Source organism: Dromiciops gliroides, chromosome 2, assembly GCF_019393635.1.
Source record: "Dromiciops gliroides isolate mDroGli1 chromosome 2, mDroGli1.pri, whole genome shotgun sequence".
NCBI classification, from domain to species: domain Eukaryota; kingdom Metazoa; phylum Chordata; class Mammalia; order Microbiotheria; family Microbiotheriidae; genus Dromiciops; species Dromiciops gliroides.
The window spans coordinates 517764247-517836335 of record NC_057862.1 but is presented as its reverse complement, the minus strand read 5'-3'; the positions used below and the strand labels follow the sequence as shown (position 1 = coordinate 517836335).

General features: G+C 36.9%; 1 long non-coding RNA gene and 1 pseudogene across 1 annotated transcript; both read right to left on the bottom strand.

Annotated features, from left to right (window-relative positions):
* Positions 1-19002: 19002 nt before the first annotated feature.
* LOC122743505 lies at positions 19003-19442 on the bottom strand (annotated as a pseudogene).
* A 10454-nt stretch (positions 19443-29896) lies between these two features.
* On the bottom strand, positions 29897-60891 carry LOC122744588. Its single transcript, XR_006355087.1, has 3 exons — positions 60850-60891; positions 32810-32895; positions 29897-30330 (listed from the first exon to the last, which is right to left on the bottom strand). It is a non-coding gene; the product is annotated as an uncharacterized LOC122744588 (long non-coding RNA).
* Positions 60892-72089: the final 11198 nt, after the last annotated feature.

Genomic DNA, 72089 nt, shown 5'->3' with positions numbered 1-72089 from the left:
TTACAGGTGAGGAAGCTAAATTCTAAAGAGGTAAGGTGACTTCCACAATGTCATACTTGTAAATGTGAAGGCTGATTAGGGCTCAGTTCTTGCCACTTGACCCAGCTTTCCTTTGTTCTCTTCACCTCCCTTTTCCCTATCCTAACCTACCACAGACCACTCTCCTTCCATATCACCCTCCAAAGCAGGAAATAAAGTCACAAAGGAGATACAAAGGAGATTGCTTTTTATTACAGTCAGTAACACTCATGTTCATGTTCATGTTCATGTTCATGAATGATGACATTCCTGGAAGAGAGAGCTACTGAGTTCATTGTTTAAGATGAACAAACTACACAGCAGGTCAGACCCAGAAAACATTTGCAAGAGACTAGCTGAAGGCTGGAAAAAAAGACTGGTGGACTCCAGGAAGAGACATGCTATATATAGGAAACCTCATCTCCTCCAGGTTCTAGTGTTTCTTAAAACGAATACACTCATAAGCCCATGTCCAGAGAAGGCAAACTAATTGTTTGGTCAGTTGAAGCCAAAGGAATTGAAATTTCTGAATCTAAAACCAGAATTCTCGACTGAAATAAGAAGCCTGCCTTCTAGACTTGACTGTTAGAATCAACTTCCTCACTTCATCATAGCAAATAGGCATTGTAATACAATATGAGTCCAAAGATTAAGGATTGGGAGATTAAACTCATTTACTATTTGGGAATTCTAAATGAGTTATTCTTACTTTCTTCTATTATTGCAGGGATATTTAAAACCTTGCCATGGAATATACCCTGGAAAAACAGGGGTTTCTTCTGATCTAATAACCTGTTCCAAATGACTTTGGAGGAAAGAAACTTAACCGTGTTTTTGAGAACATCACTTGTTTTTTGCTTAACGTTGCAAATTCAGAGGGCCCATGGATGCTTCAGTCTGCATTTATATTTTATCAGTTCTTTCTCTGGATGTGGAAAGCATTTTCCATCATGAGCCCTGTGGGATTGTTTTAGATTGCTGAAAAGAGCTAAGTCATTCATAGTTGATCATTGCTCAACATTATTGTTACTGAATACAATGTTCTTCTGTTTCTGCTCATTTCACTTTGCATCAGTTCATGTAAGTCTTTCTAGGTTTTCTGAAATTTGCCTGCTCATCATTTCTTATAGAACAATAGTATTCCATCACATTCATATACCACAACTTATTCAGTCACTCCCCAATTGATGAGCCACAAAAAGAGCTGCTATAAATATTTTTGTACATGTAGGTCCTTTTCTCTTAATAATGATCTCTTTGGGATACAAACTTAGTAGTGGTACTGCTGGATCAAAGGGTATTCACAGTTTGATTGCTCTTTAGGCATAGTTCCAAATTGCTCTCCAGAATGGTTGATCAAAAATTTGTGATTCTTTAACATGGTGAGTGCATTCCTAGAATGGGTGACAAACATTGTCATGGCACAAAAGGCAAGTGCCATTTATAAGAAATTCTCAGAAGTCCAGTTTGACTGGATCTTCCTCCCTCTCCAGCCTACACTGTTGACTTATCTCCACAGCACCTTTTCTATCCTATCATAGAAACCTCTTCACTCTGGGAGCTCATTTGACTTTCTCTACTACTTCTCACACTGAAAGTATTCTCTTTCCCTGAGCCCTCATCTTCTAGTTGGCTGGTTCTTCCTAGAACCTCCAGTTTAAGGAGGAGACCCAGGCCAAAGGTGTCTTCATACCTCTCTAGGCTGCTCTGATGACTCATCTCCACTGGACTTTCTCTAGCTCTCTCCCCCAACCTGTCCTTTTTAGGTCCCTTTTATGTTTTCTTCCCCCATTAGAATGCAACCTGAGGACAAGGATTATTATTTTTTGCTTCCATTTGTATTCCTAGAACTTAACACACTGCCTGACATGTACTAAGTGCTTAATAAGTGTTGACTTATTGATTAAATGACTATGGTTCATTTTAGAGATAAGAAAATTGAGGCAAGCAGGGTTAAGTAACTTGTCCAGGGTCACACAGCTAATAAATATTTGAGGCTGGATTTGAACTCAGTTATTCTTAACTTCAGACCTGGCACTGTATCCATTGCACTACCTAGCTGCCCTCAGTTACTCAGGTAGCAAATACCAAAATTCAAATTTGAACCCAAGTTTTTCTGGTACTAAGCCTTGCATGCTATCAGCTACTTCATTAAATAATCAAGTTTATCAATATTAAAACCAAAAGGCTGCTCACTTTTTTTTCATTCCCACTGGGGCAAATATCATAGAATCACAGATCTAGAGCTAGAAGAGAACTTGGAGATAATTTAGTTCAACCTCTTTATTTTACAGATGAAGAAACCAAGACCCAGAGACTTGAAATAAAATGCCCAAGATCACACAGTTGGCTTCAGAGGTGAGATCTGAACCTGGACATTGCTCTTTCTGCTATACTAGCTGCCTTTTTTTTTTGGCGGGGCAATGAGGCTTAAGTGACTTGCCCAGAGTCACACAGCTAGTAAATGTCAAGTGTCTGAGGCTGGATTTGAATTCAGGTCCTCCTGAATCTGGGTCGGTGCTTTATCCAATGTACCTCCTAGCTGCCCTATCTTTTTTTGTTTTTAAAGTAGGTAGAGGGAGAAATGTAGAAATAGATTTTGAACTCTGTTCATATGTTATCTAGATCATGAGATCTTTGACAGCAGGTACTGTCTCCTCAAGGGTCCATTAAAGGAGTACGCCCAAGTGGACATTTAATACGTGTTCATTATTATAATAAACTTAAGCCAGCAAAAAGTTGTTCATTTATGTTTTTCCAGAAATCATATTTATCATTTAGTTTTGCTTATACATGGCAAAGAAAGTCATTATCTCTTCATTAAACTATACATCAGATGCCTAATATGTACATGGAATAAAACTAGGAGGTAGTGCCCATCTTCTAGGACCTTATAATCAAGTACCAATCTTGTTTAAGTCTCTTTTTGCTTTTAGGGAGGTACAATGAAAACTGAAGAAGATTGGAAAGAGCTTCCTGGAGGAGGTGACACCTGAGCTGAGCCTTGAATGGACCTAGGGCTTCTAAGAGGTGGATTTGAGGAGGGAGGACACCCCAGACATTATGGCCAGCCTAGGAAAGACATGGAAACAAGAGATGGAAGGCTTTAATAAAGACAGAACAGGAACAATTTGTTTAGAATCTGGAGAAGATAAAGGGGAGTGATGTGTAATAAGTCTGGAAAGATTGGCTTATACCACTTTTTAAAGGGCTTTAAATGCTAAAGAGAAGAGTCTCTATTTTATGTGAAAAGGTGATAGGGAGTTAACAGAGCTTTTTGAATCAGAAAATGACATAGTTAGGCCCGTGCTTGCAAAAATGTAACTTTGGAAGCCATGTGAAGGGTGAATTAGATAAGGACAAGACTAGTGGTAGGAAGACTAATTATGAGGTTTTTGACTACTAGGATGAATAATGAAAAGAAAATGGATGCAGACTGTGGTATAGAGGTAGACTTAGCAACTGATTGGCTATGGGAAGAGGAGGGATAGTCAAGAATTGGAGATGACTTTGACGTATGAAGTTGGGTGACTGGAAGGATGCTAAGGCCCTCAACAAAAAGAAGAGAAGTTGTAGAGAGGGGCTTGGGGGAAAAGTAAAAATCAGTGCATTTTCAAGCTCTGGTAGCCAAAATTATATATTGAGTTCTTCTTTGGAAATGTTGAATTTAAGATACCTAGAAGACAACCAGTTGGAAATGACTGATAGAGACTTGGTGATATGAGATCAGTGTTAAGGAGAGAGACCTGGGTTTGCAACATAGATCTGGGAATCATCTGCAGAGAGATTACAATTGAATTCATGATGGCTAGTGAGATCACTAAAAGAGAGGGTAGATAGAAGAGGGGTAAGACAGAACTCTGGAAGATATCTGAAATTAGGGGATTGGACATGGATGTATATCATCAAAAATGAAATAAAACTGAGGAGGTGGTCAGACAGGTAGGAGTAAGAGAATTAGAGAGAGGTGTTATGAAAACTCAGGGGGAAAGATTGTCTAGGAAGAGAGAATGATCAATAGAGTTAAATATTCTAGAAAGGTAAAAAAGAAATGAGAACTGAAAAAGAGCCCCAGATTTTAGAGATAGCAATTTCAGTTGAATAAGACTGAGGGGTTTAAAAATGAGATAAAAAGTATGATGTTTTCTAAGAGTTTGTTAAAATGAAAAGATGGATATGGGAAGGTGATATACTAGGGAAGGAAAGGTTATGAACAAAAACCCAGAATCAAAAAAACCCTTGTCACATTTAAGGAACAGCTTCTGCATTCTGTTTGTGTCAGAAATCCATGGGAATTAAGCCTACAAAGTTGGTTGGGACCAGGTTGGGAGTGAGGATGGGGTTGAATGCCAGGCTAAGGAATTTGTAGTTCATTCTGTAAGTAATGCAGAACCATTGAAACTATTTGAGTAGGCAGGATGGGTGGGTGGGGAAAAAGGTGGCATGACCAAAGCTGTGCTTTAGGAAAATTAATCTGTTGGCAATGTGGAAAATGGATTAAAGGATTAAAGAAGGGAGAGGCTGGAGGCAGAGAGACCAGTTAAGGAGCTATTGCAAAAGTATGGGTATGAAGTAATAAGAATATGATCCAGAGTTGTAATAGAAAAAAATGGAGAGCCTTCTATCTTTTGTTAGAGAAGTGATGGACTAGAGGTAGAGATGGAGACATACATTCTAGGACATGGCCAAGGTATTGATTATATTTTTGCTTGAAAATACATTTTTATTACAAAGGAGATCTTTGGAGGATGGCTGTGCATTAGTGGGTATTGGTAGATATGCAAAAAAGGTATCAATAAAACATTTAAAATACTCAGGAAGAAAAAAAAGAAATACAGAGGGAGACAGATCAATTTGTCACTACCATGTTAAGATATATGTTAAGATATATATGTGTGTGTGTATACATATATACACACACACACACACACATATATATATATATTTGTATCTATCTATCCATCTATACATATACGTACACATAGAGTAGGCACTTAATAAATATGTGTTGATGACACTACAAAGAGAGAAATGGGGAGAAATTCTGACCACCATAGTCCCTAGAATTTCACTTGGCCCTTCACTTTCATATTCTCCCAAACATTGATTGCACTGTGGACCTACTCAAAGATAGATCAGTTAGGCAGTCATTTACCAGTTCCAAATATAGTGAAAACTTGGCTTCAGTACCTCTACATCCACAGCTATGGTGCAGCTAGGTCCTCCGAAGCCCATATCCAATGTGTGCTTCTCTGTGCTCATGCCTATTAGCCACAAGTAACTGCTAAAATCCCCTTTACCTCTAAGATTCATAGTCTGAGGAGCAAGTAAGTCATCAGGCAGAACTGGATCCTGAGAGAACAGTTTGGATTCAGGCCATATAGCTAAAGTTAGAAAACATCCATTTGTATTGTCATTGTCATCATTGTGACTTTTTCTAGAAGATGAGGAGCTAAGGAGTGGAAGAAAAGAAAGAGAATTTCCACAGAATACCAGGCACAGAAGAAAACTCGCTGATGTATGTAAGACTTTTGGACTCCTAAGAAGAATGTTTTTTTAAATGTTTAATCTTTCAAAGTAAAATCCAGAAGAGACAGAAACTTTTAAGTGGAAGGGCCTGCTCAGCATGAACACTAAAGAGTGTTCCATGAAGTATCTACGTGGGATGATTTCTAAGTTTCCTTCTAGCTCTGCATCTATAATACTATGATCCCTCTTGCTCAAGGAATTTAGAATAGAAACAGAGAGATATGGATAGTGAAAGAGATAGAGATAGAGAAATAGAGACAGAGCGACACAAAGGCAGAGACAGAGAGACACAAAGATAGAGTCAGAGGTACAGAGGGAGGCAGAGACAGAGAGGCAGAGAGAAGAATAAAGAGGGAGAGAGAAAAGAGAAAAGAAAGAGATACAGAGATAGAGAAGAAGAGATAGAATAGAGAGAGAAGAGAAGAAAGAGAGAGACAGATAGATAGAAAAAGGCAGAGAGAATGTTTAATTCTATTCTACAGAATCTAGAGCCTACACATAGTCTTTTCAAGATCAATGGTTAGGATGAAAAATAGAATAATTCAGTCAATTCTGACATGTGGTATGTATAGGAGAAACTGCAGAAGGCTAAAAGCATGAAAAGCAGTATGATGTAAGGGAAGGAGTCCTGAATTTGGAGTCAGAAGGGGAAGGGTATAAGAATATATCTATATCTATAAACATTTTAGGTTCTATCTAGATTTTTATATATATATATATACACATAGAGAGATACATAAATGAATAGGTAGAGAGTTGAATAGATGATAGATGGTAGATAAATAGATGGATAGATAGATAACTAGGTAGATAACACCTACACCTAAAATATGCCATGCACTGTGCTAATCACTTTACAATACAATCTCATTTGATCATCACAACTACCCTGGTAGATGAGGAAACAGAGGGAGGCAGAGGTTAAATTACTTGCTCAGGGTCACACAACTACTATGTTTCTGAAGCTAGATTTGAATTCAGGTCTTCCAAACTCCAGGTCTATTGCTCTAACCCACCTCTGTACCACTCCCTGAATTCAAATTATAGTTCTTCTATTTACTATATCTGTTATCTCAAGCAAGTCATTTAACCTTTCTGAATGCCACTTTCTTCATCTTCAAATAAGGAAGTTGGGCTTGATGGTTCCTTTCTGTTTTTTCCACTTTACATCTATGGGACTTAACATCTAAAAAACGAGGGGCATTGATTTAGATAATCTCAGAGGTCCTAAGAATCCTAGGATTCTTATTCTGGCTCTACTGCTTGCTTACTAATTGTGTGGCTTCAATAAAGTTCCTGAGCCTCAGTTGCCTCATCTATAAAATGGGTAGAATGATTCTCACACAAAGTCCTAGTAAAGAGAAGATGAGATGAAATATGTAAAGGTGCTCTGAAAAGCATAAAGCCTTAGATAAATATGTTACACAATATATTAACAGCCAGTACCTTTATACTTCAACTGAATCAAAAGAACTTTTTTTCTCTTGGTGTTGTCTCTATTACAGCAACCTGGCTGGGCTTTTCCCTTTTCCCATCAATTCTTGTTGGCTTCCTAATGGAGAACCTTAACCATATAGGGAACTTCTCAGAGACTATGGCCACTTCCTGTTCAAATGAAACCTAGCTGATTTGGATGCTGCAGGGTTTTCAATAGCTCTTATTGGAAAGAAATGAGCCATAAATAAGAAACCAAAAATGAAACTAGCACATACCATATTACCAGGGTACAATCAAGAAACCCCCAGCATTCCCATCCTGATGTAAGGAGTTACATAAGGAACTAAAAAAATTTTTTTTCCAGAGATGGATTCTTAAAGGAAGGGTCCAGTTCTGAAAAGAATGAAATACAAGTGTCCCCTGCACAATCCGTATTTCCAGATGGCTGCTTTGCTACATTGCTTTAGCCATTACTATTACTAAGTTGTTTAGTTTCTCATTCTCTTGGAAATGAGCAGTCAAGAGTGTTAGAATTGGAATCAGGAAAATGAGTTGAATTCCTGACTTGGACAATAATTATATGAGCTAGGCAAGTCACTTCAACTCCCTCAACCTCAGTTTTCTCATCTGTAAAATGGAGATGATAATATTTACCTCACAGGATTGATGTGAGGATCAAATGGGATAACATATTTAAAATACTTTGAAAACAAAGCTATCTATATATCTATTTATATACTAGCTATTATCATTAGCTAACAATTATAATAACCTATTCATTAAATGACAGTGTGGTATAATATGGAGAATATTGGAGTGGAAGTTGTAGGGTCTGAATTCTAACACTTATTAACCATATCTTGGACAAGTTACTTCCTCTCTCTGAGTCTCACTTTTCTTCTTTTTTAAAATAATGGAGTTGAACAGAACTATCTTGATGGTCCCTACTGCTTCCAAATTATGATTCTACAATACGATTAAGTGCTAATATGTTGCCTTCCCTTTAATCACATATGCACATTTAGATAAATGGGAATTAACCCTGACAACCCCATTCTGCTAACCTCTTGACCATGTTTTGCTTCTAAAACTTATCCACTATCCTTTGGCTCAGGGGTGCTGGTTCCTTAGAAATTTTGCCCATCAATGGTGTTTGCTTTAGACATCAGAATTTGATTTATAGAATAATCTGGAGGCACATAGATCTTTGTATGCCTCTAAATCTCCACCCTTTTGTAATTATCTGTCCTTATACATGCCTCTAAATTCTATGCCAGGAATACACTGCCTCCCTCTGTCATTCTGCCAGTAGAAAGTGCTCATTCTTTGGGGTCCAACTCAAATGCCACCTTCATGCAACCTCTGGATCCCTTCCCCTAACAAGAGGTGACCCTTCCTTTCTACAAACTCTCATGGCACTTTGTGTTTTTCTTATATTTCTCATACTCTATTCTTAATTATAGCTATTTATGTACTTTTCTAATTTTTGCCCCCACTGGAGTGTCAGGTTTTGGGGCCAGGGCCCTTATCTTTGTGTCCTTAGCATTTTTCATATAATATTGTAGATGGGAAATTAATAATTGTTGGATAGAATTGGATTTTGTTAACATGGGCAACACAGTTCAATAAACATATAATTAGGCAGCAGCTATATGAGTGGCAGAAGGGAGTATCTAATTGTTGTTAGAATACCACATGTCCTTGCCTTTGGTATGGTATCATACAGAAACATCCACACTGATAATGACCTAATTCAATGTTTATTACATGGGATCATAGAATTTAGACCATGAAGAGTCTAGAAATCATCTTATTTTTCAGATAAGGAAACTGAGTCAGAGAAGTAAAATGATCTGTTCATGTAGGAAGGTAATAATAAAGGCAAGAGTCAAACCTAGGTCTTGTAAAGGATTAATTGTTATTTGAGGTTTTTATGCCTTGGTGCACACTGGCCTGGGGCTCCGCAAACCGCATGGTGCCCCACCCACTGGTTGTAGCCGTTGCCATGGTGCTGGCACCTCACGTCATCACCATTCGCCGACACCTACATGGGCCTGGCAAAATTATAATGATTGGAAGCCTAGTGAGGGCAGTCATGTGACTGTCAGAGCGGCCATCCCATTGGCTGGGGCTATGTGGGGTTTTTCTGGGATTGGGGGAGGAGAATTGGGCATTCTAGCTGGATGCTGGAAGGCAACAGGAGTTCTGCTGCGTATTCTCATCTGATTCCTGGGCGGTGGTATCTTTTCAGGTTGTATAATTTCCCTTTCCCCATTTTATTTCCTTTCCCTTGATCCTACTGATCCTGTTTGTGTTTTTTTTTAACTTCGTTTTTGTTAAAATAAATCCTGTTCTGTTTTGAGGGAGGCTGCCAGTCTCCTTCCTTGCCCCAGTATTGTGGTGAGCTGCTTAGCTAACACTCCCCAATTAAAAATTGGTCCCCACAGTCTCCAGGCTCCAGAAACAGTGTTATTTTAAGTTACTGCACTACCTTGTGAGATCTCAACTTTGGAGAGCTACAAGCCCTGTACTTCCAATTTAGTAAATGTTTGAGAAAAAGCCCTCTTTTTGAGCTAGACATATTCTCCAACTCCCTTGAAATGTAAAGGTGACATAGATGGCAATTACCTCTAGGAGGAGAAGAAATTACCATCTGTAATTATGTATTTGATTCACCTTTGGAGAGGAAAGAATAGAAAGAAGTACCCCACCTAGCCACCTGAGTTGAATAATTAACATAGTTTTAGCAAAAACACATCAATCCAAATATGCATAACAACCCCTTTTCCCACCAACTCACACATACTTACAGCACACATACATGTATATACACACAGACACATACACACAGAGTTAACAATTAGAAGGGTGAGGAGTTCTTGATAAAGTAGAGAGGATCAACAGGCTTCAGCCTTCACTTACATAGACTACCTACCTCAAAATCCCCAGGAGAAGAGTAATTTTTATGATGTTGCTGCCGCTGGGCATTTCAAAAAGTTGTACATATCCATGGTTATGTCATTATATAGCATAGTTAGTTCCTGGTCTCTGGTCATTGAAGCAAATCTTGAAGAGTACCTTGGCAATCTTGTAATGGATTCTCTGATAGCATGATCCCGATACAATCTCTGGTGACTTTGTAATCTCCATCACCTCACCCCCACCCAACCACACAAAATCTATCCATGTTCTCATGCTAACTCCCAGGACTCTTTGCAAAAGAAAACTTTCCCAACAAGTGCTTCATGCTTATAGTTAATAGAACTAGTTTTATGAATTTATATTCCAGAAGGAAAAGATTTTGCGTTACAATTTCCTAGCCATATGAACCCAAGGAAAGATATATAATTGAGGTTCTTATTTTTTTTTTTTTCATCAAGTTACATAGTGAAGATAAAATGAGACCTGGTGATATCTTTTGTGGTAGCAAAAATATGGACCCAAAAGGGGTATCTATTGATTAGGAAATGAAAACAATTTGGCATAAACATGCAATAGAATATTACTATGTTGTAAGAAATTATGAGTATTCGTAGAAATATGAGACTTCTAAGACCTGATGTAGAGCTTAGAAAGCAGAACCAAGAGAATAATTTAAACAATGGCAATAATAATGTAAAGGAAAACAATACCAAAAGGCATCAGAATTCACATTAATGGTAATGACTGATCTTGATTCCAAAGTACTGATGAAACATTTCCCTTCTCTCAAGAGGAATGTGGTGAATGATGGGTGTGGAATACTGAATGTGCTCTCAAGACATAGTCTATATTTTGGTTTGTTTTGCTTAGCTGCTTTTTGTTACAAGGGAGTATTGTATTGGGTGGGGCCACTGAAAGTAATAGTGATAGAAGAAAAACAGTCAATCAAAATTATGAGACCATCTCTATAAAATGCGTCATAAATCTTAAAGTTTTGTGTAAATGTCAGTTGCTGTATTATTCCAATATAATCACTCTCATCCAGGGTCATAATTATGAATACAGCTGCAGATAATAAATGGCACTTCTAGCCATCACATCTTACAAGAACCCTGATTTTAATTTGGGTTGATCTAATTGTTGAAATTTTCCCCATACCAAAATCACATGGGAAAAATAACATTAAACAAACTGAAAGCCTGATATTCAACAAATGGGTATTTCCTTCTTACATTTTGGAGGGTTCTTTCTGGAATCCTTGAGTTTTCTTATAGCCTCCTTTTGGAGTATCTCTTGTTAGTTTTTGGAGTTAAAAACAAGTTAAAGAAATATGAGAGACATCTCTTTTAGCTTCTAGTTTTCCAACAATGCTTATAGTTTCTTATAATTCAATTCAGATTAATTCAATTTTCAAAGCTGTTTCTCTTAAATTTAGCATAGAACCTTGCACATAGAAGGAACCTAATTAAGAAGATAGGTACATGGATAGAGCACTGGCCCTGGAGTCAGGAGTACCTGAGTTCAAATCCGGCCTCAGACACTTAACACTTACTAGCTGTGTGACCCTGGGCAAGTCACTTGACCCCAATTGCCTCACTAAAAAAAAAAAAAAAAAAGAAGAAGATAGGTACAAAAAAAAGAGGATAGGTTACAAATAAAACCAAGGTTTGAAGGACCTTCCCATGTAATATTGTTTTCGTTTTTTTGGCAGGGCAATGAGTGTTAAGTGATTTGCCCAGGGTCACATAGCTAGTGTCAAGTGTCTGAGGCCAAATTTGAACTCAGGTCCTCCTGAATCCAGAGTTTGTGCTTTATCCACTGCGCCACCTAGCTGCCCCCATTCCTATGTAATATTATAGAAAAAAGTAACTGTGCTTTCATACTCTGATGCATCTGTTTTCATCATTGTGGATATTCTCTCCATTGATCCAGAATGAATACATCCAGGCCTCCTTCCTTTGTGCAATGCCTATCTATTGTTCTCTCACAAATCATCCATAAAAACCTATCCAAAAAAGGTCTTTTTGTAGTTTTTTTTTTTTACAGGCCTTTGGAATAGTGCAGCAACTTGGTTGTGCAACTTTTGTTTCTTATTAGTAAAATTGGAAGCTTATTTTTTACTCACCACCTGTCTTTCTATTGACCTTTGAGTTGCCCATAATTTTGATTCTTTGGTGATCATGTTTTATGATTTTCAGCCACATAGGCACACTGGGATAATATTCCTGTTTAAAAAATAATTTTTTTCCTAATGATAATAGAATGAAGGGATTATAGAAAGATAAGCACACTAATGAACTATTAGCAGAGCAATGAATTAATTAGTCCAGCCATTCTAGAAAGCAATTTGGAATTATGCTGAGTATGACTAAAATGTATATAAAATTAACAGGTTGCTCCAGATCTGTAATACTGTGAATATGATGATTCATGATCCTATATTTATACCTTTTGACCCCAAAATTCCACTAATAAGAATATGCCCCAATGAAGTCAAAGACACAAAGGGACTATATACCTCCAACATATTTATGTGATCTTGAGTAAGTCACTTAACCTTTGTTTGTCTCAGTTTCCATGTATATAAAAAGGTGATAATAAAAACATTTCCTTCCCAGGGTTGTTGTGAATATTAAATGATAGACTATTTATAAAATGCTTTTATAAAATGCTTTACAAACTGGGGTAGCTAGGTGACACAGTGGATAAAACACTGGTCTTGGATTCAGGAGAACCTGAGTTCAAATCTGTTCTCAGGCATTTGACACTTACTAGCTGTGTGACCCTAGGCAAATCACTTAACCCCTCATTGCCTTGAAAAAATGCTTTACAAACCTTAAAACACCATATAAATGTTAGCTGACAAAATAATTTTATAAATTAAGTGGATTATGTTTTAGGCAAAGTGCTGAAGCTACAAAATAAAAAAACAAAATAATTCCTGCCCACAAGGAGCTTACTTTCTATTATGAAGAACTAGCAGTACACAAATAACTAAATGCAAAATAAATACAAAGTGATCTTGAAAATGGAGGATTTGGGACACTAATAAAGAAGTTGTGAAGATTATTATAGTTTAAATATGTATGCTGATTACAGCCACTCAAAAGCAGAAATTCTTACAACCTTCTTGAACATCTTTCCTATCCTCAAAGAAGACTGCTTTTCTTCTGCATTGCACTGACACCAAAATGAACTAATGGATCTTTAGAGACTCAGTTACCATGTGGTGAGAAAGCATAAATTAAGTGTAGATGACAGAGAGTTGTGGGCAAATTATAGGTAGCCTAGTTCTTAATGAGATACTAAAACCTCTAGCACTTGTAATTGTCCCCTGACCAAAGGATTATGCCTTAGTCTGAAAACAGCCTAAAACTTCAAAATGTAAGTAGAAATAACATGGAGCATGCTCAGAGCCTCCTTTCTGCTTTTGGCCATGTATGACTCAAAGCTAAGGGCTTGCTCTTTAAATGAGCAATATTTTTGAATAAAAGCAATTCTCTTATTGGCCACTAAACAGGAAGAACCAGTTATTCAGAAGAGCTCTAAAAAGGGAGTGACTCCATTCCTAGAATTTTTCTTGTTATAAATGGTGTTAAGCTACTTCCCCAGGAGGGTTGGGGAAGACAATTCATCTAGGGAAAAGGTTCTTAAACTGTGGGTTGTGACTCCATACAGGGTCACAGAACTGAATGTGGAGGTTGCAAAAAATTTGGCAACAGTAAAAGGTTATGTATACTTATTTTATATATACCCAGGTATATATACCCTATGTATCCAGGGTTATGTAACAATTTCTTTCACAAAAAGGGATTGTGAATGGAAAAAGTTAAAGAAGCCATGATTTAGGGTGCTGAATGGGAAAAACAAGAAGAAAACATGGTAGCAAAACTCAAGTCCTGCCTAGGCATTCCTGTTCTGGGTTTTAGGACGCTTCCTGCTACTGTTCCTTTTTGATTTTAGGTGATTATTTATCCTGAGAAGGAATTATCCAGGTTTGGAGGCAACATTAGAAGTTTGAGGGGTTCAGTGGTCCTGGATCTTTCGACTAGAGGAAGGAAGGGAGAGAATCTCAGACAACTATGCCAGCCTTTTTGCTCCAAAAGATCACCAAAAAGAGAATGATCTGTGGCTCTGGCATGGCTTGCCAGAAGATAGCTACCATGAGGGGAACTGTGAAGAACCTAGGTGAAATACAGAAGGCTTGTTTAGTAGTCTCTCAAGATACCATATGTTTAGATGAGGTTTAAGAATTAACATCCTAGAAGAGTATAATACATACTATTTCTTTCACTTTTTAAAGTTTGTTTCTGTTAATTGCAGACTTATAGACCACTTGTGGTCCTGTGTTTAACATTTCTTTTGTATGGAGGAAAAATAAATAACTGTCCAATATCTGATTCATATTGTATGTTTTTACTCTCTCCACTTTTGGGGAGAACCTAGACATGAGTAAAAACCTAGATTTTAAGTAAATTGTGCTGGGGACAATGGGGCAGGATTCTGAATATGAGAAAAGAATTCCCAATTCCTTATTAGAGGTCAGGATCCTCCAGAATTGAACTTAGTTCATGCTGAATTTTTGGGTCCAGAGAAGAGGGATCCTCTTAGTGTAGAAGGAAAGGAGGATGCAGTTCTCCAACCCCAGGGCCAAGTACTGCTTTTTATTGATATAATAGCATCATTTCATATCACTAATGTAGGAACAGAGAACTAGCATTACAAAGGAGCTTAGAAATTATCAAGTCCATTCTCCTCATTTTATAAATTGGGAAACTGAGGCATAGAAAGATGAAGTATTCATCCAAAAGAAGCAGAGGAAGGTTTCAAAATGAGGTCCTATGTCTCCAAGTTCACTGCTCTTTTACATTGCTAGATGTTCAAAAGTTTAGCCTTCCTTCACACACTCCACGTTAAAGCCAAACAGATTATTAGTTATTCATGAATAATGTCAACTTCCCTACTGGCTTCATGAATTTCCAAAGATCATACCCCATAGTTAGAATTGGCTCCCTCTTAATCCTGCATTCTCTCCTTTGCTCCAATCTTTTGCGGAGCGGTGACCCTTCTCGGCAAAAACCAACCCCTCCACTTCTAACCTAGGTGTTATGGCCTCTTGCCTCTTAAGGCAGATTATCCATTACTCAACCCAAACCATTTTGCCTAAAGTTACCGAAGATTTTTTAATTGTCAAACCAAATACTTTCTCATGCTTCATACTTTTGAGCCTCTCTGAGACATTTGATAATACTGACCACTTTCTCATCTGGAATACTCTCTGCTCTCTGGATTTTCCCATTCCTACTCTTTCTTTGTTCTCCTTCTACCTGTCTGCCTATTCCTTTACAGTCCCTCTAAATGCCATGCTTTATCCTGACCCAGATTTTGTCTCTCTCTAATTTCCCCTGGGTCACTAGCTTCCATAGGTCCAACAATTACCTTAATATGACTCAGAAATCCATATACTTAGTCCTAATTTCTATACTGAGGTCCACTTCCACATTACCAGTTACTTGATGCAAATTACTTCTCCCCTTTGGGCCTGAATTAGAGTAGTGAGAAGGTGATAGATGGGCGAGATGGTTGAAAATTAAAAAAAAAAAGCAATAGGACTTCATGACTGACTGAATATAGCAGATGAAGATGTAAAAGCCAAGTGACTCTAAAGTTTTCAGATTAGGGGAGTGAGAGGAGGGTGAGGTCATTCAGAAATGGAGGAGTAAGGAAGGAGTGATGGTTTTTGAGAGATTGATAAATTAAGTTTTGGACAAAGAAGTTAGAACGAGAAGGGATCTTAGAACTAGAAAGGATCTTAGAGATCTCAGGATCATAGGATCCCAGATCATAGGTTTAGACCTGGAAGAAACTTCAGGGGTCATCTAATCACAAGGGATTCACCCAATGTCATTTAGATAGTAAATAAAAGAGTTAGGATTTGAGCCTATGTCTTACAATTCCAAATTTAGGACACTTTCTATTATACTACACTGACAATATATACTGAGTCAGAAATGAAAGTGAAGCTGTTGAAATTAATCCTTTATAGTTTACCTGGAAATCTGAAAGTTTGCATCAAAAATTTCATAAGATAAGAGTTCATCCTCAAAGACATGTTTTATTATCTTCTTTCTACAAAGCTAGAAAATTAGGCCTATAGAATCAAAGGGATTTACTCAAGATCATATGACAAATTTTCGACAGAACCTAATCTATATTCCAGGTCATTTACCTCTTAGGCTATTACAACTTTGGTACAATTCAGATTATTGCCAAGTATAGAGTTGAGGTGCTCATGTTCTGGTCAAAATGGCATTTCCCCAAATAGTCTTTCCCAGTAACTAAGTCCCAACAATAGTTCAGAAATCATGAAGTAGATGGAACAGGGGCATGAAAATTACTCCTCTGTTAGCAAAATCTCAAACATTGGTAATTGGGTAGGGCACTGAAGCCACTTGGAGACTGTGGATACAAGATGTCAGCACAGGCCAGGGTAAAGTAAAGAACCCTAGGATCTTAGCACTCAGCCATCTAACAGAGCAGCTTATACAACTCCAAGCAATCTGATAGCATGATTTGGTCACTGAGTTGACATTTTTTCGCAGATGTTGAACAGGAATCTAGAGTTTAAGATGCCAGAAAAGTTAAAATCTTAAACTAAACTGCTCTTGTAGAAGCCTCATCTCTAATTATCAATAATATTTTCTTTAAGAAGAGAGTAACCCTTAAAAAAAAAAGAAGAAGAAGAGAGTAACCAGGTACTGGATACAGTAAGTACCAAATAACAGTTTGGTGGTAAAATGGATAGAGTGCTAGGCCTGGAGTCAGGGAGTACCTGAGTTCAGATCCAGCCTCAGACACTTATTAGCTGTGTGACCTTGGACAAGGCTCTTAACCTCTGTGTGTCTCAGTTTCCTCAACCACAAAATGTGGATAATATTGCCAGTCTCTTAGGGTTGTGGGGAGCAAATGAGATAATGTTTGTAAAGCATTTAGCACAGTGCCTGGAACATAGTAGTCACTTAATAAATGCTTATTCCCATAGCACCCAAAATAATGAATTATCTCAACAGATAAGAAGTGACTAGTTGCTGACAGTAATCTCCAAATCCACTGTATGTTGTGTAGTCAGACCTTTGGGTTTGTGAGAATAAATATAAAAATTTACAACATTTAGAAAAAAATTGAAGATCTGTGAAAAGCACTGGAAATTCCTTCAAGATATACATGGTATATTGGGTAGAAAATACAAATGTTATATTGCCCAAATATAGGTAACAACAATAACAAAGAAATATGAAGAAAAGAATCTGGGAAACATAGCATTTCAGAAATTCTAGATTCCCTTAATCATAAATTGAAAACAAATGTCAAAGGCTATGGTGGTACAAGGTGTCAGAGAAGCTTAAATAACAAAATAATTAATTTCAACATTCAATCAAACACTTAATGACAAAAGCTTGAGAAGCAAAGCAATCAGAAGAGGAAGAACCGCTGAAGAAGGAAGATGTTGAAAATTTCCAGTTGTCTACTAAGCTGCGAGAAGTTTGATGTAACGAAAATGCAAGGCATATAAAATGAAAGGCAGAAAGCTTAACTTGCAAGTTAAATAGGGAGAAGAGCCATATTATTTCATTAATCACTTAATATATATGGATGATATCAAAGTATAATGGCTCTACCAAAAAATACATTAAATAGCTCCTGTAAGCTACCTGGGTGATTTTGAAATGTCATTTGGACCCAATAAAAACTTCTTCCTGTATGCCAAGAAGAGACAGAAATGGAAAGCAGCCAGCTTGAACTCTCAAGTCAAATTGAACAAATGCTTGGAGGCAATATTTGTAAATCCCTTTCTCTGCTCTAGACAAGGTATATTAAAGGATAAAGCAATTAAAGAGAAAACTGTGGGTGAACATGTCAAGAGACTAATGAAGACCCCCTTTGTGTCTCCAGGGAGAAAGGGAAAGCTTCATTACAGATTGTGGTCAATAATAGGGATACTTGTCCAGACATTCCCCTTTGCCCTTCCCTATGGTGTAGTTTATTCGTTTACAGGAAACAGTTGTTCAAAATCAGCTTATCTTTATCTGCAGACCTAACTCATTATAAAAGTACAGATAACAAATGAACAAGACTTAATGGCAATCCTTGGCCAAGCAGGATAAGGCAAGGGTGAGGTAGGAAGTGAAGAGGAGATAAGGTCACCCAGTCCCTGTGAGGTAGTAAATTCTGTCCAGGTACTTGGCTCCATAAGTGATCAGTGAACTAGACAAGATTCCAACAGGTCATGATTATATTCAGTTCAGTGTAGCAGCATCCTTCCTTGTCTGCTTCTTTGGAGGTCAAAAGTACCCAGGTTTCCAGTCCTATACAGCTTCTGCCTCTCATGATGTTTCAGACTTTCTTCCAACTGAGAGAAACTATATTTTCCATCAGTCGCATAAGGGGTCACATGGGCATCCTAAAAACAAAGCTTAAGGGCAAGACAATATTTAAAGCAATTAAGACCTACAAAATACCAGCCTGAATATATACATTAAAAACTGAAAAATTACACCAAAAGACAGAAAGCATCCAAACAAAAACCCATACCTGTTACACTAAAGCAGCTACAAAAATATTTTTTTCAGGCTATAAAATTTTAGCACCTACTGAAAACCTATCAAGATGTGACTTGGTAGTTAGAAGTTCACTACTTTTTATGGTCTGACAGATGACAATTCCCAAATATAGACCTTACAATAACTGTGAGAACTCGGCCAATAAACAGAACCAGAGCATTATCACAATCTGAATTGTTGCCTACAATTACCCTCACATTGATTCAAAAATTTTAACAACATTTTAAACAGATGTCACCATACCAAAAATTCATAACTTTTTTTTTAATTTCCAAGGCTTTATTGAACAGAAAATGCTGGTTCCAATTCCTTTCAATCTGCTGGCATGAGATGTTGTATTCAGGGATGGACACACACACAGACACAAACACAGACACACAAATATATTTTCATACTCTGTGATGAAGACATACACACACACGCATACCACAACTACTAAAAGTGGTGAGTCCAGTCTATATCCATTTTTAAAATCTTATTCATAGACCCAGTCATGGGCACAAGACTTTTAGTCAACCAGCTCTTCAGGTTTAAACCACAGGCTGATGTCCTTCTCGGCACTTTTTACAGAATCACTGCCATGAATGATATTCCTGTTGACTTGAATGCAGAAGTCCCCACAAATGGTTCCTGGCTTAGAATCAGCTGGGTTAGTTTCCCCCAGGATCACTCTGCCTGTCTTCACCCCATTCAAACCCTCCCAGACTATGGCTACAACAGGTCCTGAATTCATGTATTTCACAAGCCCAGGGAAAAATGTCCCGTCCTGCTTCAGATGTTCCTCTGAGGCCCTAAGGAACTTCATGCCCACAAGGCAGAATCCCTTCTCCTCAAAACGTTTGATGATGTCCCCAACCAGGCCCCGCTGGACCTGTTGGGCTTGATGGCAATGAAGGTAGGCTTGATGTTGGCCATGGCCCAGGGAAGCTCAGACTGGAGCAGGAGAAGCAGGCAGCTGTGGGTGTGGTGGATTAGTGAGGGTTAAGTGACTTGCCCAGGGTCACACAGCTATAAGTGTCAAGTGTCTGAGGCCGGATTTGAACTCAGGTCCTCCTGAATCCAGGGCTGGTGCTTTATCCACTGTGCCACCTAGCTACCCCTCAAAAATTCATAACTTTTAAGCTGTGTGGAATGAAGTGTTTTCAAAATATAGATACTTAGCAGAAGAAATCCCAATCATGAAGGAATAGCATGAGCCTGAAATAACTGTCTTCCTGTTTACTAATGGAGTTGTGCCAAGGATATTTTCAGTGAGTCTACCAAAGATGAACTCTTATCCTAACACAAAAGCTAAAATAACTACCAAAAGCAGTTATTTTATTCATTATTAATAGTCTTAGAATATTAAATATGAATGAATAATAGCAGTTCAGAAGGAAATAGAGATAAGCTGATCATCTTTGAAAATAACACTGAATGTATCATTCATTGTTTCCCAAAAGCCTTAGTGCAGTTTAAAGTTTAATATATTAAAATGTTAAGCTGCAATAGATTAAAACTTCTCTAAGATTTTTGGGATACCACATACACACATATGTATACATACATATGTCTATACATATATACATACATGTATAGACATATGGTATCTGTGTATATATTTAAAATAAGCTATATATAATAGGGAATCATGGTTTCACATGCAATCCACTTTTTCTGTTCTAATTTGTACATGCAAATATTTTCATTTTGTGTGTTTTCAAAGTTCAGATTTTTTTTTTTTTGTGGGGGAATTGGGGTTAAGTGACTTGCCAAGGGTCACACAGCTAGTAAGTGTTAAGTGTCTGAGGCTGGATTTGAACTCAGGTCCTCCTGACTCCAGGGCTGGTGTTCTATCTGCTGTGCCACCTAGCTGCCCCTGTTCAGATATTTTTTAAAAAGAATTTTATTTTTAAAAAGTTAATATTAGCATAGGAATTTGTCCCATAGATGTTTCTTGAAGAATTCTAACAAGATATAAACAAGATACTGATAATTGTTGTCATCATCCTTTTTCTCTCATTTGCTACTAGAAATATGCCAGGAATTTTTAGTGAGCTGGTAGAGGATGGTTTTACATTTTAGTCTTTTTGTTCACCAGTAAAAAGCAGTTATTTTATCCACTTCTGCAAGTTTGTAGAACATAAAAACAACAACAATATAGTGACTTGCTCCAGAAGTTTCCTCTCTGAACCCAATTTAAAAAGATAAGAATGACATAATAATAATTGCTATTACTCTATGTAATATTTTACAATGTACAGATACAAATATTATTAATTTCCAAGCTTTGTGGAATAAAAGTTTTTAAAATTTAAACACCTAAACCAAGAATGAGCTTACATTCTTATACTGTTGTTCAACCATAGTCAGTAATTCAGCTTCCTTATGGTTTCTAATTAATCAGGTTTTCTAATTAATAAATCATCAAACATGTTAGGGGCTCTGCTAGATGCTGAGGATAAAAAAAAATGAAACAATATGTACTCTAAAGAAACGTACATTTTATCAAGGGAGACAACATGTACTGCTGTAAGTATATAATAGTGCTTCCTCTGGACTACTATACAAATGCCCACTTGGCCTGGTGGACAAGATCCTTAGAAAGAATCCCTGGGTTCTCTAGGTTCTTTTCAGGGTTTTTCTGGTTATTTCTTTGGGTACCATTATCACCTAACCCTGAGGGACTAGAAATTCTTTTACTACTTCTCCCAAGCACCCATTTCCCCAATATCAATCAACCAATTGACATCAACCAACTTTTTCAAAAGATTATTTACTGAGAACATATAGAGAGAACAGCAATTACAAAACAATTTCCCCAACTGTGGAGGGTAAGCTGTCCTCATACACATGTACACTCTCTCTGGGAAGTTTGATTTAAAGTACTTGGCAGTGAGGCACATATGCAGAGAACACATGGGGCTCATAATTTCTAGTCCCAGAATCCTTTTTTCCTGTCTTGTAAGAGTCCGCACTAAGTTTTCTTTGGGCAATACCATGAGTGATGGAAAAGATTCTCTCTTATCTATCTTCTCTGGCTCCTTCCAAGCCTCAGTGTCTACTGCTAGACTGGGTCAAACAGATCTCTCAGTTGCAGCCCGGGTCCTTTATTGGATTCAACTGTTGTGGCTACCTGCTCTAGGAATCCAGTTGTCAGTGATAGCTTGGATGGTTTTGAGAGATCTCCTGATCTCACTGATTACCCACGCACCTTCATCTCAGAATATTCTTTCACCTAAGATTAGGAAAGAAGAAACACAATAGGAACAGAGACACCATGCATCTGTGGCAAACTCACCCCCACTCAGCAACTCATAGCAGTTCTCACTCTAAAAACACCAAAGAACAGAGGGAGAGGTAATCTGTTTGGACCTTTTGTATGCGTATTCAGTTCCAACTCAGCATCCAGTTTAGAGATTTTTGACATAATTCAGTATGCCAAGAAGTGCAGTCAGAGGATATCTGTGTAGATTAGTAAAGTAGAGATGATAAAAGGGCAATCGGCTGGAGAAGACAGAATGCAATGTTTTCATATGTGTGTAAAGGAGAAAAAGATAAGGCACTCTCAGATAATGGTCTTAATTCTTTTTTTGAGTGAAATAGGAGAAAAAGTTCTCATCTGAGAGTAGGGAGAAGGTTTGAGAAGAGATGAAAAGTGCCTTAGAAAAGGCACTAGGGTGAGTAGAGAAATAAGTTAAGGAGGTATAAAAAGAATTGTTTTGCCACTGGAAGGGCTCAGTTGAGATCATGCCATATGAATCCATAGTGTGCTCTGTCAATATTGTTTCATGGGTTTCTGTGTAGGCTCTGAAATGAGGTGAAAGGCTCCACCATTAAGCATGTCCAGAAATAGATTTCCAGCACTGGTCATGCTTTAACTCATATTCAATGACCATGATTTGGAATTCAGCGTGTTCCCTGCTCCTCATTGCCACTTCCAGGCTCTCCTTCTAGCACCTCAATACATATTCATCACAAAATTAAGAGTCTGGTAACTATTATTTTCTCTGTTGTCCTACCCCCAGGACATTATCCTTCCTTAATGAATTCAATGACTAGTTTGCCATCTTTCTCTCTTACTTAATTCTTACCCTCATACTTCAACAGATGATAGACAGAGAAATAGAGAGATGGATATAAAGATAGATAGAGGGGCAGCTAGGTGGCACAGTGGATGGAGAGCCAGCCCTGGAGTCAGGAGGACCTGAGTTCAAATCCGGCCTCAGACACTTGACACTTACTAGCTGTGTGACCCTGGGCAAGTCGTTTGACCCCAATTGCCTCACCAAAAAAAAAAAAAGATAGATAGATACTTCCTCAAACACCCTCACTTTTGTTCCTCAACCTACTCATTTCAAATGTCATACTCCTCCCTATTTCACCTATACACAGAGATGGTCATGCCCTTCTCTTGTCATCATACTAAGCATTCCACTTACATGTTCATGAACTCTGAAATTCCTTGCTCATACTTTCACATTTCCCTTGGCCTTACAACCCTAAACCCATTCTCCAGCTTCACCCTCCAACCTCAGTTCTTTCTCAGTCCATCACCTTTGCATTTGCTACCCTCTGCTTTTCTTATCTCAATTCCATGGTGAACCAATTCAACTATATACTATCTTTTTCTTTCAAATTTCGTGCTTCCTTATCTTGTTGCTAATTTTGCCTTGTTAAACCACAGCCTTGGAATACTTACCCTGTTGTCTTCTCTTCCATTCACTTTGTTGCTGAGCAAAGCTGAAGAAACCCATGAAACAATATTGACAGAGTACACTATGGATTCATATGGCATGATCTCAACTGAGCCCTTCCAGTGGCAAAACAATTCTTTTTATACCTCCTTAACTTATTTCTCTACTCACCCTAGTGCCTTTTCTAAGGCACTTTTCATCTCTTCTCAAACCTTCTCCCTACTCTCAGATGAGAACTTTTTCTCCTATTTCATTCAAAAAAAGGATTAAGACCATTAACTGAGAGTCTTATCTTCTTTTCCTTTACACACATATGATAACATTGCATACTGTCTTCTCCAGCAGATTGCCCTTTTATCATCTCTATTAATCTTTAATTGCTCTCTGTCTACTGTCTGCTTCCTTATTGCCTATGAACATACTCATGTCTTCCTCACCCTCAAAAAAACTTTCTCTTGATCCATCTACCTGCTAGCTATCATCCTGTATCACTTATTCCTTTCAAGAATTAAACATTTATTAAGTTCTTATAGGGGCATCTAGGTTGTGCAGTGGATAAAGCACCGGCCCTGGATTCAGGAGGACCTGAGTTCAATGCCAGCCTCAGACACTTAACACTTACTACATGTGTGACCCTGGGCAAGTCACTTAACCCCTATTGCTTCTCAAAAAAAATGTTCTTACTATGTGCAAAATACCACTTTAAGCTCTGGGGAAATAAATAAATGAGCAAAATAGTCCCTGACTTGCCTGGAAGCTGCTTCAGCTAGGCTGACTTGCCTGCCATGAGGGTGGCAGGTGATGGGGATGACTGAATATTTCTCTCCAGCAATCATTTTCCTGGATTATGGCCACAACTAATGAAAAATCCATTGCTAAACACCTTGAAAAGGTCATCTATGATTGAAGCTTCTACTTCCTTCCCTCTCAAATTCTTAACTTTCAATTCCAGCTGCTGACCTCATCTTTTAACTGAAATTGCTATCTCCAAAGTTACTTAATGATGTCTTATTTGGCCAATCTAATATATTTGCTCTATCCTCATCCTTCTTAATAACTCTTCATCCTTTGAGGCTATCACCCTCTTCTCCCTGATATTCTCTTTTCTCTAGGCTTTCATGATACTGCTTGTTCCTGGTTTTACTTCTACCTATCTAATTATTCCTCAGTTTACACCGAGACACTGATTTTTTGTTCAGGTTACACCCACTATATATGGGTATCCCAAAGGCCCTGTCTGCAGTAATGTTCTCTTTGCCCTACATACTATTTCAGTTGGTTATTAAATTGGTTCCTATGGAAGCCAATGTCACCTTGATCATCTCAATTGTCATATCTACGTAAATGATTTTAAAATCTTTATATCCAGCTCTAAAATCTTTCCTGACTGCTAGTCTCCTATCCCCAGTTGTTTCTTGGATATTTAAAACTGGATATTCTCATGACATCTTAAACTCAACATATCCAAAATTAAACTCATGATCCTTTTCTTACAACCTCTTTTCTTCCTAACTTTATCATTAATGTGGAAGGCAGCATTATCCAGTCTTGCAACCTAGGCATCATCCTCAATTCCTTGATATCCTTCACCCCTTCCCTGCCATATTCAATTTGCTCTGAAGTCTTGTCATTTCTACATGACTGGAAATGTTAAAGGCTACTAGCACACTAAGAGTAGTCATAATAAGGGAAGTAAAAGCCAGCAACAGTAATCCAGGAAAGTAATGTCTAGACAAAACAGGGTCTGACCACCTATCCAAGAGCAGAGGGAGTAGAGCTGGCTCATTGCAAATCAGAACTGAATCCAAATCTGAGTAAACATAAAAAGATAAAACACTATCAACAAATACTTTGGGTCAAGTATAATGTGAAAGGACAACCTAAAAGAAGAGACTAACTTCATTAATGCAACAAGCAGAACCTCAGAGAATAAAATGGTTTGGCCACAGTGACTGCAAGAGTAGCTAGAAAAAAAATAAAGTAAAAGATTATAAATTGAAGAAAATTGGTAGAGGAAAGATGTGGAAGAACTGATAGCTTAGAAAAAAAGGTAGTAAAACTTATGCAAGAAATGGTGTCCCTTAGAATTGGAATAGACCACATAGAAATTAATGATGAACTTATCCACAAACTATAAGATAGAAGAATGAATTATGAAGTATGATCTAAAATGTTGTTTACATTGTGTGTTGATCAACTGTGATAGACTCCACTCTTCTCAGCAATACAATGGTCCAAGATAGTTCCAAAGGACTCATGATGGAAAATCCTCTCCAAATCCAGAAAAAAAGAACTGTGGAATCTAGATGCAGATTGAACAATACTATTTCTACTTTTTTGTTTTTCTTTTTCGAGGTTTCTCCCTTTTGCACTGATTCTTCTTTCATAGCATAACTAATACAGAAATATGTTTAATGTGATTCTACATATATAACCTCTATCAGATTGCTTGCTGTCTTGGGGAGGGAGCAGGGAGGGGAGGGAGGGAAAAAAATTTGAAACTAGAAATCTTATAAAAACAAATGTTGAAAACTATCTCTACATGTAACTAGAAAATAATAAAATACTTTTATGATAAAAATAATATGTTGTTTAAAAAGGAATAAATGAAACAAAGATTCACAAAGTTAAATAAGGTGCTAGTGGACAATTCATTATGTCTCAAGTGAAAAAAAGCAATCATGATTTCAGACCAGAAAATAGTAAAAATGGATAGGTTTAAAAGAGATAAACAAGAAAACTAAATTGTGCTTAAAGGAACCATGGGCAATTAAATAGTATTAGTATTTAAGATATATGCAGCAAATGACATAGTATCTAAATTTTTAGGAAAACATTGAGATATAGGGAGAGGAAATACAGGGAGAGAGCAAAGCTATAATAGGTGGAGATCTCAATGTATCTCTTTGAGAATTTAACAAATCTAACAATAAGATAAACAAGAACAAAGTTAAATTCCTGAATAGAATTTTAGAAAATTATATATGATAACTCTCTGTTGATTACTGAATAGGAATCAAACATATTTCTCAGTTGTACATCACACTGTTAGAAAAACTGAACATATGCTTGAGTGCAAAAGCCTCACACAAAAAACCAGGAAGGCAGAAATATTAAACACATACTTTATTCACTATGATAAAATAAAATCATCATTAATAAAGGACATATGAGGAAAATTTAACTTAATAGGAGGTTAAATAATTTAATCCTAAAAATTTGATAGGTCAAATAGCAAACCAAAGAAATAATAATTTCATCAAAGAAAGTAATGAGACAACATATCAAACCTTTTGGCATGCAAAGTAATTCTTTTGTAAAAGTGTATATTTCTTAATATTTTCAGCAGTGAAAAAGAAAAAGAACAGATCAATAAATTTGTCATACAACTAAAAATCCTTGAAAAGCAATATTAAAAACTCCAACTAATCATAAAAATGGGAAAATTGAAAGTCAAAGATGAGATTAAGAAAATTGAAAATAAAGAAAAAATTTGAATTGGCAAATAAATTTAAGAGATGGTTTTATGAGAAAAACTAAGACAAACCATAAGGTAATCTGCCAAGTAAAAAGGTTTAGATTAGGTTAGAACTGCCCAGAGTGCTCAGTGGAGACTGAATTGAACAATTCCCTAATTCATGGTCCATTCATGTAGACATTGTCTAAGTCAGGAGTAGGGCCTCATAATATTCCCAAAGGGCTTTTCATATTGACTTTTAATATGCAAATAAAAGTAAACAACAATGCACTAGGATGTGGGTACCATAATGAATAGAGAAAGCTGAGTTTAGTGGTTCTTATTTTTTTGGAATTTATCCAATATCAACTTTTTACTCTCCTCACCCCCTTTACCATAACCACAATGGTTGTCTTGCAATTGCACAAAACTTGGAAACATTAGACTAGTATCACTTTAACAGAGCAACAAATTCAGAGTACTCCAAACTCCAAAATAAGGTCTCTTGGAGTTTCTCAAAAAGCTACTTTATTCAGAGAAGACAACTGACTGATATCATTTTCCCAGGAACTAAAATAATCTGCTAGGATCACCTTTCTCTCTTCAGTTCATCATATTGAAATGAATGATATTCTCCTTAAAAAAACAAATAATGCCATAGGGTTGTGTAAATGACAGAAGCAAAAAAAAAAAAAGAGGAATGCAAGATATCTTTGGTTTCTACTTTTCTCCAAAATGAACAATAGGATTCAAAAGCAGTCCCTTCTTTACACTGCCAAGCCTCACAATTATGGAATGAGGACTACTTGGGATGAATTTTAGCCTTTTAAAAAAATACTTCCTGGGGGCAGCTAGGTGGTGCAGTGGATAGAGCACCGGCCCTGGAGTCAGGAGTACCTGAGTTCAAATCCAGACTTAGACACTTAATACTTACTAGCTGTGTGACCCTGGGCAAGTCACTTAACCCTAATTGCTTCACTAAAAAATAAATGCTTCCTCACTTCAGGCCTGGGTATGGTATTTTAAAGAATGTGTAGATTTTAGGAGGAGTGAACAAAGCTCTCTCAGATGGTTTGAGGGAGGTCAGTCCTGAAAGCAGTCACAAAAGAATTTCCCATTTCCTTTTGATTTGAGTTTGAATGTGTGAAACCTTTCTCCTTTGATGGCAGGACAGTCTTAAGGACCCTTATTTGCCTTTTTAGGAATAATCCTGAGTAGAGGCTAGAATGTGAGAGAGGATCCCAACAACTTTTGCTTGCCACAGACAAAACTTGAAAACTGGAAAGGACTTTCATACCATCCAATCTAACCTATCAAGTAAGATTCTTCTCTACAATCTCCCTGACATGTGGTAATCCAGTCTCTGTTTAAGGGCCTCTAGTAATGGATAACCAGCTTATTCTGCTTTTAAGTAGCTCTAATTTTTAGGAAGTTTTTCCTGACATCCAGCCCTTCTATGTCTTACTCCCAGTTCTTCCTTTTGAGGCCAAGGCAAAACAATCCCCTTTACCTATACCAGCTCTTCAAATTCTTAGTCCATTATCATGTCGCTCCTAAATCAGGTTAAGCATCCTCAGGGCCTTCAACTAATTGTTGTGTAATACAATCTCAATGTCCTTCATTACCAAGCTCTGGACATCTTGAGCTTATCGATGTCCTTTCTAAAAGTGCCTAGAACACAATATTCTGAGTGTGTTTTGAAGAGGACAGAATATGATGCCAATATCATCTCTCTAGTCCTTGATAGTATGCCTCTTATACATCATTATATTCATTTTGGGGAGTTTGATTTGGCACACCAATTGGCAGTCCATTAAAACCCCCAAGATCTTTTTCGGACAAACTATCTTTATCAAATTTCATCCTAATGGATTTTGCCCTGAATTGTAGCCAATGAGATATTGATTCCATCATCTAGTATGTTAGTTCTATCTCCAAATTTTATCATAATCAAATTCAATAAATATCCCTTCTATACCTTTATTCAAGTCATTGATAAAAATGCTAAGCAGTAGAGGTCCAAGAACAGATCCCTAGGACATGCCCCTAGATGACACCTCCCACCCCCACCTTGAGGTTGACAGAGAAGAATTGATGCTGACTCTTTGGGTCCAGCCAATTCTAAATCTACTTACCTGTATGATCTTTTAGACCAGTGGTGTCAAACTCAAATAGAAACAAAGGCCACTAATCCATACATAAGGGTCTCTGAGGGCCACTTATCAGCTTAATTTTAAAAGAAAATATTATTTCTTTCATGGTATTTTCATTTGTTTTGTTAATTATTTTCTGTTGTGGGCTATGTGTTGGACACCTCTGATCTAGGCCACATATCTCTGACCCCATCTACAGGCAGTTAGGTGGCACAGTGAATAGAACTCTGGGTCCAGGGTCAGGAAGACCTGAATTTAAATCTGGCCCCAGACATTAACTAGCTGTGTGACCCTGGGAAAGTCACTTAGTCCCTGATTCAGTTTCCTCAATTGTAAAATGAGGCTCATAATACTATATACTTTTCAGAATAATTGTGAGGATCAAATGATAAATATTTGTAAAGTGCTTAGCACAGTGCCTTGTACATATTGGTTGTTGTCCTTTGTTCTAGAAGAGGACCAAAATGACATCACTATGTCAGAGTCAAGTTGTAGTGTGTCCAACTGTGGCTGGTCAGACCAATCGGAGCTCAGAATCACAGCTTGGGTACAAATAGTTCATGTGAACATTTGGGGTGGATTCTCTAAATTTGTGCATCTTGCATTTCTTTTGAGCTACTTCAATTTTGTTTTGCTCACAGAGCACAGCACCTTCTTTGATGCAGGTATGCCATGCTGGGTGGTCCTTTGTTAGCATCTCCCATATCACACAATCAATTCCAAAGTTCTTCAGAGAAGAACTAGTACATATTAAGTGCTTAATAAATATTTGTTTCCTTCATACTTGGTAAATTTCTATGTGTAGAAATTCTATACATTTCTATTTTTTCCCTTCCCAGGCTTTTGAGGGATAATGAGGACTGCCCAACTATACTGGAGTAATTATTTCCCTTTCCCACCCACACAACCACTTAAACTGAAGACAGGTTCTCTCTCTCCCAACATCCAAACCTGAGGACATGTTAATGGCTCATTGAAAGTTGAACATCAATTTGCTTTTATTCAGCCAAGAATAAGCACAGCTTCTAGGACTCTGTCAGGCCTCCCTTCCCAGGATTCTTCTGCGCAGGTGCTTCTCAGTTTTTCCTTTTGCAGCAAACAGTAAATTCTCGGCAGGGTCCCTTGAAAGGCACACATCCTGGTGTTCCTCGTTTTAGGCAGACTCCCCCCCGGAGATAACAGGGTCTCTCATAATAGAACCCCCTAGCGCTCCCTGCACAAAGAAAAAGAAGCTCAGCAAGTGTTTGAAGTTGAAACTAGTCCTGATGAGGATGGAAGATCCCCTGGTCCAGCTGGAGCTTCTTAACCAGGGTCATATGCTGCACCGCTTTTCCCAAGAAGACCCATTACCAGCAACAGACTATGAGTGGCTATAGTTGTTCATTCATGGCAAGGAGGCAGGCCTGGGAGAGTCATAGTAGAACTAGAGCTGGATACCCTCGCTGGTTGCAGTAGTGGGGATCAGGCAATACTGGCTGCATGGACAAGGACAGGGGTTGGGAAGCCAGGCAGAGCATCTGCAAATGGGGCAAGAATACGAATCATGAGTCTATTTTTAATAGAGTCAGTTTCGGGGTAAGCAAGCACATGATAGGGCCAGCAAAGATAGTAAGATAACAGATTTAGAACTAGAAAGGGACTCACAGTTCATTTAATCCATTTATAGATCAGAAAACTGAGGCCCAGAGAAGGAAGTGACTTGTCTAAGGACACAGAGTTTGCTAACTAAGGTCTTCTCCAAATCTAGAGCTATTTTTTAATCCAGAAAAGATTGCAAAAGTATATGTATTATAAGGAATCAGGGCGAGCAAGGATTCAGAAACCAGAAAGACATTGTAGTCAGAAGGAATTAATCAAGAGAACAGCCCAAACTCTTGTTTGGTGTAGTTCAGGCTAAGGGATTAAGCAGTAAATAAGCAGGAATGGGGCAATATCACTGGCTCACTGAGGAAATGTTTTTGGTCCTATCTTTCAGGTTGACCTATGATTCCTATGTTACAGGAACCAATCCCAACAAATCTATATCCTATACATAGGGGTGGGTAATACAAACCTCTGGCAAAGGTATGTAGTGTACGAGTAGAGGAATGTGAGTATTTTGTAGCGAAATCTTAACAGCCTGCATATATTACCCAACACTTCATCTCCCTTTGACACTCATAAATTTATTTTGTAAGACTCCAGAGAGGAAAAACTTAGAAGCAAGGGAAAGAGAAGAAAAATCTGACTTCCTCCCTCAATCACATAGGATCTACTGAGAGAAGACAACCTAGTAAAGGGGAAATAGCTCAGTTTTGAGATCAGCAGACATGAGTGAATATCCTGGTTAATTAATTATTGGTTGTGCAAATGTAGACAAGCCACTTCCTTTCTTTATATTTGAGCTTCCCCATTTGTAAGAGGAGAAGATGGAACTAGATTGTGTCTAAAGTCCCTTCCAGTTCTAAATCTATGAGCTTATTAGGCTCTGAAACCATGGGTTCACTTGTAGAGGTATAAAGGGAAACTGAGGTCACTTAGTCTGGGAAGTCATATTATTTTTTGCAGGTATTAATGGCAAGCATGTTGATTAGACTGAACCATCAAGCTATGGTCTATCAAAGGTGAATATGATGGGAACGCCTTCCTTATTTATTAATTTATTTAAAGGCTCAGAGGATCACAGCTCTGAAGGCAGAAGGCACCAGGCTGGGCTCAGAGGAAATCTTCTCCAATCCCCTCAAGTAATCAGAGGACCTAGATTCAAATTCTATCTGGAATGCTTTTTGTCAGTGTGACCTTGGGTAAATCACTTAATTTATTTGAGAATCAATTTCATCACCTGTAAAATTGTAGGGGGTGGTGAGGACTAAGGGATTTCTCAAGTCCCTTTTATTTCAGGGCAATGAGGGTTAAGTGACTTGCCCAGGGTCACATAGCTAGTAAGTATCAAGTGTCTGAGGCTGGATTTGAATTCAGGTCCTCCTGAATCCAGGGCTGGTGCTTTATCCACTGCACCACCTAGATGCCCCCTCTCAAGTCCCTATTGACTGGCATTTTACAAAGGAGAAGCCCCAGGCCCAGAGTGGAAGTGACTTGTGCATAGTTGCCAAGGAATTAAGTACCAGATCCAAGATCAGAACCCCATTCTTCTGGATCTAATGTGGTGTTCCCACCAGTGTACCAATACCATTGTTGTTTTGTCACTTATTCATTTTGTTTGCAATCTCCCCTCCCTCAGAAAGGAGTAGTTTTATTTTTATTCTCCCAGTATATTGTCATATACATATATACATATACACACATATGTGTGTATACATATATACAGATATGTATATGTGTGTATAGATACAGTTTATACCATACACATATACTATACATATACATATGCAATTTCTGAAGTAAATATCATATACACACATATCTATTTACTTCAGAAACTGCTCCTTATAAAGGGACTGAGACCAAACAGTCAAGAAAATATTGGTTGCTCAAGACAATTTTGTTTCAGGGCCACATAACCTCTTATATAGGATAAACACAGCAAGAGCCTTGAGTTGTCCCATTAGAAGAGAGACTAAGCATGTGCAGAGGAGAAAGGCACCTTCAGGACCTGCACATACTTAGTCTTCCTCTTTGCAGGAGGAGGCAAAGGGGAGGAGAGCCCTGGTCCCTGCTCTTTGTCTATTGTCTTCTCTAGCCTTCATTCTAGCATGCTCAATGAAAACCTCAAGCTTGCAAAAGAGGTATGCTATACCCATTAAATACCCAAATCTCTGAATAAATAAACACAAAATATCCAACCTATTGAGAAGAGATCAGACCTGTTATGTAGACACAACTAATGGTAGGTTGACTAAACTCTTTCCACTTTTCAGTAATTTGTGTAGGTTCAGTATAGACACAGCCCCAACACTCCTCTGCTTCAACTTTCCATATTGACTCTCATCTGGGAATGATAGGCCTACTTGGAAAATGATGGCCCAGTGAGTGCAGGCCTGTCATCAGGTACTTTACCTGGCACTGTCTGGAAAAGGGTGAATAAAGCAGTGAAGAGAAGGTATAAGATTCTCATGGTGAAAGATGGATTTATATCCCAGGTCCTAAAAATAAGAGGAAAGGCTGATAAGGTCATGGTTATCCAACAGGAGAGGTCACAAGGCCAGAACAACCTATTCTCCATCCTCCCATCTATTTTCCCCTCACGTTTTCCCTGCCTGGTCATAAGGGGAAAATCAAAGACCAACCACCAAGGCAACCTATTTTATTCTTTTCAAGACCCCATTTTTCTAATTAGAAAACAATGCACATGGGTGCTATTCATCTTCTGTGAGGCTCCTCTTCCTCCTAACCCTAAGCCTGTTTCTATGACCTCTTTCTTCAACCCTCTCTAGTCATACCTGTTGTGGCTAAAAGCAGAGACTGGAAACTTCCAGGAGTCTTCCAAGGAGAAGTCAAATCAGAATGGCATTATCTTCACGGGCTAGGGGTCTATTGGGATGTCTATGGGGATTTAAATTGGAGTGACTACATTATCTCTTTTCTTAATATGTCTCCTATATCCTCTCTTCATATCTACTAGCTGACCAGTGATACCAGAAGTCCATACAAGTCCCTCTTGCATGCTAACATCCTGAACCAAGTGACTGGAATGTTTGTGAAGACCAACTAAGTGGTGCAGTAGATACAGTTTTAGGCCTGGAGTCAAGAAGACCTACATTCAAATCCAGTCTCAGATACTTCTTAGCTGTGTGAACCAGGTCAAGTTATTTACCTGCTGTCTGCCTCATTTTCCTCAAATGTGAAGTGGAGATAATGATAGTACCTACCTTGCAGGGTTGTGAGGTTCTAATGAGATTAATATTTGTAAAGCATTTAGCATGCTCCCTGACACAGAGTAGGCTTAATAAATGCTTATTTCCTTCCTTTCTTGAAGAACTCCCTGATAACTGACAGATGAAGAAAGTGCTTGGAGGTACTTTTGATGCCAATTAGCCTATATCCCTTCATATAACTGCCAAAGTAATTGTTCAAATGTAGTGCTCTGATCATATATTCCTCTAACTCAAAAACCTTCAGTAGCTCCCCAAGGACTGCCAAATAAATGAAAACACCTGGTCTTAGGAGAAAAAATGGAAGCCGTCTGAAGAGACTACTGTGGATGCATAGATGATCTACCAACAAATTTGGATTTTTCAAAGCTATATTGAGTGGTTTGGTACTGCAAGAATAAGGTCAAGAGTTCCACAATTCAGAAAAAGCCAAAGCTATCAAGGAGAGCTAGAGACAGCAGAAGGGAATCCTTTTTAGTTAACTTAGGGAAAAAAAGATCAAAGAAAGAGGATTTTGAGTGGAGAGATGAAGAGAACTTAAAACAGAAAGAAACCAGAACTGCTCAACTTTAATTTTGCTTGGGTTTGTTTTTGTTTTGTGTTTTTGTTAAGGAAAATCAAACAGGAAAAGATGTAATAAAATTTTTAATAGACAGTTGATAAGCAAATGAATAAGGAGATAGGAGGCCCTACCGACCCCTGATAAATCAATTCCCCTTGGCCAGATGAATTATATCTGTGGTATGGAAAGAGCTGATAAACATGCTGAGCTGTCTATGATATTTGAAGGATGTTAAAAAGAAGGAAGGGTGCTACAGGTCTGGAGAAGTGCAGATAATCCAGTTTCCAAAAAGGAAAGAGAATAGAGTCTGAAAACTATAGACCAGGGAGCTTGACAATGATTCATGGGAAGCTTCTAAAATGGATTATTAGAGATGATGGTTAATGAACATCTAGAATAAATTTCATCAAGAACAAGAGTTTCCAGATATCTATCCAACCATTCAACAAGCATCTCCTATGTGTTGTACTAAATGCTGAGGACTTGAATGGAAAAAAAACAATTAGTACCTGACCCCAGGGGGCTTACATTTTTATTGCCTTTCTTACAGCATTACTAAACCGTCCAAATAGGGGAATACCATAGGTATAGTTTACTTAGATGTTAGCAAAGAGTTTGACAAATATCTTATTCTATTCTAGTTGAAAATATGGAGAAATATGTCCAGATAGTACAGTTGGATTGCTTTATAACCGTTAATGATTTTATGTCACCTTAGCAGGAGGTCTTCAGGGGAATGACCCAGGAAACTGTTCTTGCTCCACTGCAGCTTAACATTATTATCAATGTCATAGATAAAGGCACAGGTGGCATCCTTTTAAGGTTTTCAGATGAAACCAAACCAGGAGGGATAGTTCTCACACTGTATGGCAGAGGCAGGATTTAAAAAGATGATGACAGGCTAGAACACTGGACCCAATCAAATAAGATGAAATCTAATAAGGATAAATGTATCCTTCATATCATCACCTGATCATCTACCCTAGCCTTCTGATTGTTATCTTCCTTGCTGCACACATCCTGGACCACCTTGAGGAATTTTGCCATAGGTGATGATTCATTCTCTTCCAGATCCAAAATTCTAGGTCATTCTATCAGATAGTGAGCTAGCCAGTTCTACTATTTGTTGTCAGATTCAGAACCAAGGCAATGTTACAATCTAGTCACAATCTAGTCACGATCTAGTTACAATCTAGTTACAATCTAGTCTGACCATCCAGTCAGCCCATTTCCTTATCATTCTCACAGCTGTGAGGTGCATTCTCTTTCCCCCTTACCACTCTCAATGAAGACCACCTTTCTACCTCTTGTTCTGGGAATAATAACCAATGCAGTACCATCATTGTTTCAATAGATTTCTTTTGTTTTGATTCACCATCTCTGTGATTTCACAAACTGAAACACATTATTAATAAGTATTTTATCACACATCAAGGCCTTCCGTAATTTGACTCCAACCTATTTCACATAATTTTGCTTAATATACTCTACATTCCAGAAAAATCCAGACCAGTCTTCTAACTTTCTCTTTCCTCCTCTTTTGTTTTTCTGCTTTTGCTTATGCTGTCCTTGATAAGTGGGATTTCCTGCTTTTTCTTATGCTGTCTGTGATAAGTGGGATAAATTTGATCCATATCATCTTTTACAAGTCAGCTTGGGTGCTATGTACACTATGAAACTCTCCATGAATCTTCTACCTCTTACCTTCTGTTCAGGTTAAAGTGGTAATCCACATATTTAGGAGGTAGTCAATGGAATATTCTTTGAATTTATTTAAATCTTGTTCAAAATAATTTTATTTTCTACTGACAGAATGTTCATGATGTGTCAATACTATAGGAATCTCTGATTTAAGTGACTTGTTGCTATGCTTGCATAGCTAGCAGGTTTGAGAGGCAAGACTTGAACCCAGGTCTTTCAGATTCTAAATCTAAAACTCTATTTATAGCACCATGCTTCCTCTTAATATTTATGACAATACTGGTTAATGTTTTGCTTACCCTTTAAAAAAGAGATATATTTTTATTTAAAAGGAATAATTGAAAGGAAAATGATGCTCCCCTCTCTCTGAGTTAGCAGTGCTATGGGAACTCTGACTTTTTGAACTTTGAGGTTCATGATTCAGACACCACAATCCAATTAAGACACCACAAGGTGGCAGTTTATTCAAAAGACTAAAGAATGAATATTGGCCTGAGGAAAGCTGGCCTTACAAACCCATGCCTTACAGAGGCAAGGTCACCTTTGGTAAACCCACCTCACTCTATCCTAGTGACTAATTCTCTTCCTATATTGGGAAGAAACTGTCTTAAACACATACTAAGATGTCCAGGAGGAGCACCTCTGTTGGGAATTTTTAAGAGACTCCTAGAAACCCAGTGTTGAAAGGGACCTGAGAGATCATTCAGTACAAGTTCTTACTCAAAGAATACATCCCAAATCAGGGCCAAGGAGTTCACTACCTATCAAAACAGCCTATTCCATTTTTTTCTATAGCTCTAAAAGTTAATAAGATTATTTTTCCTGAGGGCAGCTAGGTGGCTGAGTGGATAGAGCACCGGCCCTGGAGTCAGGAGTACCTGAGTTCAAATCCGGCCTCAGACACTTAACACACACTTACTAGCTGTGTGATCCTGGGCAAGTCACTTAACCCCAATTGCCTCAGTGAAAAAAAAAATTAAAAAAACAAAAAGATTATTTTTCCTTATATTGGGTCCAAATCTTTCTCTTTGCAACTTTTACTCATTGATAGAAATTCTTTCCTCTTCTGCATGATAGTCCTTTAAATACTTGAAGCAAACTACCATTTCTTCTCTACACTCAATGCCTCCAGTTCCTTCACTCTGTTCTATAGGTATGCTTAGAGTTCCATGAGGGCAAGATGAAAGACTAATAGTCATGCTTGACACCCAGGGACACATGGCCCATCCAATTTTTCATCACCCCTCAGAAAAAGGTTATGCTCTTAACCAAATGAAGTAGAAACTTCAAAGACGTCTTTTAAAAATAAATGAAAGGAATAACAACAGTATTCACTCATTTGTAGGTCAGAATCTTGGGAACCCTAATGCTCTGGAACATATCCATGACCTGGAATTAAACAAAAAAGGCCTCTGAATAGCCAACAAAGCTGCCAAGATATGCTTATGCTAACTCCCATTTATTTACCTCTATTGAGAAGCCCTACTCAGGCCTTAGTTTTGAATCTATTTGTTCTTATTTTATACAATATTCTAATAAACTGAATTTTCCTATCCATAGCTGATTAGCACATGAGAAGGCGGCCCACTGACAGCAGTAAGAAATTACAGCTGAATTCCATATCAAGGGACACCAAACTATACATGCATATGACACATGACAACATAGTGGTGATGAGATAGTAAAACTATAAATCTTAGAAGTTGGAATTAAAAACAGAAGTCTGGCATACATTGGGTAATGGTGCAAATTGCCTTACATAATTCAATAGGATGTAAGCAGTAATTAATGCCCAAAGTGGTAGCCTAGAGTCATCACTAAGAGGGAAAGTTTTATTTCATCTCCTCTGTTCAAAAAGATATTGAAATGGATGTTACAATTATCATGGCTTTGCCCCAATGTTTCTTGACACTACTGTCAGGAAGACATTGCTGGAGCAGACATGACACTGGGGTTTCTTATATGTGAATATATGACAGTAGGTTGCTCTATATTGGCAACTAGATGGTGAATGGAGTGATAAACTTGGAGTCAGGAAGAGCTGAGTTCAAATCTTGCCTCACATACTTATTAGCTGTCGGACCCCAGGCAAGGCATTTAATTTCTTTCAGCCTTATTTGTAATATGGGAATAATAGTAGCACCTATCTTGCATAGCTGTTATGAAGATCAAATGAAATGATATCTATACAATCTTTTGCAAACCATAAAGATTTATTTTAAAGTGTTAGATATAACAGTCCCGGTCACCAGAACTGAGTCTCCAGTGTCTCTGCAGTATGCATTGAACTTTCCATGGACATAGAAAAGTGAAATCTGGAAGGGCCTGAGAAGCTCACCACAGGTAATTTAATTCTTCCATTTAAAGACAGATTAGGGGGGCAGCTAGGTGGCACTGCGGATAAAACACTGGCCCTAGATTCAGGAGGACCTGAGTTCAAATCCGGCCTCAGACACTTGACACTTACTAGCTGTGTGACCCTGGGCAAGTCACTTAACCATTATTGCCAAAAAAAAAAAAAGACAGATTAGAAGCACAGTGGTCCATTATGATTTAGCCCCCTCTGACTCCAAGTCTTTCCACTATAGGGCAACCTGCAGTTTGGCCACTCTGTAACGTCAGCCCATTTTTGGCTTTTCTCCCTTCTGGTGCCAATAAAGCAATTCCCTCCATTCTCTAGTTATCTTCCACTTTCCCTTTGAGGCAGTGAACAGAGCATTTATCCTGAAACCAAGAATTCGAGATTTGAGTTTGGCTCTAAATCTAACTTGCCTTGAGCCTTTGTACCCTCCTCTATAAAAAGGACAATCATCCTTCTTCTACCTAACTCATGAGACTATTATAAGAAAAGTACTTTGTGAAGTAAGGGATAGTGGACCAAAATTTCATTGAGAAAGTCAGCCCAGGAGGAATGAGAAACTCTCATGTATCAAATTCTGATTTGATTTGAAATTTGAAATTTGATTTGAAGATACAAAGGAAAAGATTTCTAAACAGGAAGAAAAGCAGGAAAAGTCTAAAGAAACCCATGAGAATGCATAGGAACTCCTCAATTAAAAATATATATATATACAAAGAGTTATTTAATATTAAATTCTAGAAAATAACAGAAGATGGAAATAAGAATGGGTAGCAGAAAAATATGACAGTACTGTAAAAATAGCATTAGGAATACTAAGGTACGAAATGAGCTTAGGCTAGGGAGGGAAGGTAGGGAAACAAAATAAGGATGTGGAGGTTTTAAAATAGATATTGGGAATAAAAGAGGCTCAAAGAAGAGATAGAACTGTTTTATAGGGAGCATGGGAGCATGATAACTGATAGAAGGGAAAGGTGCTCTTCTCTGTCAAAGAGAATTACCTTTGCTCTAGAAATAACAACAAAAAGAATTAACAAGGAATTTATATTCTTTTTTGTTTGTTCATTTTTTTTTGGTGAGGTAATGAGGGTTACATGACTTGTCCAAGGTCACACAGCTAGTAAGTGTCAAGTGTCTGAGGCTGGATTTGAACTCAGGACCTCCTGAATCCAGGGCTGGTGCTTTATCCACTGTGCCACCTAGCTGCCCCCAAAGAATTTATATTCTTAAAAAGAAACTCAAGGAATTGATACCCAAGATATGTAAGGAAATAGCATGAGACCACCTAGTTGCCTAGTTGATGAATTCAAGTCACCTGACCCAGATGAACAACAGATTTAGGGACCGAAGAGGATAGAAAATGTGATTGCTGAACCATTAGCATTGAAAAATGGTGACTAGCAGAAGAGGTGTCACAAGATGGAAGAAGGGCAACTATTCTGATTTTTAAAAAATAAGGGAAGAGAAAAAAGCCTATAAATAAAGACCAGTGAGTACAATTTTCTAGAGAAATAGACCATTAAAGAAATGATTAGTGATCATATGTGAAAAGAAAGGACAATGACAAAGAACCAATCTGACTTCATATAAAAGATGGTGCATTGGATATAGTGCATGACTTGAAGTCAATAGCGCCTCAGTTCAAATCCTATTTAATCCATGTATTTGCTGTGTGACCCTGTGCAAATCACTTAAAGTCAGTTTCAGGTTTCTCACATGTAAAATGAGGAAGTAGGACTTAATCGCCTGCAAGATCCCTTCTTGAGAGTGTTTCTAAATTAATAGATGAGTGAGATGCTGTGGATATAGTTTACCTATATTTTAGAGAAGCATTTTATAAAGTACCTCATAATTCTTGTGGAAAAGATAGAGATGTGAATTAGACAATAATATAGTTATATGGGTTCAGAACTTGTCGAATGCAAAGAACAGTCAGTGGTTTAAATATCAGATTGGCCAGAGCTCTCTAGTTCAGTGTCCTAAGGGAGCTATGCTTAGTTAACCTTAACATTCTGTTTAACATTCTGATCAATGACTAAGATAAAGGCACAGATGGCATGCTCATCAAATTTGCAGATACATAAAACTGTGAAGGATAGTTACACTGGATGAGACACTTAGGATCAAAAAGATCTTTACAATCTAGAACACTATGTTGAACAATAAGAGATTAGAATTTATTGTAATAGGGAGATGACATAGATATATGCCTTAGGAAAAAAATCACTTTGGCAGCTGAATAGAGAAAGGATTGGAGTGGAGATAAGTTTGAGTTAGGGAGACCAATTAGAAGAGTGTTGCAATAATTCAGGTCAAAGGTGATGAAGCTATTGCAACAATTCAGGTCAAAGGTGATGAGGTTTGAACTAGGGTGACAGATATTTGAGTGGAAAGAGTTCTCTTTGAACTTGCTGAGTTTGAAATCCCTACACATCATCCTATTTAAACTTCCAACAGTCCATTGGCAAGGGGGGAATTTGAGCTCAGGAGAGAGACTTGGACTGTGTGTGTGTGTGTGTGTGTGTGTGTGTGTGTGTGTATACACACATGCAAATATGTATATGTGTATGTGTATATATAGATATGTGTGTATATATCTATATATACACACAAATATGTATTTGTATATGTGCATGTATATATATATGTGTATGTGTATGTGTATATATATATATATGTATATATAGATATATACACACACGGAGAGAGATTTGGAAGGCATTTTTGGAGAAGCAACTTCTAGTTTTGAATATCATTTCTAAAGTTATTTTGGCTGACATTATTTCTCTAATTTTTAAGATTTTTTTGAGCTTATGTTGGATTACTTTTTGGATTTTTCTAGTTTTAAAATTATATACCATAAACATCAATTCTATCTTTTTCCTTTTTATTAATATATTTTCAGAATTATAATTTTTCCTTTAGGGATGGCTTTAGCTACATCCTAGAAATATTGTTTTGTTGTCTCGGTATTATGATTATTTTCCCCAGTTTTTTTCTTTGACTCATTCGCTATTCAGGATGTTATTATCAACTCTCCATTGAGGTCTGCTTCTTTTGCTTGTGTTCTCTTTCTTAACTTATTATTTTAAGGTCTGTTTCTGAAGAGTTTTTTATTTCTGCTTTTTTACGCTTATTTATGATGTTTCTATGTGATATCATATGCTCTACTTTTACACAAGATCCATTTGATGTTGAGAAAAATACATATATATTCTTTAATGTTCCTACTCAAAACAGAGAATGTCTTACAGTCAAAATTCCCAAACAATATGATCATTTCTATAGTTTTTGTCTTTGTTAGATTTGCTGGGGTCAAAGAGAGGAAAATTTAAAGTCTCCTACAATTATTGTGTTTCTATGTATACTTATAGTTATAATTTTAATGAAAAGAAAACTGGCTCTGGAGTCAGAGGATCTGGGTGCAGAGCCTATTCTTTTCGCTTACCTGTTTGATCCTAAATTTCCAGTTTGAGCTGTTTCCTTATTTTGAAAACAAGGGAGTTGAACTAGATGACCTCCACCAAAATCTAAAGTTATGATTTTACGATTGTTTTTAGCTAGTAAGTTAATTTGTCCTTTATGAATTTAGGTGTTTTGTCAGTTATTATCTCTTTTAGTATTAATGTTAGTTTATTGTTTAGGTTTCCTTTATTCATAATGTAGTGTTCCAGCTTATCTCTCTTGATAATGCTGATTTTTAGTTTCTGTTTTTCTGAAAGGCACGTTTATAATTCCTGTTTTTATGTTATAGTCTTTCAATTTCTTTGTCTTTATTTTGTAGATGTAGTTATTTTATTAGGAAGATTATTTTTTTTCTTAAGACAATCTGCAAGTCTCTTTTCTTCAGTTGGATTGCTTAATCCATTCACTTAAAAAAGCCCCAACTTTTAAAAGCCCTGAGAGCTCTGATTTTTAATTTTTATTCATTTCCTTAATGATTTTTATTTCTCTTTTGAACTATTCTGGATTTTTTATTTGATGCCCTATAGCCTTTAGGGACTCCAAAGGATCTCTCAGTGAGTAATTTTGGTTTATTTATTTATTTTTTGCGTATAATATTTGTTTAGTCCGCTCTGTGTTTCTAGTCCTCCTTTCTTCTGATTTATCTGTGAGTGAGATTTGTATTCAAGCTTTCTATATTCAGTTTTTGGCCTTTCAGCCTTTTTCAGTCACTGTCACTGAGTTCTTATTTTACTCTTTGGTTCTTTCCCTTTCCAATACTGCACAGGTCCCTGAGGTTGGGCTGCTAGATAACCTCAACTTCTTTGGGATGGTGGTTAATGGGAGTTTGCTAGACCTGGGCCTTTGTCATAACTACACTCTGGGGCTCAGGGTGGGGAAAGAAATGGCCTAGGCTGAGTTTTTAATCTCCACCCCTTCAGGAAACATTTTTCTTTTTCCTCCATTCTGTGACTCATCATTTTCTGTCCTCTTCCTCCACTCATTTTCTGTTTTCTTGACATTGATAGAGAATCAGTGTCCCCTAGCTCTTATACATCAAAAAAGCTTCAAATGAGGGTTATGGTCATGTGAGATGCCCACAGGTGGACCCAGAGTTAGTTACAAGCCTGTGAGTTTCCTCATGTCCAGTGTATGGAGTAGGTTAGAGGTGGGAATTTTGAGTTTATATTCTAAATATTTAACTTCTCTAATTTTTTCATTAGTTTTTTTAAACCTCATGCTGGATTCTGTTTTCTTATCATGTAAATTTAGCTTTGAGAATTCCTTTTTTCTCCAGTGAGGTTTTGGAGTTGCTATGGCCTGAGGAAAGCAATTACTCTGTATAAATTGTTACATGATTTGGGGCATATACTTCCCCTTTTTCAGCCTAATTTTTCTCATCTATTAAATGAGGGCATAGAAGATTTGTCTTTATATTTTTTTAGTTTTTATATATACATCTATCTATATATACATCTATATTTAGTATCCCTTCCCCATATCTATCCCATGAGTCATTTTAATAACAAAGAATAAAAATCTAAAAGATTAAAAAAGAAATTTAGGGGGCAGCTAGGTGGCGCAGTGGATAGAGCACTGGCCGTGGAGTCAGGAGTACCTGAGTTCAAATCTGGCCTCAGACACTTAACACTTACTAGCTGTGTGACCCTGGGCAAGTCACTTAACCCCAATTGCCTCACTAAAAAAAAAAAAAAAAATTAGCAAAACTAACCAACATATCAACCCAGTCTTGTAGCAGAGAGGGAGTGCATACTCATATTTTTATCTTTAGAGCCAAGCTCATTCAGTAAAATGAGAAAGAGTTCAATTTTCCCCCTTTATTTGTTATTGTTTCTATTTATACTGGTTGTAGTTATTGTTAAAATTGTTTGCTTGATTCTGCTTACTTTGCTTTGCATCAGTTCACACATATCCTCATATTTCTTTGTATTCTTCATATTAATTTTTTCTTACAGTTTAGGAATATGCTAATTTATTCATGTACCACAATTTATTTAACCATATCTCTATTAATGGACATTTATTTTGTTTCCAAACTTTTGCTACCACAAAAGTCTTTGCATTAATAGTTTGGTATATAAGGGATCCTATGGTTTGACCTCTTTGGAGTATATTCCTACCAGGGGCAACTGGTCAAAGAGTCCAAATATTATTGTAATTTTCTTAGCATAGTTCCATATTATTTTCTAAAACATTTGGACCAATTTACAGCTCCATCAATAATGTATCAATGTGCCTATATTTCTACAACCCCTCCAAATTGATTTTTGGGTCTGAGATGAAACTTCAGAGTTGTTTTGATTTTCATTTATCTTGTTATTAGTGATTTGGGACAGTTTTTCATAGGGCTATGAACAATTTGCAATTCTTTTGAGAATTGTTTGTGTGTGTCCTTTGACTGTTTATTGATTAGGAGAAGACTGAGTTTAATATAGATGTGTTAGTCCCCTATGTATCTTGGATATTAGGCTGTTATCAGAAATATTTGATACAAAGATCTTCATTCCCCACCCCCAACCCCCAACTAAGTAACTTACTGTTTCATATTATAATTTGAGACAACTAGGAGGCACAGTGGATGGAGCAATATACTTGGAGACAGAAAGAGCTGACACCAAATTCTGACTCAAATACTAACTGGCTATGTGATCCTGGGCAAGTAACTTAACCTATATGGGCCTTAGTTTCCTGAGCTGTTAAAATAGGGATACTGGTAACACCTATTCCCAGGGTTATTATGAGGATAAAATGAGACACTATTTGTAAGGAATTTTGTAAGTCTTAAAGTATTGTATAAATACTAGCTATTATTAAGTCTTATGTTATTATTATACTTTGATTTCTAAAATATTAAATATAACTGGATATAGCCACAAAGACAAAAGCTCTTTGGTCATTCTCAACAGTTTTTAAGAGTGTACAAGGGGTTCTGAGACCAAAAAGTTTGAGAATTGCTTCTTTTTTATTTGGTAGTACATTGGTACAATTCTTTTTGTGGTTATTTTAAATAGTATGTCATTTATATTATTTGTTCTTGGATTTTGTAATTGCTATATAGAAATTTTTGTATGCTTATATTTTATCCTACTATTTTCTTGAAGCTACTGTTTTTAGTTTCTTTGTTGATTCTCTGAGGTTTTCTAAGTAAGCCATTATAGAATAAGTAAATGGAAGTAATTTTATTTCACATTTGCCTGTTTTTTTAAAGCTTTCTTCCTCTTTTTGGCTCTTTTTCTTTTCTATTTTGTTAATTTATATTTTTCCTACATCCCAGAAATTATGCCTATTTTATTTTTATTATCTTTCCTCTCACATAGTTATTGTTTCTATAACCTGTTATTTGACTTATTCAGGATGTCATTAACCCTCTATTTTGGTCTATATCTTTTACTTGTGATACTTGTATTATTTGCTATTTTTAATTACATTTGAGTCTGTAAAAGATATATATGTGCATATATATGTGTTTATGTGTGTATATGTATTTTTATTTGTGACTTTGCAGTGCCATATTTTAAAAATGTACCATATGGCACCTGAAAAAAATATTCTTTAATGTTCCCATTCATAAGATTCCATTAGCTCTAAATTCTCTGATAGTTTATTATTTCTACATTTTCCTTTAGGTTTATCTGTTTGTTATATATACCCATTTTTAAAAAATGAACATTAAAGTCCTCTAAAATTGTATTGCTATCTATGCATATTTGAAACTCAATTAGCTTTTATGAATTTGTATAAAATTCCAACTGATGTCCATATATATATACATACATACATGCATATATATACACATATATTTAATATTGATCATCGTCTTTGGTTCCATTTAAGTATATTTTCTTTTTTCTTTTTCTAGTCTACATTTCATTTTCGTTTTGTCTGATGATTAAAATTCTTAGTTTGAATCATTTGATGCATAATATATTTTGTTTCAAATTCTCAATTTCATTTTTCATGTTTTATTTTTATATGCATTTACTTTACTATACATAGTATATTATTGAGTTGTATTTTTTTAGCCATTTTACCTTTCTTTTTGCTTTCAATGAATTGCTTTCCCCCCCACATTTTTAAATTATGCTTATTAAGCTTCTATTTTTACTTCATTTATTTCTCCTGTACTTTTTTGTCCCCTTTTTCTTTGAAGTCAATAATCATTCTTATGATCAGTCAAAAAAATAAATTGTTAATGATATATTTTGCTTTTTATCACCTCCATTTCCCAGTCCCCCTTCTCTTACTCCCTCCTAGGCAACAATACCTTAAAATAAAAAAATAGAAAGGTGGCAGAGTTCCACAAAGCTAAACAACATATCAAAATACTAGTTTTTTATGCAATATTTCATACCCATGGATCCTCCCTTCACCCAATGTCTCCAAAGATTCAGGGAGAGGTTTCTTTTCTTATCTCTTTTTTGGGTCCAAGCATGGTTATCATAATTCTACTTTATTTCATTTCAGTTGTTTTGTTATTTAGCTTCTTGCATATTGTAATTGTTTATATTATTTTCCTGGCTCTGCTTACTTCACTTTATATGTCATATCTATTTCTATGTTTCTCTAAATTCATCACATTCTCTATAATCATCACATAGTAGGAACTGAATTGACACTACTTTGTCAAATTCTCAAAGCATTGTAATCTAATTCAATCCAATCCAATAAACACTTATTAATCCAATCTAGCTTCCAACTCCACTACTTAACTGAAACTCTTCTAAGGTTACAATGATCTCTTAACTAATAAATTCAAAGGCCTCCATTCACTCCTCTATTTGCATGACTTTTTGGCAGCATAAAACACTATTTACCACCCTCTTGTCTTAGCTACCCTCTCTTCTCTGGGTTTTAATGGCATTTATATCATTGTTTCTCCTTCTACTTGTTGGACCATTCACTCCTCCCTCATTCTCCTTTGCTATATCATCACTTATCTCTCCCCTTTGTGAATATATGCTCTGACTTAGGCCCTTTTTTTCTCTATAAAGTCTCTTGGTGATCTCATAAGTTCCCATATGTCAAAATATCTTCTTTACTGTAGATGACTCTCAGATCTACCTATCCATCTCTGATCTTCCACCTGCATCCCCAAATGCAAACTTCTTGCCAGATACTTGAGGACGGAGACTCTTTTACCTCTTTTTGTATCCCTAGCTCTTAGCACAGTGTTTGATATATAGTACATGCTTAATAAAATTTTATTGATTGATTGCTCCCCCAAAGGTACCTCAAACTCAACATGTCCCAAAAGGAATTCATTACCTTTCCTCCTAAAACACTTCCTTCCCCTAATTTTCCAATATCTATGAAAAGTTTTCATTGCCTCTTGTATGGACAATTATAGAGGGCTCCTCACTGATCTTATATCAAATTTTCCCCCTCTATAACCCATCCTTTGCACAGCTGCCACATTAATATCACAAAGCATATCTATGACCATCTGATCAAGAAGCCTCAATGACTCCCTTTTGCTTGTAAGATAAGGTTCAAACCCTTATATTTGTAATTAAATCCTCTCACAATCTGATTCCAATAGGCTTTCTAGACTGATTTCATATTACTTGTCCTTATATAACCTCAGTTCCAGAAAAAATGGTGTTTTTGCCATTCCACATGGATGACATCACATGTTCTGTTCCCATGTTTGTGTACAAGTTCTTTCAGATGCTTGGAATTCTCTCTATTTACCTTTGGAATCTCTACTTTCCCTCATGTACAATCTCTTCCACCACACCCTTCTTTCTCCCCTAACCCCACAGTTCTTAGAGTTTCCCCCTTCTTGAAATCACTTTGGATTTATTTAATATATAGTTGATATTTACTACTTCACATGTCCATCTTTTTGACCCTCCAGTAGAATGTCAGATTCTTGAGGTAAGGAGCTATATTGGAGCATTACTTAATGAAGTAATTTGCTCACAGTAGGTATGCAAAACAATACATTAACATTTATTAATTCAACAAAGAATGAATATAATGTTTCCATCCTCATGCCATAGCTCTCTAGCATCATGGGTGCTGGTGAGGGAGGTTGCTTCCTTCATAAAAATGGCAATAGTTGTCTTGGTAATAGTTTGGAAAAAATGATCACATGATAACCATCCCCATGTTTCCCCTCTCCTTTCTCCACAATGGATACTCACTACCCTAAAATACCCAACTTCCCAAACTCCCTCCCTGCAATTCCCTTCATTGAATACTTCTTACCACAAGTGGGGCAATGCAATAGGGCTCAGTGTTCTTTCCCAGGGCCCCAGTCCTTCCCTTTGGTCACCCCCAGCAGTCTGCCCAGGGCTCTACCCAGGAGTAAAGTGGAAACTGTAGCACTGGGTTGGCTTTATGTTCCATGCCAGCAGATCAGAGAGTCAAGGATTTGTGTTCCCTCCCACGAGTTTCAGAGGGGCAAGTGTTGAGTAGGATGAGACTTCAGAGACATATATTAGACTTTAGGAAAACCTTACCTAACCTAAACTTGTGCCTCTGAGAATCCCTAGTTGCCCTCAAAGTCCAGTTCATATAGTTCCTTCTCCATAAAGCCTGACTTGATTCTCTAGCTGCTAGTGCTATTTCTCCAAATAAATCCTCTTGTATTTGTATTATTTTGCACATGCTTAATTTGTATATGCTTATATGTGTACATTTTATCTGTTCCTATAGAACATAAGCTCCCAAAGGATAGGGATGGTTTCATTTATTTCTTTCTATCTCCACTTATACTTAATAAAGGCAAGTTAATTGATTTGATTTTTGATTTATTGATTGGGCACTTCTCTAAAATATTGCTCCAAATCATGCAGAATTATTCTGGTAGTCCAGTCACTAAGACACATGAATATTTTTCATAGTAGTCTTTCAGGATCTTGCTCTGAGTTTATTTACTCTTACTTTACACACAGTACTAACAAACTTACCTATATGATTACTAAGTCCATAGAAAATTAAAAAGCAATGTTCTTAAATGGGGAAAGGGGCTTCTATAGTCAAATATAATGAAAGCAACACGGATTCTGGCAGTTTGACAGTGATGGAGGAGATAGAAAAATCTATAAAAATCATGCAAAAATAAACTCAAAAAAGATTTAGTATCAAAAAATATATACCTCATTGGCTCCTGAGGTTATTAAAACAAAAGAGAATCATTGTTCATAATGATAGCCCTGAGTCCTAAAAAATGGGGGGATCACATTCTGTCTATAATACATAAAAAGAACATGAAGAGATAGACAAACCAATCAAAAAGCCACATATTTTAGCATGTTTTGCATGTAATGTAATTATAATAACAATGGTTTTGGTGCTTAATGAAATGAACTCTCAGCTGTCCAGAGAACTCAGCCATGCAGACAGACATTCTTCAGAAAATGTCATTATCAACTCTCCAGAGAGTATTTTAGAGGTGAAATTTTGATCAATCCTTCAATTAATCAATTAACAAGAATTTATTAAGTGCCTGCTACATTCCAGGCACTGAGGGCAAAATACTTTCTTGCTCTATGGAAGTTTACCTTCTATCTGGAGAGAAAACATAATATACACAAAATAGTTGCAAGGTAATGGGAGCTAATTGAATTAGGAAATGCTTCTTGTATAATGTGGCACATGAGCTTGGTTTTAAAGAAAGCTAGGGAATTAAAGAGGGAGGAGAAAGTATATCCTAGGAATGGATGAAAGCCAGTATAAAAGTATGGAGAACAGTGATGAAGCATTATTTCTAGAGTAAGCAGGCCACTTTCGCTGGACCAGATTGATCAAACATGTGACCCATGGGCATGTGGTCCACAACACTCCCAAGGGCAACATGAATTGGATTAAAATATAATTGAAAAATATTTAACAAAATAAGTAAAATATAATGAAATAGATAATAGTACAATTTAAAATTAAATATAAAATTTTCTTTGAATGCAGTTTTATTATTATAAAACTGAATAATTTATTTTTGTTTACTAATTCTACTTTGTTAGCATTGATTAGTGTGACTATGGTTGGTCTTTAGAGAATAATTTTCCATTCTCAAATATCTAGCTGTTATTGGTTAGGGTTAGGCCTAGGGGTAGGGTTAGGGTTAGTATTAGAAGGGGAGATAATAGGTAGGAGTAGGATATGAGGAATTGGTTTAGTGCTTGATAGGAAGGGAAGAAGCTCAGAGCAAGGGAGAGGAATGATATGGGAGAGTCCCAGCTTGGCACATGTAGCAGATAATGGCACAGTCAGAATTTTATGTATAAGCAAATGAGTGAAAAGGCAAAAAATTCTAGTAGTATCACTCTTCACAGCCTCTGCTCATCTTTATATACTATTTTTGGTGAAAAGTGTAGTGATATTTTTAGTATTTGAAGGGCTATTAGTCAAAAGTAGAAATATGGATCTGTAAATTATATATTTCCACTTGACTGAGTGCCTTGTCCACATTCAACACTTAGCCATGCCTTCCATTTGTCAAGATATCGATATTCTTGTTCAGTATTGAAGCTTGAAAAGGTTGTCTTCACTTTAAGTTGAAGTTTTACTCAAGTTGGCAAAGGACCATCTTGACAGCAAGCAATCTACAAGTGTTCATATGAAACTAAGTAGATAAAAGGTATTATTTCTGAGAAAGTAAAAGAAGTCAAAAGTGATGTGTTGGGCAGCACTTTCTCTTCTTTGATGACTGTTCTCCTTATTGCATGTTCTGTCTTTCTGGTACCAAGTGGAAACACATGTCATATTTTGAAATTTGCTACCTAACTGTAGCCTAGTGAGGGAAGGATTTAAGCTGCTCATCAGATTTCTTTTAAGTTCACTTCCCCCAGTTGTTTCAGTTGATCCATAATTTTGATCCATGAACCACTGAAATTCATTCTGTGTTAAATGGGATGCAGGAAATGATATTTTCTTGCTTTCATATTCAATAAGTCTTTACTATTGATTAAAAAAGGTTAAGAGAAAGAAGAGTCTTTACTAAAAACTTATGTAAAGTAAGAAAATTGTGAATTTATTTATAATTATATAAAATTATACATGACATAACATATATAATATAGAACTATATAATGATATTTATAATATATAATTTTTATATTATGTATCATATATAAATATGTAATTAGGCACATTATATAAGGCAGGTCGGTGGCACAGTGGATAGAATGCTATACTGGTATTCAGAAAGACCTAAGTTCAAATCTGGCCTTAGGCACTTACTAGCTTGTAACTCTGAGCAGTCACTTAACCACTGTCTGCCTTAGTTCCCTCATCTATAAAGAAGTGATAATAATAGCACCTTTTCCAGGGGTTGTGAAGATTAAATGAGACAATAATTATAAGGCACTTAATGCAGTGTCTGGTACTTAGTGGTTGCTGTCCTTTGTGCTTGAAGAGGATCAAAATGATATTACTACATCAGGATCAAGGTCCAGTATATACAACTATGGCTATTAACACCAATATGAGCTCAGAAGGCTCTACAACAGGTTGGGCACGAATAGTACATATGAACATTTGGAGTGGAGATGTCACTAAATTTGTACATCTCACATTTCTTTTGAGCTGTCACATAGCAAGTGCTATATAACTATTAGTTATCCTAATTAGCTATTATGTATAATATGTCATAAAATTATAAATTTTAAAACCTATTTTATAAGAAGGGAATTAAATTATATCACATTCTAAGAGGAGTAAGAAAAGATCCCTACAAAAAGAACACCATTTCTTTTTTCAGAAAAGATGGGAGATAATTTCCTTTCTGAAGCAAAAACAAATAAAAACAAACATTCCCCCCTCTCAGCTGATTTAATGATCAATTTGTAGAAATATGTGTTCTTAAAGACTATGATTTAAAACATCACTTTGAAATAAACCAAAATAAATCAAATGACTACCTCAGTTAGGTCAATGATCCAGAGGAAAAGATGCAGCTGTTTTTTATAAGCATAGAAGGAACAAAACTGGGTAGGTGAGTAAAATACTACAATTGCTTACAGGGGTGAGGACAACACAATTGATTATACAAAGAATGGGCTAGCATTCATGTGGGGCTAGCAACCCCTTTTTCTGTCTTAGAGGAATGCTTGATTTATGGGACTAATCTGAATCCTGAGGCTATTGATAGTGAACCAGCAATAAAAGGCTCCCTGGCTCCTAGGAGGAAGATAAGACCCTCCATAATTGTACAAGGACAGGCAAAGATGGATAGTATATCTTGGGGAAATGTACCAGGTCAGCTTGTAGGCCTTCAAAGATAGCAAACAGATATCATGGAATTTTTCAAGGGCTGAATGCATGAAAGCTAACTTTGAGTAAGTGAGGACAGGATGAGTAATGATGTAAAAGGGTTTGGAGAGGTTTAGAAAAGAAGAAAAAGGAAATCAGAGCACATAGCTTCTATTTTTTTCTTTTCTTTCTTTTGGTGAGGTAATTGGGCTTAAGTGACTTGCCCAGGGTCACACAGCTAGTAAGTGGCTGAGGCCTGATTTGAACTCAGGTCCTCCTGAATCCAGGCCAGTGCTCTATCCACTGAGCCACCTAGCTGCCCCAGCTTCTATTTTTTCAATGAAATATGTGATAATGCTCTCAACTGTGTGATAAAATAATGGAATTTAGCAGCAGCCCAGGAGCTCCCTGATTTACTTAGTATTGTTTGAAATGCTTGTGAATGAGAAACTAAGTACCTACTTGGGAATGATTGGAGGCCACACCTGGCCAGCCCTGAGTGATGTATACTGCTGACGTCAGCAGGGGGAACCACTCTCAGCCATGCAACTTGAAGGACCTCCCTTTTGGGGAGGGAGAGGAAAAGTAGAAAAAGAGAACGCTCTCTCAGAGAAGCTGTCTTGCCATCTGGTGAGTGGAGGAATGTACCAGAGAGGGACTGCACAGTTGACTCTCCTTGAAATTATGGACCCCAGGTGGTGAGTGGAATTAAGGCCAGCTCTTTGAGCTAACTGAGCAGGAAGCAAGTTTGGGGTTTGAGTCAGTCTTTGCTAGAGCCAGGGAGCTTATTCATTTTCTCTTTCCTTATTCTCTTGTCCCTGGCTTTATTAACTTCACCTTTGTTGTAAATTTTATTCCCATTAATAAAACCTGGTTTGTTTGTGGAAAAGAGGCTGTTAATCTTCTTTCCTGTTAGCCTGTGAGAAATAACTTAAAAAAGGCAGTTTGGAAGGGAGGAAACTTTGGACCTAGAGGTCTCTCATTATTTTCTGAACCCCAATATTGTGGTGAGCCACCCAATTAACTCTCCCCATAATAACCAGGGGCCAAATTTGGTCAGGGGAGGCGTTAATGTGGGAAATTTGAGTAAGGAAGGTTTGGAACAACTGTTGTGGGGAGTGTGATAGAATCAAATAGGGCCCAGTTGATATTAGGTATAGTTAAATCAACTAGATTTAAAGTTTGGAAGGGAAGAAAGAAACCAAAGCTTAGGTGATGTCCTAGGAAAGTATTAAGAAATCAAGGGATTTGAGGTTAAGGTGAGGATGAAAAATAGGTTTAGGAGGTGGGGACAGATTGAATGATGAGATTATAATCAAATTATAAAATTTAAGAGTTCTTGGGAAGTGGATCACTTGTGAATGATGGCAGGAAAAAGGTTGTAACCATCCCCTTGGTGTAGTTTAGATGGAGCTGAGGAATCTGTAATGGGAGTTAAGGGAACAGGCTGAAATTTTATAGTATTTAAAGGAAAAATAGCATGTATAAATATGTTGAAATCTTCTAGTATAAGGGCATTAACTAAGGTTGAGAAGAACATATGAACCTTAAGAAAGTAGAGAATGATATGGGGGTGATAGGTAACTGCTATCAGGATCTGAACTTAATGATATCTTTGGGTAGAGACAGGTGTGAGTTGGTAAATATTTAACAACTGGCTTTCCAAAACAAAAATGTACATTCAAAACAATTTTAAGTTTAATCTACATTATCAAAATTTTTTCTATCACTTTCTTAAGCTTAGACAATCAACAAAACAACAAATCAAGCCCTGGTTTGTAGCATTTACCTATTTCTAGGTATAAATGCTCGCACTGAAAATTTAACAATCATTTCTTGGGAGCTGGTTCAAACTGGCTCTAGCATGCTCCTGAGTAGAGCAAAGCTTAAAAGAGGAAAAGGTGTTTAGTGAAAGCATAGAGGGAGAATAAGAATTTGGCAATGGGAAGCAAGGAATATTCTGACTCCACTTTAGCAAATCCAGTGTTTTGTATATTAAGGAATAGTATGACAGAAGATGCACTGGTGTTCTAGTGTTCTGGTATTTTGAAAAGGATAGCCAGAGGTCATTTCATGGAATCAGATGTTTTTCAGAAAATGAAAAAAGTATGAGATGAAGGTGTTTCCAATGAGGGGAAGTTTGTTCATGATGGAATAGGAATTCTTGAGAGCACAATAGAAGAGGCAGGAAGAGCTGGAGTAGACACAGGAGAATTAAGATTGAGGTGGATAAGAGAATAGGATGTCAGAGATGGGAAGAGAAGGGTGACATTTGTGGGAAGCCATGGATTCAGTATTACTGGGACTGAGAGATAAAGAAGAGTTGGGAGTTTGGTAGCAAGACAAGATGTCAAGGAGAAATGGATCCAATGATGATAGTAGATGAGTGGAAGGCTCACTGTTTTTGCTCCTCCTTTTAGAGCTTTGACTCTCCTCTGAAGTATCTAAGTTCCCCATCATTGTGTTGTGGTTCTCCCTCGAGGAATCTGGCCCTCAGGGTAGTCTCAGTTGTGGGACTATAGTGTTTTTGGCTGGGAAGTCACATATCTATATTCTTGCCTGGGGTCCACTCTCATAATTTTCTCACCTAAGTTTTACTGTAAATTATAAGCTCTTTGAGAACAAAGACCCATGTCTTATGTTTTTTTCCTCCACAGTACTGGATTAATGGAATTATAGGACTTAAACTGGAAATAGACCTTTGTAAGCTTCAAATCTAACCCTTTGATTTTATAGAGGAGGAAATCAAGGCCCAGAAAAGTGACTTGCCCAATATCACACAATTAGTAAGAAAAAGAACCAGAAATCAAACTCATTCTCCAACTCCAAATTGAATGTTTTCCCACATAACGTTATTCCTTTCCCTACAGTGGATATTTAATGAATACAGACTGATCTGAATTGTCCCTAAAACTAATCTTCCATAACCCAGATGGATTATTGCTCACACCTGTATGTCTATAGAGCATAGCAAACTTCTAGGGGTGAAGCCAAGGTGGCAGAATAGAAAAAGCTGAACTCTCCCAATATTCCCCTCCAAACAACTTTAAAATAATGTCTTAAATAGAATTCTATACTGGCAGAGCCAAGAAAAGGTCAGAAAAAAGCGTTCTTCTCACCCAAGACAACAAAGGAGGTTGGAAAGAGAGGTTTGTGACATGGGTAAGGAGGTTGGTCTGGAGTCCACATGGATGAAATACTAGTGGTGAGACTAGGTGGCAGAGACAGAAGCAGAAGCAACTTCAGGTGCTCTCAAGTAAAATATGGTAATGAGACCTGACAATTGGTCAAAAAGAGATTACAAGATATTCCTGTGCTAGTACTAGATGCAGGACCACATGTTATTTGGCAATTCTATTGCCTATGCATACCTCTGAGTCATAGTTAAGGCAAAAGAGGAATACTTTTAGTTAAGAGGGAGTGGAAACCATAAGAGGAAGTCTCACTTCCAGCCTCATACAATCATGACATATGCTGGCAGGGATGAGGGAAAATATTATATTAATGAAATGTCAGTGGAGTAGTAAACTGGTCCAAACATTCTGGATTACAGTTGGAACTAGGCTCAAAGGGCTATAAATCTATGCATGCCCTTTGACCCAGCAATACCACTACTAGGTCCATACTCCAAAGAGATTAAACAAAAAAGGAAAAGGAAGTATTTTAGGTAGATATTCTATATACATATACATATAAAGAAAAAGGACATATTCTATATACATATAGATGTATAAAAATATTTTAGCAGTTCTTTTTGTGGTGGCAAAGAATTGGAAATTGAAGGGACATTCATCAATTGGGAAATGTCTGAGCAAGTTGTGACCTATGATTGTGAGAGAGTAGAATTATGCTGTAGGAAATTATGAATTGGATGGTTTCAGAAAAGCATGGCAAGACCTATATGAACTGATTCAAAGTAAAATGAGAACCAGGAGATCATTGTGCATAGTAACAGCAATGTTGTAATGATGATCAACTGTGAAAGACTGGGCTACTCTGATCAATACAATGATCCAAGACAATTTCAAAGGACTCATAATGAAAAAAATGCCATCCAGCTTTACAGAGAAAACTTATAAAGTCTGAGTGCAAATTGAAATATAGTTTTCTCACCTTATTTTTGTGTTCCTTTTGAAATTATGGCTAACATGAAAATATGATTTGCGTGGTTTCACATGTAAAATTGATACCATATTGCTTGCCTTCTAAGTAGGTGGGGTTAGAGTGGGATATGTGAGGGTTGGAGTGATGCCCCCTGCTGGGAAGAACATTGTTGGCTCTGGCCTGAGGGAAGCCATGCAGCTTTAGCATCTGGAAGTGACCTTTTCTGGGGTTTTCGAAGGTCAGCCTGGTGTCTGGAAGCTGGCCAGTTTGCATCTGTAGAGCTGCCTGTTAGTTCTGTCAATCAAAGCTACCAGCCAATTAGCTTGGAACTGAGTGTGTGTGTGTGGACAGCCCTGTTTCTGGATTTTCAAGAGGCTTCTGGGAGGATGGAGGAAACACTGACATCTTCGGGTTCCTGACCTTGGTTTGAAGAGGTCTATTACCTCTCTCTCTCTCTCTCTCTCTCTCTCTCTCTCTCTCTCTCTCTCTCTCTCTCTCTCTCTCTCTCCTCACCTACCTCTGATTGCTCTTTAATAAATCCTTAAGAGTCTAAACTCTTGCTAAAGCTTCTAATTGATGGTGACCACTCATTAGATTTTTAGACAGTCTAGCTAGAATTTTAGCCACCTTACAGATGGCAATATTACAGAGGGAAGGAGAGGATTTGGAACTAAAAATTTAAAAAGAAAAAAAGAATGTTAAAAATAAACTAAGAATATATCTAAAAATAAAATGAATAGAAGAGGGGGAAAAAAGGAAAGTTAAATGAATTACATTAAGAAATAGCTAGTAAAACTATATGGGGGTTGGGGGGGAGGTCAATTTTCCCCTCTCAGAGCTAGATAAATCTAACCATAAATTAAATAAGAAAGAAGTCAAGATGAATAGAATTTTTAGAAAAGTTAGATATGATAGACACATGGGAAAAGAATTGAATAGGAATGGAAAGGAGTATACCCTTTTCTGATCTGTACTTGACAACTTCCCAAAAATTTATTTATTAAATTAAAATTTATACATTAAGACATAAAAACACTCAAAACCAAATGAATAAAAGAAGAAACATTAAATGCATTCTTTTCAGACCATATTCCAATAAAATACATTTAATAAAGGACTGTGGGAGCACAGATTAAAAGTTAATTAGAAATTAAATAATTGAATCTTAAAGAATGACTGGGTCAAATAACAAATCATAGAATTAATAATTACATTAAAGAGACTGAAACAATGAGACAACATTTCAAAATCTGTGTGATGCAGTCAGAGCAGTACTTATGAGAAAATTTATATCTCTAAATGCTTATATTGATGAAAGGGAAAAAGAACAGATAAATGAATTGGGCATGAAACTAAAAAAGAAAAATACATGGAAAAAGAACAAGATAAAAACCACCAATTAAACACCAGAATGGAAATCTTAAAAAATCAAAGGAGAGATTAATAAAGTTGAAAGTAAAAAGACCCAAATAAACAAACTGGTCAAACTAATGAAGTAAAAGTAGGAACTAATTTAATTAAAAAAAACACAATAAAAGTGGTAAACCATTGATTAATTTGATTTTCTTAAAACATAAAGAAAACCAATTTACTAATATCAAAAAATGAAAAGGATTAATTTACCATCAATGAAAATAAAATTAAAGCCCTTATTAGAAGTTATTTTGCCCAATTATATGACAGCAAAAATGAGAATTTAAGTGAAATGGATTAACATTTACAAAAATATAAACTACCCAGGTTAACAGAAGAGGGTGCAGAATACTTAAATAATGTGATCTTAGAAAAAGAAATTAAATGAGTCATAAATGAACTCTCTAAGCAAAAAAAAAACAATCCCCAGGATCAAGTGGATTTACAAAGGAATTCTACCAAATATTTAAGGAATAATATCAATACTATATAAACAATTTGAAAAAGTAGGTAAAGAATGAGTCTTATAAAATCTCTTTTATGATCATATACGAATATGGTTTTGATAACTCTACCAGGAAGATCAAAAACAGAGTAAGAAAACTATAGACCAATTCCCTTAGTGGGTATTGATGGAATACATTTTAAATAAAATACTAGGAGATCACAGCAATATATCACAAAAGTCAGGAATAAAGGGCTGGTTTAATATTAGGAAAACTATCAGCATAACTAACTACATCAATAACAGTAACAAAATGATATGATTGTATCAATAGATGCAGAAAAAAGGTTTTGATAAAATATAACACCCATTTCTCTTTAAAAAAAACCCCCAAAACACCTAGAAAGCATAGAAATCAATAGAACCTATCTTAAAATGAGTGGTATCTATCTAAAAACAAAAGAAATCATGATGTGTAATAAGAATAAATGAAGCCTTCTCAATAAGATCAGGTGTGAGGTAAGGATGTCCATTATCACCCATATTTAATATTGTACTGAAAAATGCTAGCAATAGCAATTAGACAAATAATTGAAGGAATAAAAATAGGCAATGAGGAAACAAACTATCATTTTTAGCAAATGATATGATGTCATACTAAGATAATCCTAGGGAATGAACTAAAAACTATTTGACACAATTTACAACTTTAGCAAAGTTGCAGGATATAAAATAAGTCTACATAAATTATCAACATTTCTATGCCTGACCAACAAAGTCCAGCAGGAAGAGACAGAAAGAAAAATTCGATTCAAAATAACTGCAGAAAACATAAAATATTTGGAAGTCTACCTCCCAAGACAAACTCAGGGCTTATATAAACACAATTATAAAATACTTTTCACACAAAGATGTATCTCAATAATTGGAGAAATATTAATTGCTTATGGGCAGGCTAAGCCAATATAATAAAAATGACAATTCTACCTAAATGAATTAACTTATTCAGTGCCATACCAATCAAACTACCAAATAATTATTTTATAGAGTAAAAAAAAATAGTAAGAAATTTACCTGAAACAACAAAAGGTCAAAAATATCAAGGGAATCAATGAAAAAACATGTGAAGGAAGGTAGCCTAGGAGTACCGGATCTTGAACTGTATTACAAAGCAGTAATCATCAAAACAATCTGATACTGGGTAATAAACAATAAACAAGAGTTAGGGGGGATTATGAGAAGAAAATAGATAATTTTTTTAATGTGAAATTACAAAGGCTTTACACAAACAAAATTAATGCGGCCAAAATTCAAAAGATAAATTCCTCATTTCTTAAATATAGAAGAACTGAGACAAATTTATAAAAATGAGAGTCATCTCCCAAGTGATAAAAGGTCAAAGCATACAGAGGCAGTTTTCAGACAAAAAAAAATCAAAATTGTCCATAGTGATATTTTAAAAAATGCTCTAAATCACTATTGAGAAATGCAAATTGAAACAACTCTGAGATACCACCTCATACCTGTCATATTGGCTAACATGACAGAAAAGGAAAATGACAATGCTATAGGGAATGTAGAAACACTGGGATACCAATGCACTACTTCACAATTAGTTCAATCATTCTGGTGAACAATTTGGAACTATTCCCAAAGGGCTATAAAATCGTCCTACCTTTTGACCCAGCCAATACCACTACTAGATCTGTATCCCAAAGAGATAAAAGCAAAGGGAAAAGGACCTTTTTGTATAGAAGTATTTACAGCAGTTCTTTTTGTGGTAGAAAAGAACTGGAAATTGAGGGGATGCTTATCAATGGGTGAATGTTTGAACAAGTAATGATATGTGATTTTGATGGAATAATAATGTACTATAAGAAATGATGAGCAGGATTCTCCAAGAAAAACATTTGGAAGACTTATATGAACTGATACAAAATGAAGTGAACAGAACCAGGAGAATATTGTACATAGTAACAGCAATATTATAAGGATGATCAACTGTGAGAAATAGCCACTCTGATCAAGATAATGATCCAAGATAATTTCAAAGAACCTATAATAAAAAATTCTATCCATTTCCAGGGAGAGAACTGAGGAACTGAGGAATGTAAATTGAAGCATACTCCTTTTTTTGCTATCTTTATTGTTTTCTTTTGTTTGTGTTTTTTTTGCAATATGATCAATATTGAATGTTTTATATGACCTCACATATATAATTGATATAAAATTGCTCGTCTTCTCATGAAGGGGGAGAGGGGCGGGAAGGAAGGAGAGAATTTAGAACTCAAAATTTTGAAAAAAAAAATGATTGTTAAACTTTTTTACATGTAATTGGAAAATATCTAATGAAATAAAAATAATTAAAAAAATATAAAAACATATAGAGTATAGCAGTGGGATGATAGGACTAGCAGAGAATATCAATATTTGAAGCTATGGGGGTCCTACTATTGGTATAATACAATAATGTTGGGCCTGATAATCCTGAGAAAGGGACTCATGTATTTGACACTCACTTTTTATGGATTCCTAGTCAAATGGATCACAGAATTTAGAACTTCAGAGTTAATCGAGACCACCTTCCTCATTTCCTCACAGATGAGGAAAAGAAAAAGTGAAGTTACTCAAAGTCACACAGGCAGTAAGCACCGAAGCAGGATTTGAATCTAGATCTTCTGACTTTAAGAGAAGAGTTCTTTCAGTTGCAGTACACTGCACAGGCCATCTGCTCTGGATACAATTCCTGGTATTAACCAGCAATCAGGGGTGTTTAGCAACTGGTGGGGTTGGGGTGGGGACTGGGCTACAACTATGTATTGTCTTCAGGGCCCAGAACCAGTAGGGCTTAGGGGAGAGGAGGGTGTTTTGAGCTGACTGGTGTTAGGAAAAATTCCTCTGAGATAGTTATCTATGGCCCGCAGGCCAGCTGCACCCCATTCAAGTGGACACAGTCTGACCCAGAGACAATCTACTCACCTTTCAGCTTAAGGAAAGAGTGAGGCCACTGCTGAAATAGATAGGCTGGAGAAACTGGAAAAATAACCTGCCTTTGGTGTCGCAATCGGTCCATTTCCGGACCTTCCCCGGAAGGGTTAATTCGCACAGGATTCTAGGATTTAGAGTTTAGTGGACTAGCTAAAGGCTGTTCTGCTAAACTCAGTCAGGTGAGGGTGAAGGACACTGGGTAAAGAGAGCTTTAACAATGTTAATCTGTAGTTCTCCCCAAGGGCATAAATGTTACCAGGCAACAAATGAGGGCCATTTTAACCTCTTCTTGCCCATACTTCATCATGAATAAATTCATGTTACAACTTTTTTCACTCTCTACCTTCCTTATTTCTCTCTCTCTCCCTCTCTCCCTTTCTCCCTCCTTCCCTCTCTCTCTCCCTCTCTCCTTCCCTTCCCCCCCCCCTCTCTCTCTCTCTCTCTCTCTCTCTCTCTCTCTCTCTCTCTCTCTCTCTCTCCCCCTGTAGTTTTGTTTGACCCTACCCTCTACTTTTTTATTTTTACTTTTAATTAGTCTCTCATTTATTTTTTGCCTCTGAAGGACTGAAAATATTGTCAGAACCACTTAAATTTGGCACTCTGTGGCAAAATTCTAGTTGTTCCACAATAATTATGTCTCTGTGACCAACAATCTGGTGTAGATGCCTGAACATAATTAGATGGAGCTTCATATTATAGGATATTAACTAATTGGCTCACTAAAAACATTCCCAGTTTAGCAGGACTTTTCTATGCTTTAGGGCAGCTAGGTAACTTTAGGGTTCCAGGCCTGGAATTAGGAAGACCTAAATTCAAACCTGGCTTCAGACACTTTCTAACTGTGTGACCCTGAGCAAGTCACTTAACCCTATTTATTTCAGTTTCCTATTCTGTAAAATGAGCTGGAGAAAGAAATGGCAAACCACTCCAGTATCTTTGCCAAGAAAACCCTAAATTGGATCCATTTCAATTTTGAGATTTTGTGATTCTCTCACTTTGGAGGAGATAACATCTCTCTAAATATCAGTAGTCTCATATAAAATGGCAAGTAGAATAACCAGGATTCAAACTTGGCTCTTTTGAGTCCAAGGCAAGTGCTCTTTCTGTTATAGGCCAACCTAAAGTAACAGTAAGAACTCCATTGCTGGACAACAGGGTGGAGTGATGTTGAAAAGCAAGGATGTGGATACACAAGGGAAAGGATTCAGGATTTGGAGTCAGGACAACCTGGATTCAATTTCTATTTCAGATAGTCACTGTGCAATCCCGGACATAGCACTTAATTACTCTATGACTCAGTTTCCTCATCTGGACAAGGAAAGGCTTAGATTTAATCCTTCTAAAGTTCCTAATAGCTCTAATCTCTTGAGTTCCTGAAAGGAATTCATTAGGAGGAGTCATGGAAACATGGATTTTTTTTTTTTACTTTACTAGTTTGAAATTCTTAGTCAATAGGTAAGGAGATCTGTTGCCAAGAAGAATAAAGAATAAAATAGCAAAGGCACCCCAAAGAAAGAATCAAAGTTGAATCAAATAGCCAGACAGGAATGAGAATATAAAGACTTTTAGAGGCAGATATGTGGTTCAGTGTTGTACCTGCATTCAGGAAGACCTGAATTCAAGTCTTTTCTATGATGTTTACAAGTCTCTTAACTTCCCTCAGCCTCAGTTTCTTTATCTATAAAATAAGGGTGGGGCAGCTAGGTGGCTCAGTGGATAGAGCACCAGCCCTGGAGTTAGGAGTACCTGAGTTCAAATCGGCCTCAGACACTTAACACATGACCCTAGGCAAGTCACTTAACCCCAATTGCCTCACTAAAAAAAAAAAAAAAAAAGGTAATATCACCTACTTTACCTGGTTTGTGAAGATTACATGAGATATGTTATTGTAAAGTGATTTATAAACCTTAAAAGTGCTATATGAACTATTATTGATAGTAGAGTTTTAAATGCATGTTAACTGTGCTATTTAGCAATCAGGAATAAATCAATTCCCTCTCCCACTCCAACAAGGAATTTCTCATTTTAAATCAGAGTAAGGTCTCTGAAAAACCTCCCATGTGCATAGAGTAGTAATTTAAATACAGGCAATTCAAAAGTCATTAGTTTTTTTTTCCTCTCTCTCTCCTTTTTTTTTGTTTTTTGTTTTTTTTTTTTGTTTGGTTTTTTTAAGTTCTTCATCTCTGGGTCCAAGAATCTCCTCCTGGAAAGGAAAGATCCATTTCAGTAAAGGTTTGGATGAAGAGAAACAACTACTTTATGGGAGGAAATGCTGCTAACAGTATTTAACTAGTGTCATGATTCAGTGTATTTGATTGAGTGTATGCAGTGGTTGAGTGTGTTTGTCTTTCTAAGGAGATAAAGCAAAAGGGCTCTAGGATTTAAGTTAAAAGAGAAGTGGGAAAGCCAACATCTCCTATGATGATGAAGTAGCACTTGAGCTGAGGTTTTAAATAAAGTCAGAAGTTGAAAGCAGGGAGAAACTTTTTAAGTTTGTAGTTAGTAAACGTGTTCCTGGAAGCACTTGGCAGTGATCAGAACCAGCCATGTAACATCAAGTGAGGCTCCATCACTCATCTCGTGGGTGGGGTGTGTGTTTTTATGGAAGTCTATGCCCTAGGTTATAGGTAGAAATGTTTATTGGTAATCCTCAAGGAAGACAGATATTTCCACACAGATCATCAAAGGATATGGATACAGTCTGTGGGTGACATGCATAGGGAAAGATATCTCTGGAATCCATTCCTTTTATGAAGAAAGTATGAGAGTCAGGGATTATGTCTGTATTGCTAACAAGGTAAGTAGAGGATGGGGTAGAAAGAAGTACCACAAGGCTGAGTACTTTTTTCTCCGGTATCCAAAAGGAATACCTGACTAGTATTATGTCTATCTGTTCTCCTCAAGTATCTCTCGTCTAGGGGTATGACTTTTAGGGGTTCAGAAGGGAAGCCATTTCCCTCATAACTATTTTTAATTAATCTTTTTTATTCTTTTAAAATATTTATTTATTCTTAACATTCATCTAAAAAATTTTGAGTTCTGAATTTTCTTCCTCCTTTCCACCCTTTCACACTCATTATGAATGGAAGATGTAAAAGATGTAATATCAATTATACATGTGGAATCATGCAAAAGATATTTCATCTTTTTAAAAGATATTTCCATATTAACTAAACTTCAAAAAAGCAAGAAAAATGAAGAAAGTAAAAGAAGTATGCTCCGATATACATTCAGACACTATTAGTTCCTTCTCTGGAGATGGATTGCATCTTTTATTTTAAGTCATTTGGAATTGTCTTGGATCATTGTATTGATCAGAATAGCTAAGGCATTCATAGCTGATCATCATATTGTTACTGTGTAGAGTTTTCCTGGTTCTGCTCACATCACATTGCATAGTTTCATCTATCTATCTATCTATCTATCTATCTATCTATCTATCTATCTATCTATCTATCTATCTATATCTTCCCATGCTTTCCTGAAAATATCCTGCTTGTCATTTCTAATAATATAAAAATATTGTCACAGTCATAGACCACAACTTTTTCAGCCATTCCCCAATTGATGGGCATCACATTTTCCAATTCTTTACCACCACTAAAAGAACTGCTATAAATATTTTTTGTACTTATAGGTCTGTGTCCTTTGTTTTTGATCTCTTTGGGATACAGACTTAGTAGTTTTATAGCTGGGTCAAAGGGTATGCACAGTTTATAATCTTTTGGGTATAGTTCTAAATTTCTTTTCAGAATGGTTGGATGGGTTCTTAGCTCTCCCAACAGCGCATTCATGTATCAATTTTCCCACATCTCCTCCAACACTTGTCATTTTCCTTTTCTGTCATATTAGTCAATCTGATAGGTGTCAAGTGGTACCTCTAAATAGTTTTAATTTGCATTTCTCTGATCAATAGTGATTTCAATCCTATTTTTTGTCTATAGATAATTTTGATTTATTTATCTGAAAACTGCTTCTTCATATTCTTTGATCATTTATCAATTGGGGAATGATATATTATAAATTTGACTCGGTTCTTTATATATTTGAAATATGAGCCCTTTAACAGGTAAACTTGCTGTAAAATTCCCTCCCTTCCTTTCCCACACCCTGCAGTTTCCAGCTTTCTTTCTAATCTTGGATAATAATCTTGGAAATCTCTGGTTTTGTTTGGGCAAATCCTTTTTAATTTACTGTAATCAAAATTATTCATTTTATACCTCATGATCCTCTTTATTTATTTGGTCATAAATTCTTCCCTTGTCCATAGATCTGATAAGTAAATTTTTCCATAGTCTCCTAATTTGCTTGTGATATCACCCTTTGTGTCTAAATCATATATCATTTTTGCCCTTATCTTTGTATGTTGTGAGATGGTAGTCTATATCTTGTTTCTGCCAAACTTCTCTCTAATTTTCCCAGAAATTTTTGTCAAATGCGGCGGAGGTCTTTTATTTTATTAGGAGCAATGAGGGCTAAGCAACTTGCCCAGGGTCGCACAGCTAACAAGTGTCACGTTTCTGAGGTCAGATTTGAGCTCAGGTCCTCCTGAATTCAGGGCTGGTGCTTTATTCACTGCTCCACCTAGATGCTCCCAAATGGTTTTAATTTTTACTGTATTTTTGAGTGTGTTTAAGTGAACATCCTTTTAGGGTATGAATCTGAGTATAGCTGGGAAAAGATTAGACTTGTTAATTGGAACCAGTTGCTATTAGGCAGGCTCAGCTTTGCAAATAGAGATGGGCTAACAGGGGTGGCAAATTGGAAATGAAAAGGAGATGGGATTGGATGGTAGACCTCTAGGAAGACATAGTTGAAACAAAGATTCACCCCATCCCTTTTAAAAATTCTCCATCTCAGTTTTCTGTTAAAGTCCTCATCTAATCCCTTAACACCACAGAATCTCACATATGGAAGGGATCACTAGGTCCATCAAGTGTAATCCATTCCTGAACAAGAATCTCTTCTTCAACATTTCCAACAAGTGATCATCCAGTATTTTCTTGCAAACCTTCTTTGTCACTATAATAAACCTAACAAATTTTCAGCACTCCTTTAAAGGTAATTGTGAGGCCAGAGAGCTTGATACTATTTCACCAGTTTGAAAACAGAAGAGGAGCAGATTTTTCTCCAGCAGGAGAAACACGAAGACCACAAGGGAAGCAGTTAGCAGAGAAATGGCTTTCATATTGTACAGAATGTTGATAAAGAAACCCAGGCATCAAGGCCTACAAGCCAGACATGAATTTCCACAATCACCTGGTCTGTACTTATTCTTGTGTTTTCCTTTTACATTCCTCTACGCATGTATCTAGTTTCCCTCATGCATACTGCGTGTAGGGGTGGGAGAGTGTAAATCAGATTGATATAGGGACTGAGATCCATTGATTTTTCTTTCTGAATTATGTTACTTTGAATACTTATCACAATTATTATTGCTTCTTATCATAACATAAATGTTTTGTGTTAAAAAAGAAAAGAAAACCTTCAGTGAATAGAAACCCATTACCTCTGAAGGCAGCTCATTGCACTTCTGCTTAGCTCTAAGTGTTAGGCAGTCTTTCCATGCTTCTACTCAAGTCTTAGTTTCTCTCTTTGTGACTTCTACCCAATGCTTAGAGTTCTGCTCAGTGGGACCAGGTAACAGAAATCTAATACTTCTTCTTGGGAAAATCCCATACTGAAGGACACTATCATGCTTGCGCTGATACTTACTAACCATCCAACCCTGGTCAACTTGCTTCACTATGCTAAACCTCAGCTTCAACGTTTGTAAACTATGGCAATATGGTATAGCCGACCACTATATCTGGTAGCAAAGAACTTGAGCTCAAATCCCTACTCTCCCATTTACTAGCTGTGCGAGTTTGGGGAAAATCACTTTACACATTCTATCATCTACTGCAATTTTCCAAATTTTTGTTCCAGGTGACATTATTCCTAGTTTCATTTCTTCCCTCATTCCTTCAGGGTTAATTCCACTATGATTAACATTCAGGTGCAATTTAAGCTGACCAATGCCCGACATCATCATCACCACCACCACCACCACCACCAACAAAAACAACACCATCACCACCACCACAACAACGTTTACTTAGTACTTACTATGTGACAGGCACTCTGATAAGTGTTTTATAAACATTATCCTATTTGATCTTCATGAAAACTTGGGGGGTAAGTGCTATTACTTTACCAACTTAACTGGTGAGGAAACTGAGGCTAAGTGAATTGTTCAGGGTCTCACAGTATTTGAGGCAGGATTTGAACACAGATCTTCCTGACTCCAGTCCAAGTTCTTTATCCACTCTGCCATCTAGCTGCCCCTCAAGTGAGCTAGATGGGAGTGGGCTAATTAGCCCAAGAAACTTATGCCATTGAGGATAGAATGTATTAAAAATAAAATGAGAATTAAGCCCCACCCCCATAGTCCTAGTAAAACTTCAGGTTCTGGTCTCTTTTCTGCCACAGGGAATTTATTTACAAAGAAGTATGGGAACAGTGGATCTGAGGATCCAGGCAAGAAGAATGAGTAGCAATCATGGACACTAGCAAAAACACCAGAGCTTGATATTGAACCAGCCAGGGGCTCCTCAAAATGCTTCTAGCCTGGGGATTTGGTTAGTGTAGAGATGTAGGCCAGTGTGAGCCACCTATGGAACAGTGGGCAAAACCAGCTTTAGTGAGAGAACTAGAGAGGAGCCAGAGAATCTTTGATATATGCTTTGGAAGTCTAAACTTAAAATTAACTACCTCCTACAACCTTCAGGGTTCCTTCCTTAGATTGGCCAGTGGAACTTCCTGTGTGACTGCTTTTTCAAAGTGCCATTCACTCCCTCATCAACCCACATGTCAATACTTTTGAGCCAAGGGGCTGATGGTCTTTAGTGCTTATGATTCTGTGTGTAGGACAAAAGGAGAATCTTTTCCCCCTCCTCTAATCATGGGGTGGCAGTGGTGGTGGTGGTGGTGGTGGTAGCAGCAGCAGCAGCAGCAGCAGCAGCTAATATTTAAATAATTTAAAGGTATCTACATAGTACTTTACATATATCATCTCATTTTTAGCATCAGCACAACTTTGGAAAGCAGGGGCTGCTATTATCCCCATTTTATAAATGATAAGTTCATGGATATAGAGTTAGAATAGTCCATAGAAACCACCATGTCCAAACCCCTCATTTTACAGATGGGGAAACTGAAGGGGATAGAGGTTAAAGGACTTACCAGACTCCCACATCTGGTAAGTATATGAAGCAGGATTCAAATTCAAGTTCTACCCACTCAGATCTCCAATCCTTTCCTCATTCTAGAACACATTCCTACACGCTTCTCCCCAGTACCATTTATCACAAACAAGAGCTCTGATATCTTGTCTTTATTCAAAGGAGAGCAACAAATTGACTGGTTCCCAAATACAGATTATCTCTTCCAGGAAACTCCAACAAGATTTGTTCAAAAGGGATTACAGCATCTACGAGGTTTATCAGAGATGCATAGAGCATCAGGTTGTTCAAAGGGCATACAGCTTTGTCCAGGTGGAAGACAGATGCCTCCCAAGGTGGAATAGTAAGACCCTTTGGGGAAAGCAAAGCCATTCCCTGGGATAAGAAAAAAAAGATCATGATTATTCAGAGAACATTTTAAGACTTCCCCCCTCCCCAAACCGTTATTTGAGCTTTTCATTTATCATTCATTTATTCTTGAGCAATTCACTGTACCTCTACTTGTTCACAGTTTATAGATTCTATAAAGATCAAGTGAGGTGATAAGTATGCAAGCACTTTTCACACTGTAAAACATTTATGTGTAATGGGATATTCATTACAAGTCAATTCCAAAAATATTTATGTCCACTTTGTATAGGATCCTATCCAAAGCAATGTGGCTGAGTCATCAGGAATGAAGGCACCACTTAAGCCTTCATGGTTTAGTAAGAGACACAGGACAAGTATATTTACCAGTTATGGAATGGATCAAAGGTGATAAGTGCAAACAGAAGATCAGAGCAGGTACAATGTTATGCAGGTTCAAGGGAGAAAAAGATCAGTATAGGGCAATACAACGTATGCTGGATTTATAGTCAGAGAGCTTGGGTTTAAATCCTGACTCTGCCCGTGTGGCCTTGGGCAAGGCTCTTAACCTCACTAAGCATCAGTTTCCTTATCTATAAAATAATGGAATTTCGCTGGGTAACCTCCAAGACTCTTTCTAGTTCTAAATCAATAATTCTATGGACTGATATCAGTTGAGGAGACTTTGGAAAGTTTTCTTATGGGAGGTAGATTAAATAGGGTCTAGAAACCTCTAAAGAGGCAGAGGTGGGAGGGAGGATATTTCAGAGAAAACATAATGAGCAGGTGAAGTATGGGAAATGTTAGATAAACAGCTAGGTATCCATCTAGACTGGAGTCTGGGATATACACACATTTATATCTATGATTTATCATTATCATAGGACTTTATTAGAGTATGAGGTATTCATACAGCACTTTCAGATTAGCAAAGCGCTTTATAAACATTTTATTTTTGTCTTCACAATAACCTTGGAGTACTGGTACTATTACTATTTTCACTTAAATCTCCCTTCATTGATTCAGGTGATCCTGGGCTCTCAAGATTTTTCCATCAGAGTACAAGCTCTAGCATATTCTACCATAAGCTAGAAAGGTTTTTCTTACAGTCTGGGTAATGGGTTTTGTGACAGTTATCCAAGGACCAGTTTCAACAGGGTCTGAGAGGCTCATCAATAGACATTTACAGGGGGAGTGAAACTTTTCACCTCAACAACTTAGGAAATTGCTGTAGCCACTGAGGGATCCTTCAAAGGATAAAATCAATGTATCTACAAAAGTACTGAAGGACTATTATTAACATTATACCACAGTCATGCTTCTGATCCCATAAGTGGAGACATCAACAGATTGAAGAATGCTTTAGCTAGAGAGAGATGGAAGGGAGCCAGACTCATAGTAGTTCATTGGCTTGTATACCAAACTCGTCTGGAAAAGGAATTAGATCAAATGATCTTCGAGTTGCCTTCTAGTTCTTGATCCATGAACCTATGATTGGCCAAAGTGTTATCCGGATGTCAGAGGAGGTCAATTGTAACTGTTTATTGCAGTCAGCTTATTTTCTTCTTCATCCACAATTTACCATTCATACGTAAATTAACCGGCATAGCTATTTGTAGGACGTTCAGGTCCAACCTGTTAAGGTACAAAGAACCCTTTAGAGACACTAAAGAGTCAAGATATTTTGCATTGCTATCAACATTTCTTACTAATTGTCCTATTTTTAAATTTCAAGGTAATATAAGCAAAGCAGAATAAATAAAACAACAAACCTCTTTGATCCTGTTTGTAATATGTTTGGGGTTTTAGAACTTTGTGATTGTTCTTTCCTCCTACATATCTGTGCTGACTCTGAAAATGTCCGGATAGACTGTACCCAAATGTAGATCATAAGCTCATAGATAAGCCAGCCATTTTACAGGTAAGGAAACTGAGGAATAAGAAGGTTGTTACTTGACTAAGGAAGTCACATAGATAATAAGCATCATAGGTGAGATCTAAACCTAGGTTCTCTCATTCAAGAGCCCATGTTCTTTCTGTTGTAGCGCTCTATCTACCTCTCTAAACCATTCTATATCATCATTAACTCAAGCCTGATTTGAACAGACTAAAACAATCCTGCCCCAAATCAGAACTAATTCTTCTGCTTTTCCATGACTTTCAGAGTAATCAAAACAAAACCCATTAATTGTATGTTCATTCACATTTCTATTCAACAGGGAAATTAGCCTTTACTTAAACACAGCCTTTTATCTTAATTACTTGAGCCCTAAATAGAAATTATCGTGGCTTCTGGAGCAAATGGCATTAAGGTGATGGATGGAGGTGCTGGCTGGCATGAGGGTCAGTATTTGAGAAGGATGACAGCATGTTAACCATGGCAGAGCAGAAAAAGGTCTACCAACACCTAGCTTTCTAGGTCAACTAATTATTCTTGTCAACTGGGTTGTTTTCATCCTACTAAAGGACTGCAAATCCTGTCAATCCCTTGAAATTTGGCACCCCATAAATTCCCCTGATGTCCCATTTAAGACATGGTTTGGATCAGAGGGTGTTTGCCCTGTAAGTGATAGATAAGCTCAATGGCCAATCCCTGCCAGACTGGGGAAATTCACTAGTCATGTACATGGTTTTAATGATACCTATAATGAAGTGAGGTCCCCTGAGGAAATGGAAAGAGTTAGGAAACCTGTGTTCTAGACTGAATTCTACCCCCATCTAGTCCTGTGATCCTGGACAAGTCACTTCCCTCTGAAATTCATTGTTCTCTATTCAATGAAAGAATCGTACTAGTTAATAGCTCACATTTCTATAACTCTTTACAAGCCAAAAAAAAAAAAATGTCGTCTTGCAAGTCAAAATGATTCTCATTGGATTACACTGCTAGGAAATGTCACAATAAGGATTCAAAGCTAGGTCTTCTGATTCCAAGTCCAGTCCTCTTCCAGAGTGCCATGTTGCTTGCTAAAATCCCTTCCAGACAGCAAATTCTATAGTCAATGAATATAGTAATCAATATTATCATAATAATGGCCTCCAACTTAACTAACTTAACTAACTTTGGGAGCAGATGCATAGATAGAAAGATAATTCATAAATATCTGAGTTATTTCTTGCTGTGGATGTATTCTGAGTTAATCATGAGACATATTCATATGCTTAAATATGAAATCTTTTGTTTGACATGTGAAGTCCTTCATAAGCTGGTCCTTAACTACTTTTCCAGTCTTATACCTCAATGTATCTATGAGCAGCTACACTGGACAACTTGCACTTCCTAATACAGAATATTCCATTTACCATCTCTGTGCCTTTGCACTGACTGGCTGGCCATCACTGGAACACTCTACCCCCTCACTTCTGCTTTCTTCAAGACTCAGTTCAAATCCCACCTTCTGCAGGAGACCTTTCATAGTTCTTCTCTCCCCACCTCTCTTTGCCCCTGCTGCTTATCTATTCCCTTTAAAATTACCTTCATGTACTCTGTATGTATTTGATATGTAACTGCTTATTTACATGGCAACTCCTCCATTAGAATATATACCCTTTGTTAAGCACAAGTATTATTTTTGGTTTTGTTTTATTTTTGTCTTTCTTTGAATTCCCATGTGCTTAGCATTGTGTCTGGAATATAGTAAGTATTTAATAATTTTTTTTACT